Source organism: Nicotiana tabacum, chromosome 12, assembly GCF_000715075.1.
Source record: "Nicotiana tabacum cultivar K326 chromosome 12, ASM71507v2, whole genome shotgun sequence".
Classification (NCBI taxonomy): Eukaryota; Viridiplantae; Streptophyta; class Magnoliopsida; order Solanales; family Solanaceae; genus Nicotiana; species Nicotiana tabacum.
In genome coordinates this window covers 32,498,308-32,570,396 of record NC_134091.1, presented here as the reverse complement: position 1 = coordinate 32,570,396, position 72,089 = coordinate 32,498,308, and the positions used below count along the sequence as shown (strand labels likewise).

Here is a 72,089-nt window from a genome sequence, read left to right as displayed (position 1 = left end):
ACATAACAAATTATAGTGAAAACTTGGAACAAACAGAACCTTTTGTAAGGTGAGTTCATGCAAAAGGGAAACATAATCATATTGATAAACCAAGACTCTAAGTGAATTAGGTAGAGTGACATATAGCCTGTTTGGCCAAGCTTCTCAGTAGGCCAAAAGTACTTTTTTTCAAAAAAGTATTTTTTTTCCTCAATTTGAGGTGTTTGGCCAAGCTTTTTTTTTTTGAAAAAAAAGTGCTTTTGGCTAGAAGCAGAAACAGTTTTGAATAAGCAGAAAAAAGTAGCTTATCTCCAGAAGCAGAAGCAGAAGCAGTTTTGACTTTTCTTCCTACCAAAAATACCCTTTGTAAAATATTATATATACCAAAATAATCTTACTTAGTTTAAACTATTAAGTAATATAAAATGACTTTTGGGATGAACTTTTATATTTATTGGATGATTTTTGATATATTTAAATTATCTTGAAAGAATAAAGTACTTTTTAATTTTATTTTTATATTTTACCTAAATAAAATAAAAACTTAATTATTATCTTTAATAATAAAAATTTGTAATTATTTATCTATTTATATAATATTAACTATTAAGCAAATCTCTTCATATCCTTATTTGTAATTTGATACATAAACATATTTTTTGAAAAGCTTGGCCAAACACAAATTATTGTTCAAAAGTGTTTTTCAAATTGATTAGCCAAACACAAACTGCTTTTCTCCAAAAGTACTTTTTTGAAAAGCATTTCTCAAAATAAGCTTATTTTTTCAGCTTGGCCAAACAAGCTAATAGACTAGTTTAGAGAAAGTTTTTATATTAAACAAAAGACTAGAATCAGAAGTCATATGTTCTGATGCTCCCGATTCTAATATCCAAGAAACAGCATTCAAAGATACACTTATATAAGTTCTGGAAGGAGTAGAAGGCCAAGGAGGAGAAAATATACCAGTACAGTGTACAGAAATAACATCCTCATTGATTTGATCTCCTTGGTTAGTAACCTTGACACTCTGAAGTAGTTGATAAAGGTTATGATATTAATCTTGTATCATTGGCTTATCCCCTGATTGGACTGACTGATCTCCATTGTCTTCTGCAGGCAGGAACATACTTCTTGGATCTAGTGAACTTGAAGTCAGCTGGAAACCTAATTAGGCTATAGCAATTTTCAATTATGTGATTCTGCTTCTTACAGTAACTGCGGAACTGTGTTTATTTCTTTCCTTCAGAATACCTCTTCTCTGTATTGAACTTACTCCCTCTATTGTGTTGTTTTGTAGACATGAAAGCCATCTCTCCGGTTGGTTGAGTGAGATGAACCCCTCTTTGCTTCTCATCCTTGATAAGGAGAGAGTAGGCATGATTGATATAAGGTAAAGGTGAGATCATACACAAGGTACTCCTAGGTCCATAATAGGCATCATTCAGTCCCATAAGGAACTGAATGAGCAGTCCCATAAGGAACTGAATGAGCCATGCATCTTGTTGTTACTTATATGTTTTGGACTTTCCTCTACGGAAACACTCACAGGTACAGTGTTGGCAAGTGTCAAGGCTGTCAAGTTCATCCCAAAGCCCTTTGAGCTTAGTGTAGTATCCAGCAATGTCCAAGTTACCATGCACTAACTCATTGATTTCCTTTTGCAGATGGTAAAGTTGTGGTCCATTGCTTTGTCCAAATCATTTCTCAAGCTCCAACCATATTTCCCTGGTTATTTTAGAGTAGAGAACACTCTCTGCTATCTCCTTAGTCAGAGTGTTTAACAGCCAAGATATAACTATATCATTGGTCCTTGTCCAAGACTTGAATGAATCACAAGAGATCTTGGGTTGAAGAAAAGTCCCATCGATAAAACCCACCTTGTTCTTGGCTGATAAGGCAATAAGAATACCCATGCGCCAACCTCCATAACCTTTACCATAAAAGGGTGTGTTGACCAAGAGCATCCCTGGAGATTAAGAGGGATGGGGGTAAAATGGATGAGAAGCATCAAGAAGAAGAGCTCCTGAACTTGTTTCAGCTTCAGTAGCTTTTGAAGCAACTGTAGGAGCAGAGGAATCGGATGGATCTACCATTGTAGCTATTGAAACTAATAAAAAAATGAGAGAAGAAAGGGATAAGAAGAGTAGAAAACAAGAGGAATTGATCGAGCCTAGTGCTCTGATACCCTGTTATAATTCATAAGAAGAATGAAGAAAAAGCTTGTAGCTGAATTTTCTGTGTATTCAAAATAAGTACTGTACATGAATTTATATTAAAAAAATGAAGAAAGAATGTAATCCTATTTGTACACTTGTCTCCTATCTACCAGCTAATGTGTAACTAACTTAGAAAAGGAATATTCGCTAAAATAAATCTATCTAAAATATTTATACGTAGGCAGGAAGCTTCCTGATGGTGCAAATGGAGTGTTTTGACACCAATACCCTTCCTGCTAATAAAGAATGGCTAGGATTAGATCTATCATAAACTTAAATAAACGGTGGTGATTGAGGCAGTGTGTGCTATCTCTTTAAACCTTGTAAAATCCGAAATTTTGACTTTGTGTCTACTTTCTTCTTCGTTTGTTCTTCTCCATCTGAAAATCATTTCTTTCCTGAATCACCGTCGGGCAACAACTCATCTGAAATCCTAATGCCAACATGATTCTTGTCAGAATAAAATAGTAGTATGTTAATAAGATGGGATTACAATTGAAATATATTATAAGTTAGTCTCGTCACTGGGAGTAATGGACACTATTACAAGCTAGAACAAGTTGAATGGTTGTGGCCCATAATGCAAAAGGAACAATTGAAACGGTTACTCCTCTCTCTCTCTTGCTATTTCTGTTATGGCTTGTTGCTTTTAGGGATGTTCGTCGGTTGGTACGGTACAATATTTAAATATTTTGGTTCGGTATTTTTAATATTTGATTTCTTAAAATATTATACCAATACCGTACCTAATTAAATCCGATATGATTTGATTTTTCTCCTTTTGATTTTGATTTATTCGGTTCGGTAACTTCGGTTTGAATACTAACTAGTGCATAAATCCATAGACTGTAATATTCTTAACTAAAGTACTCAAAAGTACAAAAGTAAAAATATTTGTTGATAAAAATTTTGTCAAAAACCAGTAAGTATCAACCCATAGAGAGAAAACTATATATAAAGGAATAAATTTGATCATTAGAAATGTCTTGTTACTTACTTAGAGTTAATTGATAAACTTAGAGAATAAAGGAAAGTAAAATGTTAGAATTTTTATATTTATATTATAATTAATAATATGTGTATTGTGTAATATAATATATATTTCGGTACTGTGAGCACCTAAGTTTTGAATATATTTGAATTTTAAAAGGTCAATTATTACTATTAGTATTATTTTTATTATTATTTTTATCTTTATTTTAAAATAAAATGAATTAAAAACCGAAAATAAATAAAAATTAATAACTTTTAAAAAAAACAAATTTCTGATGGGAATTAAAAAATAGGAAAAGTAGAAATATAAAATTAAAAAGTAGAAGTAAAAGTAGGTGAAAATTATTTAATTAAAAAAAGTAAAAGAAAGTGAAAAATTAAAAAAAAAAAAAAAAAAAGTAAAGGAATGTGGAAATTTAAAAAATAAAAAGTAAAAGAAAGTTGGAATTAAAAAATAAAAGTAAGGGTAGCTGAAATTTTTTAAAAAAAGAAAGTAAAATTAAGTGGAAATTAAAAAAAAAGTAAAATAAGAGGGAAATAAAAAAAGAAAAGTATAAAAGTGGGAATTTAAATATAATAAAAGTAAAAAAAGTAAGAAATTAAAAAATAAAAGTAAAGGAAAGTGGAGAATTATTTTTTTAAAAAAATAAGAAAAATGGGAAGTGGCAATTCTTTTTAATTAAAAATAAAAAAAAATAAAACAATAAAAAAAAACTGAAAATTCCGAATTTTTTTCTATAAATAAAAGAGAAATGTGAGAAAAAGGTGTGGGGGGACAAGGAATAAAAATAGGAAGAACGGAATTGAGAGAAATGTTTTTGCTTATTCTACGCTAAGGGAATTTCTATTCATGTCATTCTTTCTTTGGCTTTCTTTCAAAAAATCCAGCAATCCATCACCAAACTCTAACCCCGAAACCAACTGGAAACCAAGCTAAAAAGCACGACAAAAACGAACCAAAAACTCAACGAAATAGTCCCCTTTTGTACAAAAAGCAACATCTCCAAAGTTGAGTCGTCGAGTTCGAGCTCCATTTGTCGATTTTGATCGAGGCTCCATTTGCAACCTTGTCCATTATCCGAGTATCAAAACAGACTTGTAAAGGTCCATTTCTCCATCATTGTTTTGTTAAGATATTATGATTGAATATAAAATTTTATCTTATTTAGCTTCATGAAGATTGAATTTTTTTTATTTATTAATTGTTAGGTCTCATTAGCTTTGTTAAATTTTGTTACTTTCTTGTTTGATTAAGATTGATGAAAACATGATTTTTGGGTATGTAGTGAATGTTTGTACTTTGGAGATAAAATCCATGTCTGCTAGTTGAAATTGAAAAATGAGGTTTGGACTTTTTTTAAAAAAAAGGTGATTGAGACCGGTGGTTGGACTTTGCTTAATTAAACATGTACTACTATAATTGACTAATGGATAGTGGAGTAGCTTGATGAACTAGTAGCTGGGCATACTTACTAATTGGCTTTAAAAGGGCCAATTGTGCTATGATCAATTTTAAGTTATTTGGACCAAAATAATTAAGAGCAAAAGCTGATCCTTTTCACAATTGATTTCATAATTCATGGCCTCACTAATCTCAAATCTTAGGAGAATAAATAATATCCGAACCTCGTAGCTTGCTTTAGGCGCGATTAATAATAAATCATTATGACTATGGATACGGTTCCTGTGGCATAGTCATGATACATAATTCTAAACTCAAGTGCGCGTTTCACGCGACTTGATCCTAATTTCAAATAATAAAAATTAACATGTTGTAGATCGCGGGTGCATTTCACGAGACGCGATTCGCAATATGTACAAAAACAAGCGAGTGCGCGACATTGCGACTTGTATAAATAAATTCCATAATTGTTTAAAATAATTAAAAGCGGTATAGAAGCATTAACACATAAAGGGTTCTAAAACATGTAATAAATCAGATGATTAGGTCAATTATTAATAGTTGAGCGACCGTGCTAAAACCACAGAATCCGGTAGTGCATCACACCTTCTCGTGGGTTAACAGAATTCCTTACCCGGTCTTCTGATTTTTGCGGACCTTACAAGAGAGTCAAATTTCCTCGATTTGGGATTAAAAATAAAACGGTGACTTGGGACACCATCAATTATTCCAAGTGGCGACTCTAAACTAAATTAAATAATTCCATTTCGATTAATGTCACTTTAATTGGAAAAACTCCCTATCCTCCGGAAAAAAGAGATGTGACAGCTCTGGCGACTCTGTTGGGGAAACGAACCCAGAACTTTTGGTTCAGGGTTCAGAATTCGAGCTTAGATGACTTTTATACTTGGTTTTTGTTTATTATCTGATTTTTTTACGTGTTTGAGCCTAATGTGTTAACTGCCGCTCTTTACCGCTTTGATATTATTGTGAACTGTATATAAATTGTTACGAAAACCCTTCTTCTCTCTGAGTCTTCTAAATCTTCTTTGAAGCGTGCGCTTCGCGTGACTCTTATTCTGTTAGAGTCATATCCCCCATTTTAGAACGAAGATCGGACAAGTTGCAAAGCCAGTAAAGCTTCTGTATTTTCGGTACGCCCCCCCCCCCCCCCCCCGGCTCGAGTTGTCCGCTCGGGTAAGCCATGTCTAGAACAATAAACCTAGGATTTCAACTTAGAATGACATAACCCCATGCCGGATCCCTAGAAGGTATATTTGTTTGCATCACGTGCTTTTGACTTAGGAGACTCAACACTGGGGTTGGGTCCGTCTAGGAAAGGTGTACCCAAATCAAAATACCATCATGATGCATTTTTACGTGCTACTTGTGCATTTATTTGTTTCGACTTGCATGTTGACCGATTTCTATAATAGGGAAAGAAAATTAAGAAAAAACTAAGAGTGAGGTACGAGAGAAAATCACTTGGTTCTAAAAATCTCGGTATTCAAAATATCCCGAAACTCTGCCGAATTTTTGAAAAATAAAAAGATAGAAAAAAAAAAGTCATTTCAAAATAAGTCATATTTTCCTGTTGCATCAAAACTGACTGAATTACGCGGGTCTGATTCTTATCGGATGTGAGATACGTAGGCAAACCTCATCGGTTCCGGACCCAATTTTCAAAAATCAAAAAATATCTTCATTTAATTTCTTCTTTAGAAGTCTTTCTGTCACGACCCAAAATCCCACCACAGGCGTCGTGATGGCACCTAGTCTCTAAGACTAGGTAAGCCGATTTCTATTACATTTTTGAAGCCATTTTTTTTAATTAAAATCTAACAGCGAAAATAATTACAATACACAACCTCCCAAAACTGGTAGTACTGAGTCACGAACTCTACTGAATACGTGGAATGATCACGAGGACCGAATATACAATACTGTTTGATTACAAATTAACAGTACAATGGAATGAAAAGACTCCAAGGGACTGCGACGACCAAGCAGCTCTACCTTGAATCCTTACAATCCCGCTTTAACTCTGCTCAAGTCCGTTATCTTCAATACCTGGCTCTGCACAAAAATATGCAGAAGTGTAGAGTGAGCACACCACAGCGGTGCCCAGTAAGTATCAAGACTAACCTCAATGGAGTAGAGACGAGGTACAGTCAAGACACTCACTAGTCTAATAACCTGTGCAATATAATATACAAAATAATAGGAAACAAATAATAATAAAGGCAGGATAAAACAACCAGTGATATGCACAACAGACAACAAGAATACCATTAATATCACTCAACAATTATTAAACACAATTACACCCAATTAAATCAAGCCCTTCAAATAAATATATTTCACATAGTTCTTCCAGATAACTCTCTTTCAAATATAATTTTCTCAAATAATTATTTTTCAAATATAATTCTTTCAATAAATCTTTCCAAATACAATTTCCTCAAATAAATATCTTTCAAAATACAATTCTTTTATATAATACTTTCTAAGTAAAAATCCTTTCAAATAAATATTTTGAATATAATTCTTTCAATTAAAAAGTCACCATGTGATACCTCATTTCAAAATTATCAAAATACGGGTCTCAGCCCATTTTCATATTTTTCATAAATACGGGTCTCAGCCCATTTTTATATTTTCACGGCACCTCGTGCCCATAATTAAATCATCATATTTGCCCGGCATCTCGTGCCCTCATTTCATATCACAACTGCACGGATAATTTACGTGTCAAATATCATTATCATTTCATCACATCACCTCGTGCCCACATTTTATATCATAAATGCACGGACAATTCACATGCCAATATCCCCATTTCATATCACAATTCACGGCACGTCGTTCCCACATTTCATTTTATAAACCGCCTGACAATAGCCACAGGTTCCCAATTTCAACATAAATCAGATTATTATCAAATTACTAACAACAAGACAAGTTGCACAAGGTATAAAAATAAACACAAGAAATTCACAACAACATGAAAATTGTCAACACCACAACCCCACATCATCACATATCGTCCCTGACAATAGCCACCCTTATCGTTCCTATTGTCACCCTTATCGCTCCTATAGCCACCCTTATCGCTCCGCCCACACAATACCAATAGCCACCCTTATCGCTCTTATAGCCACCCTTATCGCTCCGCCCAGACAATATCAATAGCCAACAAACACAACAGTGAAATGTCACCCTTATAACCACATAATATCAACGGTGAAATGCCACCCTTATCTCTCCAAAATAGCAACTCACATAACACAATAATTTACACAGAAAAATTATCACAACAACATAATAAAATTAATTCATATCACAATTTGCCCAATGGCCACAACCAAATTTCAAAGCTACAACCAAGTCAATTAATTTCACAGCAAATAGCCAAATGCTCCACACAATGTGTACAACACCCAAAACAATCAATAGAGATAGAAATTACTCAACATAAGCAAAGTCTTCATAAAAGATTAAATTTTCAATAATTATATAAACATCTCTTCTTAAGCTCATTTAATTAATTATTTGCAGAGGAAAAAATCCAAAAGGAAATTAATAATTATCAAGCCAGCAAATTCACGAAATTTCATAAATAATCAAATAACAATCACATCACATTATCATATAATAATAGAGTCAACAATAAGGGTTTAGGCACGACAAGTAGATAATTAAATATATGCCAGTAATTATCCAATTTACTATACAATATGCTCAAAACTTTAACTCAATAAAATTTGCACATATAAACCAAGTACGTACTCGTCACCTCGCGTACATGGTTTTCAATTACCCAAGTTGCACATAAGACTCAATGCCTAAGGGGAATTTCCCCCACTCGAGGTTAAGCAAGACACTTACCTCTTTGAAGTTATGCCGATATTCCAAAAATCGTCTTCTTGCTTGAATTAACCTCCGGGCCGTTCAAATCTATCCAAATTAATTGTATAACTTTATTAAAATTCATCGAAAATAATTCCGGATAATAACACGTCGACTTAAAAATTTATTTCAAAAAGTCAACAAAAGTCAACAGGGGACCCGCCTCTCGGAACCCAGCATAAATTTTATGAAATCCGAACACCCATTCCTATACGAGTTCAACCATACCAATTTTATCGAATTCCAATAACAACTCGACCTCCAAATCTTAATTTTTCGTTTTCAAATCCCTAAGTTCAAACCCCCGATTTACACCTCAAAAATATGTAATCTAATCGGATTATTCGATGATAATTCAATATTGTGGAGTAGAAATAATCACAAGGGACTTACCTCAAGTTTTCCCAAGAAAACCTTGTTCAAAAATCGCCCAACCCGAGCTTGAAATGCCCAAAAATGGCAAAAGCTCGGAACCCCTCTGTTTTTGATTTGCCCAGGGTTTTCGCATACGCGGTGATTTTTTTGCACCTGCGGTAAATATTTCGCACCCGCGGCTTTCGCATCTGCGGCAAATTTTTCGCACCCGCGGCCTTCGCATCCGCGGCAAATTTTTCGCACCCGCAGTGCCTGGCCAGCCCATGAATTTTCCGCTTCCGCGGCTCATTTCTCGCATCCGCGAGCTCGCACCTGCGGCCCTTTTTCGCGCAGGTGCGATCATTCCAGTTGCCTAGCTGCTTCAACTCCTCCTCCAAATCCAAATTCGACCCGTTAGGCATCGAAACTCACCCGAGCCCCCTCCCCCCGGGACCCCAACCAAACATACCATCAAGTCCTAAAATATCATACGAACTTAGTCAAATTCTTAAATCACATTAGACAACATCAAAACGACGAATCACACCCCAAATCAAAATCTATGAACTTTGAGCTTTCAAATTCTTTATCTTGTGCCGAAACACATCAAATCAATTCGGAATGACTTTAAATTTTGCACACAAGTCATAAATAATATAACGAACCTATTCAAATTTTCAGAATCGGATTCCGACCTCGATATCAAAAAGTCACCCCCCGGCCAAACTTTCCAAAAATTTAACTTTCGGCACTTCAAGCATAATTCCACTACAGACCTCCAAATAATTTTTCCGACACGCTCCTAAGTCCAAAATCACCATACGGAACTATTGACATCATCAAAATTCCACTCTGGATTCGTTTTCTCAAAAGTTAACTCTCCGGTCAACTCTTTCCATTTAAACTTCAAATTAAGGATTGTTCGTTTAATTTAATTCCGAATCTTTAGTGTATTAAACTCGACCATACCCGCATATCATAATACATATTGCGAAGCTGCTTGAGACCTTAAGTCATTGAACGTGGCGTAAATTCTTAAAACGACAAGTCGGGTCGTTACACTTTCCTTAGAAAATCCCAAATAAAAAAATATTTAAAACCAAAAAAAAAATCTTTCTTTATAGAAGTCTTTCATTTGAAAAAAGAAACAAGTCAAATTAAAATCCAAAAAATATTTTTTACCTTTTGTTTTTAGAAGTCTTTCTCCCAAAAAAAAATCCAAAAATATATTTTCTTTCTTTTCAAAAAATTCTCAAAAGAAAAAAGAAATCGAAATCAAAAAATATTTTCTTTCTTCTTTATAAGTCTTTCTTTCGAAAATTAAACAAAAATAAAAAGAAAGAAAAAATCAAAATCCAAAAAAAAAGAGTTAGTTTATTTACTTTATTCCTTATCTTCCCGAACTACGCAAGATCTGATTCATGCGGCGTCATGATACGTAGGCAATCCCAATCGGATTCGATCATTGACTTCAAATAAACAGAGTGAAAACAAAAAAAAAAGAGAAGAAAGAAAAAGAAAGAAAAGAGTGACAAAAAAAAAGAAAAAAGAAAAAGAAAAGAGAAAGCAAGAGTGAAAAATCCAAAAAGAGAAATGTGTGTCAAGTTTGACGAAGAAAATCATATAATATTTTTGTGAATATGTTGTCATATGGCGCGAGCAAGCTACTATGGGAAAGCCTCCAATGGACAAAATAGAAATGGTTATAGTCTTACTACAGGCCCAAGAGGCGAACTACTTCCAGAACATGATGTCTCCTATGGGTAATCCGTTCGTCGAGGCTATCAAAATTGGGAAGAAGGTCGAAAATGGTTTAAAAACGGGCCGAATCTTGAGTCATGCTGCCTTTAAGGCCACATCACACGCCGTTTAGAATGGTTCAGAGGGTTTGATGAACAGAAATTGGAGAGATGAGGAATTTGATCCGGCACTGAAGGTCATTGCAGCCATTACCGAGAAAAAAGAAAAGCCGAAAAACGGTCGCAAAGCCTAAAAGTTCCCCATCAGACGGGAGTTTCGGTAGCCAGTCTTGCTATCCTTTCTACGTCCGTATTATCTCAGGGTGTGATCCGGATATTTTACTTTATTGTCTTACTTTCCGATGTAAACCCTTCTATCTTTAAAATAAAAAAATAAAAAAAAAATCAAATGAAATTAATAATTCATTGTCCAAGAATGTCTCTTTTCTTAATTTTGTCACTTTTTCTTATTCTCTTTCCAGTTCTGTTAATGCAGATTTTAATAATATGACATGCTTGCGGACTTCATGCCCAGATCCTAAAACGGTGTCAGACCTCGAAATAATAAATCAAGAAGCAGAATGTTTTGAAGACAAGGCTTATAAGAAAATAAATAGAAAATTGGAACGAAGTTGAGATTCCCTCTCTTCGGATCATTGTTGAAGCCGAGATTGAGGATAAAGATTGGGTCAAGAACCGATTTGAACAATTGACACTGATTGATAAAAAATGATTGGTCGCAGTTTGCCACGGGCAGTTGTACCAACAAAGAATGGCTCGTGTCTACAGAAAAAAAAGTACGGCCCAAGAAATTTAAAAAAGAACAACTCATTCTAAGACGTATCTTCCCACCTCATGAAGAAGCTAAAGGAAAATTGGCTCCAAATTGGAAAGGTCCATACATTGTAACGAGAGTACTGCTAAAGGGAGCATTATACCTAGGAATAATCGAAGGAAATGACCCCAAGACAATTGTCAATGCAGACGCGGTCAAAAAGTATTATGTTTGACCCTTTTACGCAACTTTAATGCTCTCTAGTTGGGATGACGAAGGCTTTCATTATTGATACCCAAACACTATAAACCCTTTGCAAACCCTTTGAGCATGTTACCTTTTCTTTGATTACCCTCTTTGGAACCTCAAAGCGTTATTGCAAAAAAAGTAAACAAATAAATAAATTTAAATAAAAAAAATACAAAAAAAAAGAGAAAAAGAAAATGAAATGAAAAATGAAGAAAAAGGAAAGGAAAAAGAAAGATAAGAAACCAAAACAAAAGAGAATCAAAAACAAAGTTCTCGTCCTTGAACTACGTTTGACTTGATTCCGAAAGGATACGTAGGCAGCCTCTCTCTGGGGTTCAGTCTCATCAAAATAAAAATTCACATTCCCCAAAAGTTGAAACTGGGGCAGAATTTATAATGGTTCGGCGATGGTTTCGTCCGAAGGGTTTCAAAGTTGTAAGTTGTTACGACCAAACACACTCACGCAAGTATACGCGGTCGTCAAGTAATAAAGTGACTAAAAGTCGGATGTCGAACCCACGAGGACTTATGATTAACTATTAACTAAATTAGCCTATCTTAATTATCTAAACAAGAATTAAATCTAAAAATATTTTATTCTAACTAATTAAATAAGAAAAATATAAATAATAAACTTTGAACAGAGAAAGAGCAGATTTTAAGGATCTCAATGTAATGAAAACGATCTAGGGTTATGGGCTATCTAACAATCCTATTGTATTCTTCAATTGAATTGACCGACTAATTTATCTAGCTTATTGGTTGACAGGGTTAATGCTCATAAGAATCTGTCGAGTTCTTACTCGCCTATTCAAGCTAACCTAACGCCTATATGTCTATGGAGTTAGAATCAACAAGAACGCATTTATAATTCCTGTAAATCAACCAAGCAAGGCAATTAGGTATATGTCTATCCTAACTACGAATCCGTTCCCCGATGCCCGAGTTCAAGAACTTGCCCTACTCAATCCTATATGCCATATAGAATTCCCACTTTCGAGTTCAATTCTAGATTCGTAGATAATATTCAATTGGTGATCAATCAATTAAATAATTAAGTGCAAGATTGAATAAATAAACTAATATGATAAATCAAGAAGTCAAAATCAATATCCGAATAACAATAGTCATGAAAGAACCACAACCCTAGAACGTGAAGTTTAGCTCCACATAGACATGGTAGCCAAACAACAAATCATATAAAGAAACATAAAAATTACTAAGTTTGGTGGGAGAAAGATGGAACTTGATGAATTCCGGCCTCTACAGCTTTTTCCTGGCTTTTTCCCTCTTCCCAATATGTTAGATAACCTAAAGGAGGCATTTTTGGCTTATATATTGCGTACAAAAGTCGTGGGCCAAAGCTCTCCTATTCCTAGTCCAAATCGGCTTCAGGGATTGATGCTAAGGTGGATGCGACGCATCCAGCTTGTCCTCTATTTCAATTTTTGCCTGCGAAGGTGGATGCGACGCATCCACCTTGTCCTCTATTTCTCAGCTTGCATGCGATGGTGGACGCGACGCATCCAGCTTCACTTCTACTTCCCAGTTTCGCACGCGATGGCGGACGCGATGGCCCAACTTCACTGCTAAGGTTGCATGCAGGATGATGTTTTCCTAGGTTGGATGCGACGCATCCAACCCTTCTTCCTCTGGCTAAACCACCTTTTCTTCATATTTTGCACTCCGAACACCTTAAATCGTCACACATAACTTAATTAGTCATCAAACCAATAATTACACCATGTTGGGCGTTTTAAAGATTAAATAACATCAAGAAGTGGTTAAAACATGGGTAAAGTAACATCAACACATATCGAAATATGCCAAACATCACTACCCCACACTTAAACCTTTGTTCGTCCTCGAACAAACCATCACTATAGTAAACAAAATAAAATTAAGCTCTTATCATTCAAAGCACACTACATCTATGACCATGGTTATTTGCAACAATTAGGCTCTAGGCTATGCATCACATACCCTTCCCTTTTCTTATGCCCTTCTTTAAACATATTCGAACAAAGACAACATGCTCACAACAATCCTAACCTCAAAAACCGACTCAATGTCACAATGCACTCATGGCTTGAACAACCAACATCATAGAGAAGTCTAATAACGTTACCTATCCCTCGTGAAACCATGTGCCCTCACAACAAAAGCAGAGAGAGTAAAATCAATCCACACATTCGAATCTCATGCTCACAAAGAAAATCGCTCACTCTCACAAAAGAAGTCACATGCATGTAATTGGTACCATAGGCTTGCCAGTAATGTAAATCTCTACTAATGTAAGCTCGCTCGATCTAAAATCAATTAGGACTTTTTCATGGTTGTAATGTGGGCTAAGGGACGGGTAGGATATATTTAAGGAATAGTGACTCACCCTCCTAAGCACTTTAATACATCACAAAATTACTTTAAGCATTTTTTTCTTCAACCCCACTTCAATTTCACAAACAATATCACCCCCAAAACAGTCCCTTTTTCTTTAAGCACTACTTTAGTTCATACCCACTAGCAAGAACAAGATAACAATTTATTCATTTATATTTTTCTTTCTTTCTTTTTTTTTTCTTTTTTTTTGCTAGTGGCGTATTATTTTACAAAATAAGTGCACCCTTTTTTCTTTCATTGGTTCCACTCAAAAGTCACCCCACACTTAGTCCCTTCTTACTTCTTTTAGCGCTCATCTACAATTAAAGTACTTTAAGAGGTAAAAGGATCAAAACAATGTCAATTAAGAATAAAAAGGGTATAGGCTTGTAATGTGGGTACCAAATAAAAGGTCTACAGGCTCAAAAGGTTTAACTAGGGATAGATTTTATTTGTGATAAGCAATAAGCTCAAAAAGATCAAAGAAAGCCTAAAATCATTTTTCAAACCGAGCATCACCTAAAATTTCGCTTCAACTCACATACCGGGCAAGTTCTAGACACAAGTACACTACATGGACTATACAAACACCTTACCACACATGGCACATGACTCATTAAGGACGGTTACATTCCGACTCTCAAGTAATGCAAGTATTCACAGAGCAACGAGATATTAAGCATTAAGCGCAAAGTGAACACAAGTCAAGAAAATGAGAAATAGGCGCCATAAAACATGCTATCCGTTTTAACAAGGCATCATCAATAATTTCAGAGTGAGAAGGGTCCCTTCCTACTTCTTTTATTCCCTACATTCCTACTCTAAAAAGAAAACAAAATTACCCGGTTCAAACTACATCCCATGAAAAAGAACCGAGGCACAAAGAAAAACCACAGGGGATTATTACTATCTAAAGAAGATACTATATATATATATATTTTTTTATTTTTTTTATATATATCTACAAAGATTTTTTTTTTTTCATAATGATAAACTGATAGATAAACTGATAGTTACTCCATATAGATGAATTTACTGCTATTTTATGCCATTAATCCAGTGAATATATTAGTACATTCATCCATACATCAAACATAAATCACCCCCACCCCACACTTAGGACTGTGCGTTGTCCCCAACGCACACAAACAAGGTAAAGTAGGGTGAGAAGAACTCCCTCAAGTCAAGGTGGAGGGCTCATCCGCAGTCTGTGGAGGAGCATCTGCATCCATAGCATTCCTATCATCAACAACTGGTGCGGATTCTGTATCAGGTGTTACAGCGACCTCAATAGGCCTGTTGAGTGGAGCCTCGGTGACTATGGGAGGAACAGGAGTGGATGGTCCGGCAGTGGATGATGCAATCAGCTGGGAGATATCTGTACCTGCACATTGAACCAGAGCTCTGAGGAGTAATGATATCTCCTTCATCATCGTGGCCTGCTCGGTCTGAACTCGGCTTAGATCCGCACGAGTCTGTCTCAACTCATCCCTGGTGGCACTCAACTCGACACGAGTCGCTATCAGCTCAGCGCTGTTCTCTTGCATATCTGCTTGCATATGCTCAAATAATTGTTGGATGGTGAGCTTAGAAGACCTTCCCTTGTTCGGCTCTAGAACATGAGTGACATCATATGGTCCTGGAGCTTTAGCCTCAATGTCGTCATTCTCCTTGTCCCATAGTACTCCCCTCTCTGTTAAAAAAGCCGTTAGGGTATTAGCAAAGAACAGCCTCCACTTGTAATTCATCCTGGTTCGCTGCATTTGATCATGCATGATGGCTCCGAAGTTGAGTGGTATCCCCTCTAATAAAGCATATAATACGAGTGCGCGGTAACGAGGGACATCAGTTTTATGTTGGCATGGCAGCAGTCAGTTACAAATGAAATTTAGAGCCACACGTGCTAACGCACTCATGAATTCCTTTGCTATAGAGTGGTACTCCATACTCCCATGCTTCCATTCTGCATCCTTCCTGGTAGGGCATAGGACAGACTTAATGTGTGCATAATCTGGTGTTTTGCATATGGCGTCAAACCTGTCAGTGAGTGTGTGTGTCACCCTTAAGAAGTTATTCAGAGCTTCAGCTGACACATTAATATCTACCCCTCTTACTCGCACAATGTTTCCCCTTGCGTGACGCCAATTGGCGTAGAGCTCTCTAACAATGGTGAGGTTGGCTTTGCCATGACCTTTCAGAATGGGTCCCCATTTTTGCACCTCTCGAATTGACTTGAGAAACTCTGAGTACTTTGTCTTAAGTGGTCCGATGTTTATCGGCTTTTCCGGTATGTACTTCTTTGAAACCAATATCTTCTTATAGGTTCGGAATGCCTTCTCATTAACAAAGTATTTCTCCCAATCAACTCGGTCTATGGGTTCACCTTCGTCTTCATCACTCATGTTGATCTGTAGGTGGTCATTGTCTGAATCGGAATCGGATTCAGATTCTGTAGTAATCTTCTCCTTCCCTTTATCAGTTGGAGCACTCATTCTCGAAGCTTTTCTTTGGTATGTTACAGGCTCTCGTATCTCTATTCCTTTGCTTGGTGTAATACCCTTCTTCACTGTCCTCCGGACCAATGTTTCCTCCTCCTCTTGCTCTGAATCATCACTTAACTGCCTAGGCAGCAGTTCCATTTCCTTCTCCGTCCGCTTCCTCTTTTTCTGTGGATTTGGACCGCCCGCTGCCCTTCCGGTAGGCTTTTTGGGCGGTTGCTTGTTACCATCTTTGTCTTGTTGCTTGGATGGTTTACTCGCTGCTGTCATTTTACGAATCTAAGTACCTGCAATGCAAAGAATTCAACAATTAGCAGATGAAACAGCGAAGTTCAGCTTGAAAGCAATTGCAACAGCTTGCAGACTTCAATTTATTCGTAAAGTCATGCCATTCACTCTTCATGGAATTGTAGCTCATGATTTTCAGCAAGTATGTGATAACTCTCTTCAAAAATTCAATTTCACATAGCCCCTCACTCGACCCCACACTTATTCTCAAGCATACACCAATGTTGCTCGGTTACTCAGACTTCACCGACGCCTAAATTTTTCTCAGGGACAATTCGTCGAACATGTGGTATGCAACAAGTGTGCCTAGTTCATTCTATCAGTTGAGCAATGCCACTACCCTCCCAAAATTGGACGAGATGAAGGGAATTATAGTTTATCATCTCGCAACCATTACAACTACCAAGAACGACAGCCCTAAAAATCTTGAAATTGCAAAACCTACTTGTTGCTACCATTGAAGGAGGGAGGAGAGACGAATTAGGAGAGAAGCCAACGGAAGAACGAAGAGGATGATGCGTACCTGTCGCGTTTGAGCTTATTGCGTTACAATTTCGATGAGAGAATTCTGTTCTGCGTTCGTAGGCGTCGCCAAAACGAGACGAGTGGATGCGTCGCAAGAAACGTTTTTTTTCGAATAGGTTATCTTAAGATGTGTTAAAATATATATTACTTACCTGTGCGTGCGAGCTTTGACGCGACGCATCCCCTTGTCTTCCTTCAAAAAATTTCGGACGCGATACGGGCGCGATAGGCAGACTTCACTGCCTTGAGCAATTGGTTTTTTGCTGAGGGGGACGCGACGCATCCGCCTCGTTTTCTTGAATAAAATCTATGTCCTACGAAAAGAAAGAAAAAAAAACAAAAAAAATTTTAAAATAAAAATAAAAAAACTAACTAACTTGGGTGGCCTCCCAAGAAGCGCCTGATTTAACGTCGCGGCACGACGCAACATGTTCTTCATGCCTCCACTAAATCCATTGTGGTCTTGTGACGTGCAATGTCACCACCCCAATAGTGTTTTACTCTTTGGCCATTTACCAAGAATGTTGTATTGGACCCCTTATCACACAATTCTATCGCACCATGAGGTTTCACACTAACCACTTCAAACGGACCCGACCATCGAGATTTAAGCTTTCCTGGAAAAAGCTTTAGCCTTGAATTAAACAGTAGAATTTCTTGACCTGGTTCGAACTCACGATGTTGGATATGCTTATCATGCCATCTTTTGGTCTTCTCTTTATACAATTTGGCATTTTCATACGCATGCAATCGAAACTCATCAAGCTCGTTGAGTTGTAGCAATCTCTTCTCACCGGCCAAGTCCATCTCCATATTTAGCTTTTTAATCGCCCAATATGCTTTGTGTTCAAGCTCGACGGGCAGATGGCAGGCCTTCCCATAAACCAACCTGTACGGAGAAGTGCCTATTGGGGTCTTGTACGCAGTGCGATATGCCCATAATGCGTCATCCAGCTTCCCGGCCCAGTCCTTTCTATTCATACTTACTGTCTTTTCCAAAATCTGCTTGACCTCTCTGTTGGAAACTTCTACTTGACCACTCGTTTGGGGATGATAGGCAGTGGAAACTTTGTGCTTGACTCCGTATTTTGCAAGAATATTATTCAGCAGTTTGTTACAAAAGTGAGTTCCCCCGTCGCTTATCAACACTCTTGGGGTCCCAAAACGTGTGAAGATGTGCTTCTTTACAAAGCCTACCACAACCTTTGCGTCGTTAGTCGGAAGAGCTATGGCCTCTACCCACTTAGAAACATAGTCGACCGCCACCAAGATGTATCTGTGTCCGTTAGAATATGGGAATGGTCCCATAAAATCAATCCCCCAAACATCAAAAAGTTCTACCGCCAGTATATTTTGCAAGGGCATCTCGTGCTTCCTCGTGATAGTTCCAGTTCTTTGGCATCTATCACAATTTTTAACGAAGGCATGTGCATCCTTAAACAATTTTGGCCAATAAAAACCTGATTGTAGCACTTTTTGGGCGGTTCTATCCCCGCCGTGATGACCTCCATATGGTGACGCATGGCAGTCATGTAGTATAGCCTTCATCTCTTCCTCAGGAACACACCTTCTCACCAACTGATCTGCACACTGCCTATATAGGAATGGCTCATCCCACACGTAGAACCTTACATCATGTAGGAATCTTCTTCTATTGTCAGCTGTCCATTCTAGTGGCGTTACCCCACTTGCGATAAAATTCACATAATCTGCATACCATGGGGCTTCACCTGAGGTGATTGCCAATATTTGCTCATCCGGAAATGTTTCTTTAATTGACCCTCCTTCAGCTACATGGTTCCGGCTCTCTAATCTGGACAAATGATCGGCCACTTGATTTTCTGTCCCTTTTCGATCTCGGATCTCTAAGTCAAATTCTTGCAAGAGGAGGACCCAACGAATCAGCCTCGGCTTGGCGTCTTTCTTTTCAAATAGGTATCTGATAGCTGAATGATCTGTGTAGACGATGACTTTGGTTCCCACTAGATAGGATCTGAACTTGTCAAACGCCCACACCACTGCAAGCAACTCCTTTTCAGTCACTGTATAATTTATCTGAGCTGGATTCATAGTTTTGCTTGCATAATAAATGGAGTGAAAGATTTTATCCCTCCTTTGCCCCAACACCGCTCCAATTGCTATGTCACTTGCATCGCACATCAACTCAAATGGTTGTGCCCAATCGGGGCCAATGATAATTGGTGCAGTCACCAATCTTCCCTTCAGCTCCTCAAATGCTTTCAGACATGCATTATCAAACTTGAAGGTAACGTCTTTCTCTAGAAGCCTGCACAAAGGGGAAGAAATTTTCGAAAAATCTTTAATGAAACGACGATAAAAACCTGCATGACCCAAGAAACTGCGAATGCCTTTGATGGATGTCGGCGGGGGCAATTTTTCGATCGTCTCCACCTTTGCTTTATCCACCTGTAGACCATCTTTTGAAACCTTGTGCCCCAAAACTATACCTTCACGTACCATGAAATGGCACTTTTTCCAGTTTAGCACCAAGTTCGTCTCTTCACACCTAGCTAGCACTTTATCAAGGTTCATCAAACAACTATCAAAAGAACATCCAAACACAGAAAAATCGTCCATGAATACTTCTACATATCTTTCAACCATGTCAGTGAAAATAGCCATCATACACCTTTGAAAAGTCGCAGGTGCATTACAAAGACCGAAGGGCATTCTCTTGAACGCATACGTGCCATAAGGACATGTAAATGTAGTTTTCTCTTGGTCTTCTGGGGCTATAGCAATCTGATTATACCCCGAATAACCGTCCAGGAAATAGTAGTATTCCTGGCCAGCTAATCTATCAAGCATTTGGTCAATAAAAGGAAGGGGAAAATGGTCTTTCCGGGTGGCATTGTTCAGTTTTCTGTAATCTATGCAAATTCTCCATCCAGTTACAGTTCTTGTAGGAATTAAGTCATTATTTTCATTAACTACTACGGTTATCCCCCCTTTCTTCGGCACACATTGAACGGGGCTTACCCATTTACTATCAGAGATTGGAAATACAATACATGCATCAAGCCACTTAATCACTTCTTTCCTTACCACTTCTTTCATGATTGGATTTAGTCGGCGTTGGTGTTCTACACTTGGCTTGTGTCCGTCCTCCATGAGGATTTTGTGCATGCAGAAAGCTGGACTAATGCCTTTAATGTCAGACATTGTCCACCCAATTGCTCGCTTGTGCTCACGTAGCACCCTTAATAGCTTTTCTTCCTGTAATTTAGACAAGTGAGCAGAAATAATAACAGGTAAAGTGTCAGAACTTCCCAAATAAGCATATTGAAGGTGAGGGGTAGGGGTTTAAGTTCCAAATTTGGAGCTTTTTCAATTGACGGCTTTGGTGGGGGGCCACTTGGCCTATTCAGGGGCTCAAACGGGATTATTCCTTGCATGTAACCACATGATGTATCTAGGATTCCCTTCATCTCCTCAACCTCATCATCCATCTCCAAGCTATCAAACATCATGATTGCTTTTTCTAAACAGTCGCCTAGATATACACTCGTGTTAAGAAGTTTCTCATCCACCTCCACCACAGATATCATAGAGAGCTCCTCATAGTGGCGGGGGAGTTGGATTGCTTTGTAGACATTGAAGACTGCCTCCTCGTTGTCCACTCTCATAATCATTTTCCCTTCTCTCACTTTAATTATTGCATCGCCAGTAGCCAAGAGAGGTCGTCCCAATATGATTGGAACTTGTTCATCAGCCTCGAAGTCTAGAATAATGAAGTCAGCTGGGAAGATGAATTTTCCAATTTGCAGCAGCACATCTTCAATCACTCCTTCGGGGTAGGCTATGGACCTATCAGCTAATTGCAACATCACGGTGGTTGGTCTCGGAGCTCCCAGACCTAATTGCTTAAACAAGGATAACGGCATCAGATTTATGCTTGCACCCAAATCACACAGAGCACGTCCCACGTTAATATTACCGATTTGTACTGGAATAGTGAAGCTGCCAGGGTCCTTAAGCTTTTGGGGAAGCTTGTTTTGGACCCTTGATGTGCACTCCTCAGTAAGTGCAACCGTCTCGAACTCAGTCAATTTCCTCTTATGAGCCACTATGTCTTTTATGTACTTAGCGTACTTTGGAATTTCACGAAGTACATCCACTAATGGAATATTTAATTGAACCTGACTCAACATGGAGAGAAATTTGTTGAACATGCGATCGTCATTCCTTTTCTGCAATCTTTGGGGGAAAGGTGGTGGTGGCCTTGTAACCTCCATTCGCTCTGAACTTGCATCATCTTCCTTTGACTCTTGTGTTGCCTTAGGTGTCAACTCCCCCCAGGTATAGGTTTTTCTTTTATCTTCCTTGGCGCTTCCTCTAGTTCCCTCCCGTTTCTAAGTGTAACTGCATTAATTTGAGGGTTCTTCTCTGTATCACTGGGAAGTGAGCCTGTAGGTCTAGTATTTTGGTTTGCTGCTAACTGCCCCATTTGCCTCTCAAGATTTCTGAAATCGGTCCTGAGCTGTTGATTGTCTAGTAACAACTTTTTCAGCAAGTCATTCGTACTTTCTTCCATTTGTTGGGGTGGCTTCTGAGGTTGAGTAAAATTCCCTTGAGGCCTATACTGATTCTGTTGACTTCCGCCCCATGAGAAGTTAGGATGATTCCTCCAGTTTGGGTTGTAAGTGTTCCCATATTGCGCATGTTGATTCATAGGACCTCTGTTTTGTTGCCCCACATAGTATATAGATTCAGGATTCGTGGGGCACATGTCAATCATATGACTGTCTCCGCATAGTTCGCAACAAATAGACATCTGCTGTACATGTTGCATTTGTTGTGTTGTCATTCTATTCATCTGATTTGCCAATTTTGCTATATCGGCTCTCATGGCGGAAAAGTCATCAAGCTCAATCAAACCGGCGGCCTTCTGTTTAATTACCCTTCGTGAATCCCCCTCTCCTTGCCAATTATGGTCATTAGCAGTGAAATTATTTAGCAGGAGTTGTATTTCACTATACGGTCTTGCCATGCAACTACCCCCACAAGCTGAGTCAAGATTCATCTTTGATGCTTCATCTAACCCATCAACAAAAGTGTGACCCAATACCTCATCAGTTTGACAATGATGCGGGCAGTCTCTGAGTAGTTTCTTGTATCTTTCCCAAGCTTGACGAAGTGTCTCGCCATCCCGTTGTTGGAACCCAAGAATTTGGCTCCTCAACGACTTTGTCTTCTTAGTTGGGAAAAACTTGATCAGGAATTTCCTTGCTAGATCATCCCAAGTGTGGATAGAGTTCGCGGGCTCCTTTTGCAACCATTCTTTAGCTTCCCCCAACAGTGAAAAAGGGAATAGTGTCAGCCTGACATCGTCCTTGGAGACGTTCGGATAATTGTAAATGTCCGTGATTTCCAAGAAGTTCTGAATATGCCTCTGCGGGTCCTCATGAGATAGACCCACATATTGTCCTGTGGACTGAATCAGCTGTACCATGTACTGTTTGAGTTCAAAATGCCCAGTGATATCAGGCTTCACAATAGCCTGAGTCATATTCGCAAGATTGGGCCTTGCGGCTTCAATTACCGGACGCTCTTCATTGCCTGCCATATCTATTGGCTGTGGTTGGATTGCGATGTCCAAATCTCTTTCTATTCTCGTTCTAGCTTCGTGTTCCCTTCTCACTCTATGTAGTGTTCGTTCGATTTCTGGATCAAGAGGAATGAGGTTGTTTGCACTTCTACTCCTCTGCATTCGAGAGTAAACCCTGCGTTGACACAAACCAGGCAAACTGAAAATTAAAACTTGAAAACAAATATCTAATAAAAGCTTAACTTAGTCACGTAGCTAATTTCTAAGTCCCCGGCAACGGCGCCAAAAACTTGTTGCGACCAAACACACTCACGCAAGTATACGCGGTCGTCAAGTAATAAAGTGACTAAAAGTCGGATGTCGAACCCACGAGGACTTATGATTAACTATTAACTAAATTAGCCTATCTTAATTATCTAAATAAGAATTAAATCTAAAAATATTTTATTCTAACTAATTAAATAAGAAAAATATAAATAATAAACTTTGAACAGAGAAAGAGCAGATTTTAAGGATCTCAATGTAATGAAAACGATCTAGGGTTATGGGCTATCTAACAATCCTATTGTATTCTTCAATTGAATTGACCGACTAATTTATCTAGCTTATTGGTTGACAGGGTTAATGCTCATAAGAATCTGTCGAGTTCTTACTCGCCTATTCAAGCTAACCTAACGCCTATATGTCTATGGAGTTAGAATCAACAAGAACGCATTTATAATTCCTGTAAATCAACCAAGCAAGGCAATTAGGTATATGTCTATCCTAACTACGAATCCGTTCCCCGATGCCCGAGTTCAAGAACTTGCCCTACTCAATCCTATATGCCATATAGAATTCCCACTTTCGAGTTCAATTCTAGATTCGTAGATAATATTCAATTGGTGATCAATCAATTAAATAATTAAGTGCAAGATTGAATAAATAAACTAATATGATAAATCAAGAAGTCAAAATCAATATCCGAATAACAATAGTTATGAAAGAACCACAACCCTAGAACGTGAAGTTTAGCTCCACATAGACATGGTAGCCAAACAACAAATCATATAAAGAAACATAAAAATTACTAAGTTTGGTGGGAGAAAGATGGAACTTGATGAATTCCGGCCTCCACAGCTTTTTCCTGGCTTTTTCCCTCTTCCCAATATGTTAGATAACCTAAAGGAGGCATTTTTGGCTTATATATTGCGTACAAAAGTCGTGGGCCAAAGCTCTCCTATTCCTAGTCCAAATCGGCTTCAGGGATTGATGCTAAGGTGGATACGACGCATCCAGCTTGTCCTCTATTTCAATTTTTGCCTGCGAAGGTGGATGCGACGCATCCACCTTGTCCTCTATTTCTCAGCTTGCATGCGATGGTGGACGCGACGCATCCAGCTTCACTTCTACTTCCCAGTTTCGCACGCGATGGCGGACGCGATGGCCCAACTTCACTGCTAAGGTTGCATGCAGGATGATGTTTTCCTAGGTTGGATGCGACGCATCCAACCCTTCTTCCTCTGGCTAAACCACCTTTTCTTCATATTTTGCACTCCGAACACCTTAAATCGTCACACATAACTTAATTAGTCATCAAACCAATAATTACACCATGTTGGGCGTTTTAAAGATTAAATAACATCAAGAAGTGGTTAAAACATGGGTAAAGTAACATCAACACATATCGAAATATGCCAAACATCATAAGTCAGTCCAAATCCTTTTCACCCAAACCTTTTTCAAAGTCCTTCCGATCAATCAATGAGAATGCTCATGAATTGGAGGATACAATCACATGATATGATGCAACCAAAATGAGAGAAATGAAATGGGAGAGTCTTGTTGGTGTTCTTTTCCAACATAGGGTCTCCACTCCCTAGTTGATGATGTTTTAGACATAGGGTCTCCACTCCCTAGTCTCTTTTCCATTATAAAGTCTTCACTCCCTAGTTGATGATTTTCCAACATAGGGTCTCCACTCCCTAGTTGATGATATTTTAGACATAGGGTCTCCACTCCCTAGTCTGCTTTTCCAACATAGGGTCTCCACTCCCTAGTTGATTTTATTATAGACATAGGGTCTCCACTCCTTAGTCTCCTTTCCAACATAGAGTCTCCACTCTCTAGTTGATTTTTATTTTTTTAGACATAGGGTCTCCACTCCCTAGTCACTTTTCCAACATAGGGTCCCCACTCTCTAGTTGATGCCATCATAGCCTGATGCCAATATAGGGTTTTCACTCCCTAGTTGATGCCAATATAACCTGATGCTAACATAGGATCCTCATTCCCTAGTTGATGCCAATATAGGGTCTCCACTCCCTAGTTAATGTCAGCATAACCTGATGCCAATATAGGGTCTCCACTCCCTAGTTAATGCCAATATAGAGTCTCCACTCCCTAGTTGCTACCAGCATAACCTGATGCCAACATAGGGTCTCCACTCCCTAGTTGATGCCAATATATGGTCTTCACTCCGTAGTTGATAATTTTTAGACATAGAGTCTCCACTCCCTAGTCACATTTCCAACATAGGGTCTTCACTCCCTAGTTGATGATTTTCCAACATAGGGTCTCCACTCCCTAGTCTCTTTTCCAATATAGGGTCTCCATTCCCTAGTTGATGTTATTTTAGACATAGGGTTTCCACTCCCTAGTCTCTTTTCCAACATAGGGTCTCCACTCCCTAGTCGATGATTATTTTAGACATAGGGTCTCCACTCCCTAGTCGTTTTTTCAACATAGGGTCTCCACTCCCTAGTTGATATTTTTAGACATAGGGTCTCCACTCCCTAGTATCTTTTCCAACATAGGGTCTCCACTCCCTAGTCTCTTTTTCAACATAGGGTCTCCACTCCCTAGTTGATGATTATTTTAGACATAGGGTCTCCACTCCCTAGTCGCTTTTCTAACATAGGGTCTCCACTCCCTAGTTGATATTTTTAGACATAGGGTCTCCACTCCCTAGTATCTTTTCCAACATAGGGTCTCCACTCCCTAATTGATATTATTTTAGACATAGGGTCTCCACTCCCTAGCCTCTTTTCCAACATAGGGTCTTCACTCCCTAGTTGATGATTTTTGGACATAAGGTCTCCATTCCCTAGTCTATTTTCCAACATAGGGTCTCCACTCCCTAATTGATGTTATTTTAGACATAAGATCTCCACTCCCTAGTCTCTTTTCCAACATATGGTCTCCACTCCCTAGTTGATGATTTTTGGACATAAGGTCTCCACTCCCTAGTCTCTTTTCCAACATAGGGTCTCCACTCCCTAGTATCTTTTCCAACATAAGGTTTTCACTCCCTAGTTGATGTTATTTTAGACATAGGGTCTCCACTCCCTAGTCTCTTTTCCAACATAGGGTCTCCACTCCCTAGTTGATTTTATTTCAGACATAGGGTCTCCACTCCCTAGTTGATTTTATTTCAGACATAGGGTCTCTACTCCCTAGTTTCTTTCCCAACATAGGGTCACCACTCCCTAGTTGATGTTTCCAACATAGGGTCTCCACTCCCTAGTTGATTTTATTTTAGACATAGGGTCTCCATTCCCTAGTCTCTTTTCCAACATAGGGTCTTCACTCCCTAGTTGATGTTTTTAGACATAGGGTCTCTATTCCCTAGTCTGCTTTTCCAACATAGGGTCCCCACTCCCCAGTTGATGATTATTTTGGACATAGGGTCTCCACTCCCTAGTTGATGTTTTTAGACATAGGGTCTCCACTCCCTAGTCTGTTTTTCCAACATAGGGTCTCCACTCCCTAGTTGATTTGATCTTAAATGCAGGGTACACCACTCCCTGATATCTTTGCTAATATAGGGTATACCATTCCCTGGCCACATTTTCCTAACATAAGGTACACCAATCCTTAGTTGGGACATCCTTTGATAATAAAAGAACACCATCCAAAAAAAAACATGACTTTTTTAGGGTACACCACTCCCGACCTTTTATTGCTTTCAATAAAGAAGTAGTTTAGAATTTTATTACAATAACTCACGAAATTTTCCTAGTGGAAACTGGGGCAGAAAAACTTCGTTCGTTTGTTTGTTTTAGTGTCTGAGTAGGTTTTACCTCGAGGCACAGGGTTCGAGATGACCAAAAGAAGAAGTCTCAATTCAGAATAAAAGAAAAGAAAAAAATAAGTGAATCCAAAATACAAAAATAATTGAAAAGATGTGGAATGCTCAAGACATGACTGAAGCCACGAGCATTGGAGTCCCGTTTTGATTAGAAGAAGCTATAGAACAATGAACTAGAACCTACAGCTAGCGAGCATCGAGGTTTAGATCAGAGTCTGCATGAAAAATCAGTCAAGACTCAAGATCAAGTTTCTGAAGGCTCATAGATAGGAATCTTGTAACTCATAACTCATAGGCTTGTTTAGTTTTTTTTTTTATTTTGATATAATAGCAGGACCGCGGACCGGAGCCTCGACGAAATCTCACTCGACTCCTCAACTCATCATTCCACCATTCTCCTTGAACTACACGCGACCTGATTCCCCCTATAACCCGGGATACGTAGGTTGTCCAAAACCAGGACTCGGTTGCACCCTATCTTTTATTTCTTTTCCTTTTGAATAATGGTTTGGTCACAAATTAGTCACATGGCTCACCTAATCTTTGCCTGAAAACTCTTCATGTTTCCAAGCAAAGAGGGGCAGCTCTAAGCACCTAATTTTTGACTATATTTGAATTTTTATCACCTTCTACTATGTAAATATTTTCAGAAATTTAATATATATTTTTAGCTTTGTTTATATATATATATATAAGTGTAACATATATAATTAATAATACATTAAAAGGTCAATTATTACTATTACTATTATTTTTATTTTTATTTTTATCTTTATTTTTAAATAAAATGAATTAAAAATTGAAAATAAATAAAAATTAATTAATTTTTTTAAAAAAACAAATTTCGGATGGGAATTAAAAATAGGAAAAGTAGAAATATAAAATTAAAAAGTAAAAGTAAAAGTAGGTGGAAATTGTTTAATAAAAAAAAGTAAAAGAAAATAGAAAATTAAAAAAAATAAAAGTAAAAGAATGTGAAAATTTTAAAAATAAAAAGTAAAAGAAAGTTGGAATTAAAAAATAAAAGTAAGGGTAGCTGAAAATTTTTTTTTTAAAAAAATTTAAATTAAGTGGATTTTTTTTTATAAAAAAGAGTAAAATAAGTGGAAAATAAAAAAAGAAAAGTATAAAAGTGGGAATTTAAATATAATAAAAGTAAAAAAAGTAAGAAATTAAAAAATAAAAGTAAAGAAAAGTGGAGAATTATTGTTTTAAAAAAATTAAAAAAATAGAAGTGGAAATTCTTTTTAATTAAAAAAAAGGGGGGGGGGGGGGAGGGGAGAAGGAGAAAAAAAATAGGGAGGAGGGAATTGAGAGAAATATTTTTGCTTATTCTACGCTAAGGGAATTTCTATTCGTGTCATCCTTTCTTTGGCTTTCTTTCGAAAAATCCAGCAATCCATCACCAAACTCTAACCCCGAAACCAACTGAAAACCAAGCTAAAAAGCACGACAAAACTCAGCGAAATAGTCTCCTTTTGTACAAAAAACCACAGCTCCAAAGTTGAGTCGTCGAGTTCGAGCTCCGTTTGTCGATTTTTTATCGAGGCTCCATTTGCATCCTTGTCCATTATCCGAGCATCAAAACAGTCTTGTAAAGGTCCATTTCTCCCATCATTGTTTTGTTAAGATATTATGATTGAATATTAAATTTGATCTTATTTAGTTTCATGAAGATTGAATTTCTTTTTCTGTATTAACTGTTAGGTCTCATTAACTTTGTTAAAATTTTGTTACTTTCTTGTTTGATTAACATGAAGATTGATGAAAACGTGATTTTTGGGTACGTAGTGGACGTTTGAACTTTGGGGATAAAATCCATGTCTGCTAGTTAAAATTAAAAAATGAGGTTTGGACTTTAAAAAAAAAAGATGATTGGGCCCGGTGGTTGGACTTTGCTTAATAAAACATGTGCTACTACAATTGACTAATGGATAGTGGAGTATCTTGATGAACTAGTAACTGGGCATACTCACTAATTGGCTAAGGAATTTCTATTCATGTCATCCTTTCGTTGGCTTTCTTTCGAAAAATCCAACAATCCATCACCAAACTCTAACCCCGAAACCAACTGGAAACCAAGCTAAAAAGCATGACAAAAACGAGCCAAAAACTCAGTGAAATAGTCTCCTTTTGTACATAAAACAACATCTCCAAAGTTGAGTCGGCGAGTTCGAGCTCCGTTTGTCGATTTTGATCGATGCTCCATTTGCATCCTTGTCCATAATCCGAGCATCAAAACAGTCTTGTAAAGGTCCATTTCTCCCATCATTGTTTTGTTAAGATATTATGATTGAATATTAAATTTGATCTTATTTAGCTTCATGAAGATTGAATTTTTTTTTCTGTATTAATTGTTAGGTCTCATTAGCTTTGTTAAAATTTTGTTACTTTCTTGTTTGATTAACATGAAGATTGATGAAAATATGATTTTTGGGTACGTAATAGATGTTTGAATTTTGGGGATAAAATCCATGTCTGCTAGTTGAAATTGAAAAATGAGGTTTGGATTTAAAAAAAAAAAGATGATTGGGCCCGGTGGTTGGGCTTTGCTTAATAAAATATGTACTACTGCAATTGACTAATGGATAGTGGAGTAGCTTGATGAACTAGTAACTGGGCATACTCACTAATTGGCTTTAAAAAGGCCAATTGTGCTATGATCAATTTTAAGTTATTTGGGCCAGAATAATTAAGAGCAAAAGATGATCCTTTTCACAATTGATTTCATAATTCATGGCCTCACTAAATCTCAAATCTTAGGAGAATAAATAATATCCGAACCTCGTAGCTTGCTTTAGGCGCGATTAATAATAAATCATCGTGACTATGGGTACGGTTCTTGTGGCATAGTCATGATACATAATTCTAAACTCAAGTGCGCGTTTCAAGCGACTTGATCCCAACTTCAAATAATAAAAATCAACATGTTGTAGATTGCGGGTGCGTTTCACGAGACGCGATTCGCAATATGTACAAAAACAAGCGAGTGCGCGACATCACGACTTGTTTAAATAAATTCCATAATTGTTTAAAATAATTAAAAGCGGTATAGAAGCATTAACACATAAAAGGGTTCTAAAATATGTAATAAATCAGATAATTAGGCCAATTATTAATAGTTGAGTGACCGTGCTAAAACCACAAAATCTGGGAGTGCCTCACACCTTCTCCTAGGTTAACAGAATTCCTTACCCGGTCTTCTGGTTTTCGCGGACCTTAAAATAGAGTCAAATTTCCTCGATTTGGGATTTAAAATAAACCAGTGACTTGGGACACCATCAATTATTCCAAGTGGCGACTCTAAACTAAATTAAATAATTCTATTTCAATTAATGTCACTTTAATTGAAAAAACTCCTTATCCCCGGGGAAAAATGAGGTGTGATAGGTACAATATCAATATTTCGATATTTCATTTTAAAATACCAAATAACATACCTAATACCAAATTTTTTAAAAACTTAAACCAAATACCATATCAAATACCAAAATACTGAATACCAAATATCAAAATTTTCAGTTTCGATACGATAATTCAGTATTTATCAAATTATGCACATCACTAGTTTCTTTTCATTGAAACTCAATTGAAGCACATTCTACAGTGACAACTGTTATAAATCTGTATTACTGTAATAAACAATTAAACTTTCTGAAAAAACAAAAACAGAAAGTTAGTAATACTTGTTTAACGAAATAGATTCTGAAAAAAAAAAAAGTATAGGAATAAATCGAGCCCACTGAATACACAGTGTGTTCTTAAGAAAATTATTTCCCTCAAGTACCCGAGGTGCTGGAATATATCCTCCCAGGATAGAACGATTTAACTCACCAGTGTATTAGTACCAAAAACTCTGATGAACTGCGAACCACTCAATGGTCGTAAAACACACTGAAAAATAAAATATTGTGCAGAAGAAGAAGAAGAAGAAGCTCAGAAAATTTCGTAAGGAAAGATTCTGGGATTCAAACTCTATTTATAGAGTTGCTGGCATTGTTTCTGAAAAGGTTTGCAACCTTTCAGAAACAGCCATGGCTGTTGGAAAAGGGGTGTTTGAAATATTGCGGGAAAAATATATTTAAAATAATTCGGGAATTTTTTTATGCCTGACCGAACCGGGTCGCGGGTCATGGGTTATTCCGGATTGAATTTTTCGTTATTTATTTAATTAATTAATTAAATAATTGAAAGGAATTTTGTCCAAAAAGATTAATCAATCAATCTTTGACCGAAACCGAAGCCAAAGCCGAGCGACAACGACGACGGCGCGAGGCTTGCCTTTTTCTTAACTCTTTAAGAGGTAGAAGAAGAGCAATTATATATATACCCATCAAAAGCCTTTTCTTCCTCCGATATGAGACAATGTCCCTTTCCCAAGGGAAACTCAAATATTTCATTTTTCCTCCATTTCTTATTCATCCTCTTTAAGCTGCACAAGCTTAAAATCCCAATAACAACTACTTCCCCTACACGAGTTGCGGTGGAGTGGTAAATAGTGTTTCATCCTTAAGTAGAGGTCTCGGGTTTGAGCCATGGGTATTGACTCGCCTTTGTTAGGGAGCGTTTTATCCCCCTCCCCCAATGTGGGACTTTCCGGCGCGACTCCAAATTTAATCGAGCCCCAATACAAATACCGAACACCGAGCGGGAAACCACAAAAAACTACTTCCCCTACAAGCATACACGCTATTATGCCTATTCAAGTTGATATTGACACTAGAAAAACTAAAACACAGCCGAGCTCTAGCTTGCAAAATAGTGACTTAATTAAGATTGCATTAGGCTCAAACTCCAATAATCAACAGAGTCAAAGCTCTTACACTCACTACACAATAAGGTGAAAAGGTATGATATAAAAACAGGTTGATAGAAACCTTATTAAAATTACAGCCTCCAAATTAAAAGAGGCATGATATTTGTGCTAGTGTGAGAACCGAACGAATCAAACAATAGTGAGGAAGAATATCCAAGGAACCCGACCCACATCATTGGACTACCACTACCACAAAATAGGTACAATACCTCCAAAATCAGCCAACGAGTATCAACTTCTTGTTTTACACTACATTTAATACAATCACGTACCCTTTATACAACTCACTAAATACAAAATAAAATATCAACCAACAATGACCATCACAATATACAAAAATAATATCAACCAACAATGACCATCAAATAGCATTCCCTTTATGTGATGCATTTTTATTTTTACCATGTTTAAAATTAAATAGTAATATTTTCCTACATTTAAAATGTATAATTTAATTAAACTTCTTATTATTTTTAATGAAATAATTTCTAACAAGTATTTATATCTTATTTTAGATCATAGATTTTTCAATTGTTTTCTTTAACTTTGTGGCCCATGTAATTGCATCATATCAATACGGATCGTTTGGTTAGGAAACAAGTTATTTCAAGATTAATTATTTCGAGTTTAGTTATATCGAGATTATTATTCCATCCCGTAAAATAAAAATAATACTATAATTTCAGGTAACTAATTTTGAAATTAGTTATAATGCAAATTTATTTTAATCAAGTGAATTTATCTCAAAATTAATACAATAAGAACCCCTTAACCTTCCAAAAGCCAAATAAACCAAAAGCACCTTTCTTTTCAACTCAGCTCAACAACTCCTTCTATGGATTCTTGATCTCTCTCTCTCTTTCTCTCTCTCTCTCTCTCTCTCTCTCTCTCCTCGTATATATCGCTCAGAATTTTCTAAATTTCTCATAATTGAGTGTGTATGAATTCATGGCTTCGTCTTCACTCTCTAGCATTTACTCCCCTTCTTCTTCATCATCTTTCAAAACTGAAGTGAAATCAATTCACAAAATCACTTCATCCCAATTGGGTTCAATCTCCCTGCCCGGAAAATCAAGATTCCATGTTCACGCGGTAGCGCGTGAGTTGTCCACCGGCAACAACAACGACGTCTTATTGAAGAAGGAGAACATTGGGTTAGAGAAAGACCCAAAGTCCCTATGGAAGAGATATGTAGACTGGCTTTACCAGCACAAGGAGTTGGGCTTGTATTTGGATATCAGTCGGGTCGGGTTTTCCGACGAGTTTCTTGAGGAAATGGAGCCCCGTTTGCAGAAGGCGTTTAAGGACATGGTGAAATTGGAAAAAGGTGCAATTGCAAACCCAGATGAGGGAAGAATGGTGGGTCATTATTGGCTGAGGAGTCCTCATCTTGCTCCTAACTCATTTCTCAAGTTGCAGATTGAGAATACTCTTGAATCTGTTTGTCGGTTTGCTAATGATGTCGTCAGTGGTAAGGTCAGTTCAAAGTCCATTTTTTTTCTCTAAAATTTCAGCTCAAAGTCAACCCTTTTCTTCGACTTTAAATCATCTTGAGGTGTAGTTGATTGGTCTTCATTAATTTGATAGCCTTCTGCTTTGCTTGAATATCTTGATCTCTAAAAATCTTAACTTTATCCAATTTGATGATTTTTTTTTCATCAATCAATTGGTGTTTCGAGTGAATATAGTTAAAATTTTGTATGGTATGAGGAATATGGTTCAGTGATTGTTACTTGAAAATAAGGAACTTAGGATAATAAGCCTATGAGAAAATGTTTAAGAAGTGTAATGTTGGTTCCTAACTTCTAAGTTGTGAAGGCACTTTTTCTGAGTTATTATTCTTTATCCTCCAAAAGCATATTTTTCCACTTCTGGAATTGGTTATTTATCCGTGGCGCTTTAATCAACCTGGTGTGAATTACGACATCTATTTTGCAGATCAAGACTCCTTCTGGTAGCCTATTTACGCAAATTCTTTCTGTTGGAATCGGTGGTTCAGCGCTTGGACCGCAATTTGTGGCTGAGGCATTGGCTCCTGACAACCCTCCTCTGAAGGTAATTGGCTGTTGTGTTCAAAAGACCAGTGATTGTTCTGTTGTGAGATTTATGGGTTAACTGAACTCACTCTTTTAACAGTAAACTGTTAAGGGGTTTTATCAAATTTTCCTCACACTCAAAGCCTGTGAAAATCAATAGAAATAAGTCTTTTCAGTCAGCTTCCTGTCTCGAGTATATTTCTCAACATGTTGCAATTACCCTTTTTTTCTTTTTATAAGGTAAAGCAGAACATGCTGTGAGTTACTATATCATAAAATTGGTAGTACTTCACCATCTAATGTGAAACTTTACTTAAATTAGTTGTGCGTACAACAGTGTAAAATCATCTTGATGAAACATTTTGATCTCGCCAAGCTAGTGTTTTCTCTTTTATATGGTCCAGAAGTTTACTGCATAACATCAAAGCCAATGTAAGTGCCTTGGCTTTATATTATCCTCTATTTCTTTCATATCTATTGATCGTCATGGTATTGCTTCTCTGGCATGTCAAGCAATAATGAATTTTTTCACACGCAAAAAAAAAAGTAATAGTGAATATGTCCATGGAACAGTTTTCCTCTCATTAACGGTGTAGATAAAGTCAAATGATGCAAAATAACTTGTGTAGAAAAATTAATGAGAAGGACTTGAAATATAGATGGTCTTCTACATTGTTTATAATAAATCTACGCGGTGACTTTCCTTATTGTACACATGCATTGAACTCTTCCTTGCCTTTTTGTCCGTTCTCCCACGTTGTAAATGATTCTCTCGCTGCTAGATCCATTTTGTTCACTGAAGAATTTTTATTGTTGTAGATTCCTTTTTTCCCTTATACCATTCTGTATCTTCTCTTGGCAGATAAGATTCATCGACAACACAGATCCAGCAGGCATTGATCATCAAATTGCACAACTTGGGCCTGAGCTGGCTTCAACACTTGTTATTGTTATTTCAAAGGTGGTTATGCATGTACTTTCTGCTTTTTTGTTGTTTTTTTTAGCATAGATAGAGACCTTTCTGATAGACTGATACACTATTTGTGAATCTCTTTATATTACTTAGAGTGGAGGCACGCCAGAAACCCGAAATGGCTTGTTAGAAGTTCAGAAGGCCTTTCGTGAAGCTGGCCTGGAATTTGCAAAACAGGTTTTGACCTCAGGTTCTTTTTGCTGCTTTCATAATTTTCTCCATAGTGTGGAGTTGCTTTCTGATGAATGCCGTATCTAGTTAAGCAAATAAAAGTTCTCCGGAAGAAATTAAGAGAACATAATGACTGGTTTGCCTCTGTTTAATCTGCATTTGCTTGTTGGTCTGTTATCCTCTAGTTCTGTCCTTTTGTTCACTCTCTATTTTAGTTTTGATTGCAGTTGTACATAGCATTATTCTTTAATAATTATCATTGTTGCTTACTGCCACTCATGTGCAGGGTGTTGCCATTACACAAGAGAACTCTTTACTCGACAACACCGCTAGAATTGAGGGTTGGTTAGCCAGATTCCCTATGTTTGATTGGGTGGGTGGAAGAACCTCTGAATTGTCTGCAGTTGGTTTACTTCCGGCTGCACTTCAGGTTTGTCACCTAAAGTCAAATTTCTACTCCCACTCTTTGTTTAAACATCTCACTTTTAACCAATTTAAACGTTCCAAACTTCTCGACACAATTTTAGAAGGAAGAATATTTCATGTACCTTTCCAGAAATTCAATTTAAATGTGTAATTGAAATGTGAAGATTGGTCTGATCTTGTCTTTATCAAATTAATTTATGTATAACCTCCAGCACTTGCTTACACTTTTGATTTACCAAGCATGTATTATATAGGTAAGCTGCCCCGACCTTGGAGCAACAGTAAAGTTGTGTCCGTGTAACCTATAGGTCACGTGTTCAAGCCGTGGAAGTAGCCACTAATGCTTGCATTAGGGTAGGTTGTCTACATCACACCCCTTGGGGTGCGGCCTTTTCCCGGACCCTGCGTGAACGCGGGATGCCTTGTGCACCGGGCTAAAGAAGAAAGTATTATATAGGCAGGACTTAACTCATTGTAATCCAAGGCCAGCAGGACTATGTCGCATAGGATGAGATACAGGGAATTTGTTTCATCTTTGCTTAGAGCATTTCTATCACATTATGCCTTCATATTCTTTTTTCACTCCAGGGAATTAATATTAGAGAGATGCTTACTGGCGCTGCATTGATGGACGAAGCAAACAGGACAACTGTGGTATGACCATATGGCCTTTTTCATGTTCTTTTGGCAAATAAAAGTATGACTCTTTAGAGTTTGAATTTTTTAGAATAACTAGAAACTTTTCCAAGAACATTGCATTGAACAAATTTCTTTGTGGAATTGTTTGGGCTATACTTTTCTCGTTTGCCTTATGGAGTCAGTCTGTGAGACTGAGAGGTGCTAGAAAAAATTGATGATTAACAAATTATTTGTCATCAGGTTCGGGAAAACCCAGCAGCTCTGCTTGCTTTGTGTTGGTACTGGGCCACTGATGGAGTTGGATCGAAGGTCTGAATCACCTTCAAATTTGTGTTTCTGATGACGGAGGAGCATATAGTTGTATATTTGACTATGATGGTGGATATGCTGTTTCTTATGTGTTGCAGGATATGGTTGTCCTCCCGTACAAGGACAGTTTATTGCTATTCAGTAGGTATTTACAGCAGCTTGTCATGGAGTCTCTTGGAAAAGAGTTTGACCTGGACGGAAACCGGGTATTTCCCCATATTTCTCATGCTTTTCATTTTCGTCGTTGAAAACCAGACTTACTAGATGCATTTCCACTTATGTTTTTTTGCTAACTGATAACTAATATTAACTTTAATTGATACATGACCATGGTCTTGCATATCATCTTTCTTTTCCTCCTTATCATTAGAGAGGTTTTTGGTCTGGTAGTTGAGGAATTCTGCTGTTATTGCTGGCATTAACTTAGTATGTTCATGTCCTTATCCACTCCCTTTTTATTTTATTCCAACTGAGTTTATCTAGGTAAATGGCAGTAATTTATGGTAACGAGTACGTGTGAGGTTTTTTTTCAATTGCAGCTGCCTGTGGCTAAAACTTATCCGTCAATAGCCTATAACTGAACCAAGTTTGAATCCTTATCTCTCCTAAAAAACGTGATGTCCCAGTATTTATCTGAACTACTGTTGCTTCATGTGCTATCACTGTAAAAGTCTTCTATAATTGTCAGAAAAGCCTTCCTTCCACTTTGGCCACAGAGTTTCTGTTCACTCGCACCGCATCAAATAAAGCTCTAGCTGAAATGCCTCAGTAGTACATTGCCGCATCCGTTTCTCTGGAAGTTTCTTCTGCATTCCTATCAGTCCCTTTCGCTTACTCATCTAACCATACATGCACCAACTCAATGTAAAAGGAACCATTTAAATTACTCTTCTTGTCCTCTGTTGTAGATTTTACTCTTAATAAAAACAATTTGCGCTGCTGGAAATGTAATGCCATTTTGCTCTGTTTAAATCCTTTAATATCTTTTCTGTACCTGCCTTGTCCTTTGTTTACTTATCTAGCTGTTGAAGGAAGTTCAGTTATGAATAAAATCTCCCTTCATTCACTAATCTAGGCTGTTGATCGAACTTCAGTTGTGAATAAGATTCCTGGCGTTTATGTTTATCCATTTTTTGCCATTCACAGGTGAATCAAGGGATCAGCGTTTATGGAAACAAAGGGAGTACAGATCAGCATGCGTAAGTTGAGAATGTGTTTTCACTTATTACAAGAGGAAAACGTAAAAAAGAAAATGAAAAAAAAGCTGATGTTCTTTTTTCTGAAGTTTGTTAAAGTATTTGCAAACCTGTCATCGTTTCACACTTACAAAATTTATCCTCTTTTTCTTGTGTCCAGCTATATTCAACAACTCCGAGAAGGCGTGCATAATTTCTTTGCAACATTTATTGAAGTATTGCGTGATAGGCCCCCTGGTCATGATTGGGAGCTTGAACCTGGTGTTACCTGTGGTGACTACCTCTTTGGAATGTTACAGGTTTGTCCTTCTTATTTTTTAGTTAAGTGGAAAGATCGGAAGGGGGAGGGGGAGGTCTAGTGCAAGAAAGGCAAGATGTTTACAAAAGGCTTCATGTAATGAGAGGTCGTACATGGGTATCACTTTATAAAATTGCTTGATATTGCCAATTACTGACCTACTTGCTTGTGGTATTGATAAACAGAAGGTAAGTGTACTGATAATTGAGATGACACTCATTCTTTTAGCATTTTCCCTGTTTAGAAAAGGAATACGTTGCTGGTTAATTTGTAAAAAGTTTGACCTAGGATCTTTTTGTAACAGAATCACACCTTTTGTGAACTGTGTGAAAGACTTTTTCCTTCCGCACTCCACAGTTAACGATTTTTCCTACTTTTCTGTTTTCTTTTTCTCCTTATTCAAAAGGTTGATCCATGTTTTGCAGGGAACAAGGTCGGCTCTCTATGCGAACGATAGAGAGTCCATCACAGTCACTGTGCAGGAGGTGACACCTAGATCTGTTGGAGCTCTAGTAGCACTCTACGAGCGAGCTGTTGGGATTTATGCCTCACTTGTCAACATTAACGCTTATCATCAACCTGGTATTTCCTTTATCCTTTTGTTTTTTACGTGGACTTCAATAGGAGCTGCATTATTGATGCTTGTTTATGTATACCATATCTAATTGAAACCACATGTCTTTATCTACCTGTATCATGGTTGAATAATAATTAGATAAGTTTTACAGACAAGGAATATCGTATTGGCTTATTCAATTGAAGTTAATATATGTCGTGTTCATTTGAGACCAACTAACATCTAATATGTTGTCAGGTGTGGAAGCTGGCAAAAAAGCCGCTGGAGAAGTTCTTGCGCTTCAAAAGCGTGTCCTTGCTGTACTCAATGAGGCCAGGTATGTTGATGAGATCTTAGTTCTTTATGCTCTTTCTTGGGTTGGAAAATACTGATGCGAGTTCTGTTCTTTCAAATTCTCTCTTTGGTGAGATGGCGACTATTAACAATGCTATTTCTTTCTCCAGCTGTAAAGAGCCTGTTGAACCACTTACGCTAGAAGAAATAGCTGATCGTTGCCATTGTGAAGAAGATGTATGTTCCCTCTCTTTGTCTTTCTTCAATTTTTCTTTATTTACACATGCAACATGATACAAGTTGCTGACTGCCCTTTGCAAATTTGGCAGATCGAAATGATATATAAGATTATTGCACACATGGCTGCTAATGACAGAGCTCTTATTGCCGAAGGTAGTTGTGGTTCTCCTCGGAGTGTAAAAGTTTATCTGGGCGAGTGTAATGTTGACGAGTTATATGCCTAGATTTTGCTAAACATCTGTATGTTTCTGCATACATCTGACAAATACATCTGTGCCCGAGACTGGGTCTGGCCTTGTGGTAGCTGATTATTGGGGATTCCTAACTGCTGCTGTTAAGAAATAAAAATCCAATTTTTTTTCCCTTTAAAGCATCACCTTCTCATCCATTAGATGTATCGGAGCATATTAGCATCCCCATGATCAAACAAATATCAGTGAGCTAAGTTTGTTGGTGTAGCTCCTATTTATAATTTGCTCTGCTCACCCTCTTTTTTCTTATTGATTAGACGTTTAATACCACCAATTTGGATGGTATGGTGCGAAACTTGACATTCCATTGATACAATTGTTATCTTTGTCATTCTTGTCGCGAACCGTTTCAATGTACCATAAGTTCCATATGACCATCGGAAGTGAGAGGTGGAAGAAGAATTCCCATTGTGGGGGAAGGGGAAAAGAAATTTTTTGCTCCACGATTTCCTTTGCTGATTCATGATTGTTTTAACTTGTTTTTACAAAGAATAGTTTGGTGGAATCTTCATAGAGATATCTTGGCTAGTGGTCCAGTTCTTGTTTTGTTTGCAGTTGTTTTCCCTACTGTGGTATGAGGGACCAGTGAATTGGTGTCTATTCCAGCATGTTTGATTTGAACTTATTGGATGTACCTCCTAGAGAAAGGGACCGTATACTGCTCAATATCTGCCTCGGATCACCAAATATTTGTTAGAAAAAGACCCACAAACTCAAATCAAACTAGTAAGTACGTTTCTTGGTCAGCTTCACAATATCACATTGTTTGTGGTGTAAAGGGAATGACAGATATCTTGGTGTTTAAGTCATCTTCCTTCTATAGTGCTGTGAAATATACTCAACTAAGGAAATTATTGGAACCACATTAGTACAACAACGACCCAGTATAATCTCACTAGTGGAGTCTCGGAGGGTAATGTGTACGCAGACCTTACCCTTACCCTGGGGTAGAGAGGCTGTTTCCGATAGACTCTTGGTTCATCCCTCCAAGAACTCTCCACCTTGCTCTTGGGGTGACTCGAACTCACAACCTCTTGGTTTGAAGTGAAGGGTGCTTGTCACTGGAACCACAGTAGTACAGTTACAAGAAAGTTTAGTCAGTATCCGAGAAAATTACAGTTCTACACGTAACTGATACTGTGATGTAATATGGTACTTCCATCGACAAGTAAAACTGATAATGACTGAATCTGTTTTTTTACTGATACTACATCACAATATCAAAAACTTGTACTAGTAGAATTTTAATTTTCTGGTTTCAGCTCTCGTTGCCTCTCACTCAACCCACGAGAGGGAGGTCATTCAGATCCCGCTGGCTCCAGAATAGGAGGGCGCTGCACAGGTTCTGCTGCAATCGCCCAGTACTGACGTTGCATAAGTGCCTTGATTAATTTGGATTTATAACGTAATTGCCTGCTAAAAGGGGCAGTGCACCCCTTTCCACACGGCTTCGAACTTGAGACTTTTGGTTAAGAGGTGATAGACATCCGACTATTTCCTAGGTGGGGTGATGCTACTGGATTAACTTGTCCATTTCTCCATAATAATATCTCCCCAACCCCCAAACTTGCAGATAATCAAATTTAAACAATTTGGCTTCTACGCCAAAATGACATACAATTTAGTGAATTGATTCTGTTTTCTGTGGTGTATCATTATCAGCAAAGTTGAAAATTTTGTTCGAGTTATTAGCTCTAATTAACCACCGGCAATACATAATCACCAATAAATCAATGCTGCCATGAACTGTTGTTATATGAACCCAAGGAGTAAAACGCATTTTGAACTTGACAGAGAAGTTCCTAAATTACAACTTAATAGTCAAGAAACTATAATATGAATTGCACTATGATTAATTCGAATTCAAATAACCCTTAACCAACGCAGATCAACTGAATATTCCTCACTTTAATGTTAATGATGTTGAAAAGGTGCAAAAAGCTAAACTAAATAACGTTAAGATGAGAGTTCCTCGTACTTAAAAATTTATATACAAAATAGAGTTTTATCATTGATAAAAGATTAATGAGTAGCTTTGTTTATGTTTTAAACCTTTTATGTAGGGTACACTTTATGGTTGGATAAATAAAGAACTAAACCAAAGTTTTGGCCCCATTAATAAATCTGGTGCTTTTTTGCGAAATTCAAATTAAAGTTGTTTCTTGAATTGATTTTGTCTAATGTCAAAGGTATAAACACCATCATGCTTAACATATGCTATTTCGAATTAAACCACCAAGCTTATTTTAAATGGCAAAGTTGCAAAACTGAGTTTTTACAAGTTAGAGTTCTTCGGTTTGAATCTTTTGGAAATTAATTTGTATTTATTTCTCTGCTTGCAAGTAAATTTTTATTTTATGTAATTAGTAAATTTAAGGGTATTCACCAATTTACTAATTGCTTTAATACATATTTTGTCTCTGCTATATTTAGTGACCGCTACATAACAGCCGACATAACTTGTACTTCCTCACATATTCATATTATATGATTAATTTACCTTAATTATTGGTCTTTTATTTTTTGAAGTTGTTAATGCAATTTAATGTGTCATTACTAGGACCGTTGTGTAATTCTTTTGCTTCCAATTAATCCGCTTTTTTTCTAACATATTGTCGTTAATCGTTTTTCAATATATTCTTTATCCTATTAACTGCATTAGGATCCTCATCTTAGCCTAAATTGCTTTAAAATAAAAGACTTACGAGTTTCAAAATTTTTAATACCCATGTTCATACTTTAAACATGATGAATAATAAAACCAGATTGATCTTAAATGAAACATAGATCGAAATAAGAGAATATTTTGGTACTATCAAATTATGCAAAAGAGTGAAAATCAAGTCCCATATTAGTATTTTATTTTTTCTTCATTTTCTAAAGAAGATGTATGGCTTTGCCTAATTTATCTTAGGGGTCGTTTGGTAAAATGTATTAGGGATAATAATATATCTATTAGCTTTGATATTCATAATTCTTTGTTTGATACTAGTGTTTTTTAACCTATGTATAAATGATACTTGTATTAGTTATACACTCTATTCAACATTGTTCTTAGACATAGCAAATCATTTCATTAGTAATACCATAATTTGTAATACGTGGATAAGCATGTATAAAAATATAACTGCTCTTTCAAAACCTTTAATATACCAAGCCGAACATTCAATAAGAAATAATCCTTGCATATTTAATCCCAACATTACTAATCTCAACATTACTAATACACCATATTCAATATCATTCTTATACACCCTACCAAACGATCCCTTAGGGGTCGTTTGGTATGAGGTATAAAAAGGTATAGTGTTGGTATAAAAATTTAATACCACCTTAATACTTTGCTTGGTTAGCAAACCTTGTATAAGTTATCCCGAGATTATAATTAGTACCGGGATAATTTATATCTTGTAGAGGGTCGGGTAATTAGTGCCGGGATAACTTATAACTTTTTCTTAGAAATTATGCAATTGTCATTTTTAATACAACATATTAAACAGTGTATAGAAAACAGTACAAGGATAACTATGCTTAACATAACTAATCACAGCATAACTTATCCCGACATAAGTCGTATTCAAACCAAACGACCCCTTAGTGTGTTCTATTTTATTTGATTTGAAGTTATTAGGAATGCCTTTTACCGAGTCTCGTATTTTCTAATTTCTAGTACCAACATTCTCTCTCGTTGATTTTTTTTCCCCAAGTATTCTAACAAAAGTACCGTTGCATATTTGAATTCTAATTTATGGTTGATATGGTTGCAAAGTGTTACAAGCATGATAAGGTTTGGTGTAACCGATGAGGCTCCACTCATAAGTCAACATAACGATTAATACTTTCTTTAAATAAATATTATATTTCCTCATTTCTAAACATTGAATACTGCATTAGCTATTGTTTTGCTTCTTAGGTTCTTGTTCATGGAATGCATTGCTCGTGTAAATCTTAAAATAAAATAATCGAAGCATAGCTCTTCTCGACAAAAGAAAAATAAATAATTCAACTATTTGATTGATTTGAGTCTTTTATTCTTTAATTTTTATCTTTTTTGTGCTGTTATCTTTTATTATTTGAGTCTTTTTTTCCCCTTATTTCCATCTCGTATTTATGTTCTCTTTCGATAAATATGTGAGGGTGCCGGAAAATTTGACATAATAAAATCCATATTTTCTTATATTCTTCTTCATAAGAAATCCACGTAACTGAAACGAAACTTACGTAATTACCCCTTGGAATACTTTGTTGGACACTTTTGAATTGGTACTAGGCATTGAAGAAACTAATTTGGTTAACGACTTAACGCATATTATAACTTTCAGAATTATTATTGATAAATTTAAATAATACCTGAATTTTTTAACAATAAAATCAAAGTGAATAATTAAATTTTGTAGGAGTAGGAAAAATCTATATAATACTTTTCTATATTTGATTTTTTAAGGAGGTAGTAATTTCTATATATTGAAAATTACTTATTCTAAAACCTATTCTATTTTAAATTGGGAAGTATCAACACGTAACATAACTCAATTCATGCGCATGTTTGCCGTAAAAAATATCAAACCTAAAATATAATTATTTGGTCACAGGTCATTGGTAACAAAATTATAATATATATTATATGAAAGTAGAGTATTCAAATATTATTAAAAGGAGAATTCATTTGTTGGATTCTATTTGCTTAAATTTTAAAATAATATTAATTCTAATTTATGGTCAATAATACTCTTTTAAATAGTAAGGTATAATACTATATGATAGAAATCTATAGAAATTAAAACAATATTGAGAAAAAGTCACTTGACACTTTTAGGACAAAATCTAAAACCATCATCGATAAATTTAAATTATATATCTATATAACTATGTCTATATCTATATATATAGAGAGATCTATTCATTAAGTTTTCTTCTATATTCGCTAGAAACATAGAGATGACATATTACTTCGAAATTATAATATAAAAAAATAATTATTATATAAAGATGTACATTGAGATACCTTATGATTATTTATACTTTGGGCTAAGTTAAAAATACAAAAAAAAAGTGAATAAGTTTAATTAACATATCAAAGATTTGATGACTTTGAAAATTTTAAAAATTCCAAACAGCAAAATAAGATCTTAAATAAAATATCCACATTATAGTGGTAATGTGAGAGTATTTTGATAATACTCAAAAATATATTGATAAATTTAAATAATACCTGAATTTGTTGGCAATAGAATCAAAGCGAATAAATTAAATTTTCAGGAGTATAAAAATCTATATTATATTTTCTACATTAAGAAAGGATATTTCGTCAAATAATGAACTAATTAAAAGTCACATAAAATTTTAGAAAATACTAAATAATGACAAGTAATAATGAACAAAAAAGAATTTTATTTTTTAAGGAATTAATAATCCTATATATTGAAAATTACTCATTCTGAAACCTATTATATTTTAAATTTGTAAGTTACCAACACGTAATATAACTCCATGTGCGTGTTTTCCTAAAAAAGTAACAAACCTAAGATATAGTTATTTGCTCCTTGCTATTTGGTCATAAGTCATTGATTACAAAGTTATAATCTGTATATTATTGTATTAAAATGAGAATCTATATATTGGATTCTATTTGCTTAAATTTTGGAAATATTATTAATTGATATGTTTGTATCTAATTTATGGTCAAGAATACTATTTAAATGGTAAGATATAATATTATATGAGTTGGCTGATTTTTCACTAGATGAAGAAATTCGACCTTTGAGATTAGTTGTTTTTCTTCCCAGGCAATAATTTTATAGAAACAACTCGATGAAATTATTTAATTTATTTTTTGAATACGTTCGCTAAATTTAGTATGCAATATGCAAATATTTTTATTAATTCTCTCCGCTCTTTTTTTATATTGAAATGATCTGCGCACTGCGCGGGTGTGTATACTAGTAAAAGACTTAAAAGATAAGTTTTACAAAGTGGTTATTAGACCAACAATATTATATGGGACGAAGCGCTGGCCAATCAAGAAGTCTCATGTTTAGAAGATAAAAGTAGCGGAAATGGGGATGCTGAGATGGATGTGTAAGTATACTAAGAGAGATATGATTAAGAATGAAAATATACCGGACAAGGTGTGAGTGCATGTGTGGAGGACAAAATGAGAGAAGTGAGGCAGAGATAGTTTGGGCATGTGAAGAGGAGATGCATAGATGCCCTAGTAATTAAAGAGGTGCGAGATGTTGGCTATGGTGGGTCCAAGGAGAGGTAGAGGTAGGCTGAATAAGTATTGGAATGAGATGATCAGGCCGGACATGACACATCTTTAGCTTACCGAAGACATGACCCGCGATATGAGGGTGTGTAGGTCGAAGATTAAAGTAGTGGGTTAGTTAGTAGTCGCGCATTTTCCTTTTCCATATCTGCATCTCTTTCCCTCACTTGTAGTATTATTATTATTCTCGTATTTTTATTTTAAGATGTTATTATTACACATATCGTTTACTTTGCTTCGGTTATCTTATTTTGATGGATGTTGTTATTGTTTCTCGTTCTATAGCTTCTCCACTTTTGTATTTCTTTATCATATATTATGTGATGATGCTATCTTTGAACCGATGGTCAATCAGAAACAATCTATTTATATTACCTTCACAAGATAGAGGTAAGATCTGCATACATACTATCCAACTCATACCCCACTTGTCAGGACTATTATTATATACTGTAGTAATAATAAAGTTAGTTAACTTGATAAAGAGAACATGAGATCAAATTTTGAACTAAGACATGAAGTACTTGGGTCCAAATGAGAAGTGAGCAAAAGGACGAGAGTATTACAAATTTCATTTTTCAAGGGTAAATGGGGAAATGAGACTTTAAAACTCGTTTGTACATAAGAATTTTTTTCTTTTTATCCAATTTTTTTTTTACTTTTTTTCAAAATCAATATTTGTTTATAAAATTTTCAATTTTCACTTGAAAATGCATTTTGAAAATTTTCGAAAATTTGAAAAATTCCAAAAAGCTGATTTTCAAATTTTTCACTCAAATCCCTCACAAAACTAAAAAAAAACCTAAAATTATATTCATATCCAAATACAACTCTAAATTAAAAATACTATTTCATTCCCCTATTTTGAAATTTTACAATTCTTATGTCCAAACGGCCACTAAAGGGTCCAAAACTAAAAATTTGAAAAACCAGAAAGCGAGAGGAAAAGTGCGAAGCTGTGGGTTCCACACGACATGTGAGTGATTGTTTATCGTATAAGGAAGCCGGAAAATAGAAAGAGAAAAACAACGCAATAAAGGTAGTTCCCATTACAACGTTCGACTCCTCTTTTGTTTTTGTTGTTGTGTCAACCCACCATTTCTACGTGCTCAGTACTTTTCGGCTAAATCCCGCTCTTCTTCTGCCATTCTTGTTTTTTCACTTTATTTTCTTCACTCAAAACCCCAAAGAAAAGAAAGAAAAAAAAGGAACTTTTAATTCGAACCCAAACGATGAAGTAACATAACTCAGTCACTTGCTTCCTAGAAAACGACGTCGTTTAAGGTACGAGAACCGACCACATTGTTTTTCTTCCTTAGCAATAAGGTGTGAGCTTCCTTCTCGGTTTTAAGTAATTTTTTGTTTCCACTGATCTCTATCCTCTCTCTCTCAGGATCAGATTTTTGCTACTTTTCCTTCTCTCTCTCTCTCTCTCTCTCTCTCTCTCTCTCTCTAACAGACACACATTCTGGTATATATGATAGTCTTTTGTTTTGTTTTTTGCTATTAGGTATAGTGATGCATTGTGGTTTTGTCTTACTGGAGTTTCTTGTTTCTGTGAACACAGGCGATTTCAGAGGCAGATGTTCACTGAGGGTCTTGATAACAACGCCCTCAAGTGGGTTAGAGAGGTCTCATTTCTCTAATCCCTTCAATTTTCTGCAAATTTTCTACTTATTATATTTTGACAATATCTGGGTTTTGTTTTTATCTAATATTATTGAAATTTCAAAATTTGAAGTCTGAATTTAAGATGCTAACTTATCTTTGTCGTGTTGTGTGACTCATTTTGAAATTCACTGTGCGATATGATGTTTGATTCTTGATTTTTGTTGCATTATTTGAAAAATTGAACTCAAAATTTCAGGGTTCTGGGCAGCAGACAAAGGAAATTCCTTACTCTATTTCAAGCCAAAGATCAAGAATTGATCCTATTGGCAGCATGAGAAATGGCAGCCGCAATGTTGGACTTCCACCACCTTCCAAATTCCGTAGTGGCCATTTATCAGGAGTTATTCCGGTATCTAGAGTTATTCCTGGAGATTTAGATGAAAGTGCATCAGCTTCTGATAATGACATGATCACTGACTCGGAAGAGGAGGTTTATGGGGGAAGATACTCACTGGATTCATCACCACACGATGATAGAATTCCTAGCACTACTGCAGCCACTCAAAGATATTACAATCTCCCACAAAGGCGTGCTGCTGCGCTGTATGCAAGTGACAGTGTGTACTCTGATGATGTTAGTTCGTCGATGGAGACGTTGGGGAGAGGTCGTGGATATGTGGCCGATAGATTGATGAGAGGAGCTAATAGATATCCAATTGGAAGTAGTGTTTATACTGAGGAGGAATCTTCTGATTCTGCTGCAAGCTCTGAGTTTTCCTCGACTCAAGTTGGGACCAATAATGGAACCGTTCCACGATCAACAAATTATGCATCTGAGGGGTATGCTTCCAGCATTCCGTCAAGATTGAATACAGGAAACAAGACTCAGAAGGTATTAATTTGCGTTAGCTTTGTTCTGAATTGAGTTTCTAATTGCATTCATCGAAAATGATATTAGCTCTAGAACTTGGTTGCATAGAATTATGCTACAACGTTATTATCCATAATTGAAGCAATCATTTAAAAATATCTTTTTTAGATGGTTGTCAAAAGTTGCCTAAATGTGCTCCTGTATGATGTATGCATCCGCACTCTTACTTCAGATTCTGTGCATTGCCATTTCTATAATCCTCCTTTTTCTCAAATTTCCAGTTGTTAGGATAGCTTCCCTTGTTGCTAGCCAAGTAAAAATGCACACCATTTTTTGGTACCGAGTGGATCCAAACTGATAATGTGGATAATTTGATTACTTCCTCACCAAGAGCTGATGATAACATGACTATACTAAAAACGAACCATCTCGTCCCACATCCCACTTTCATAAGTCCTCACTAACATTTCAACCAGGCCTTGGAATTTAGCTATTTCCCAATCCTGAAGATTCCTTCTAACTCTTATGTCCCAATGAACATGTTCAATTATGTCCTTATTTTTTTTTTATGTATGCACTTATCTTCAGTTTCTGAAGTGGTCTGCATTGCAGTTCTTTAATTTTACCATCCGTAGTGCTGTATAAAATCTAGAATTTAAGTACTACCTTTTGTTTTTAATCGATATAATTGATTAGTATTGAGCAGAATGTTTAATCTATCCAGCTTTTATGCAATATAATTATTCAAATTATAATTTGACATTTTAGGTATTTTCAGTGGAATAAACAAAGACTTCTGTAGTGGCGGTATTGAATAATTTAAAGTAGTTAAATTTGCTCATGGCTAAAAAGGACCAATGTACACCCTTATGGAGCAGAAAGAACTCAGTCCCTGGCATGAGTGGCCAGTTGAACGCTCTATTGTTGCTACATGCTATGTTGCTCGGACTCTTCAAAAGTGTTGCCGTACCCGTGTCGGATCCTCCAAAAATGCACTAAATTTGGAGGATCCGACACGCACCCAACACCATTTTTAAAGAGTCCGAGTAACATAGGCTACATGTTTCCAGTATTGTGTTAGTCACTTAGTTTTGGAATCTTTTTGAGGTTGACTAAGGATAAGCTGATATACTTCTATTGACATTGTCTACTTTTTTTTTCCTTATTCCTTATTTTCATTCTGGAGTAAAGCACAATAGTTCCTTTTTCTCCTGGCACTATCCCCACTGTGAAAATAAATTCAATCCAGAGTATGTCAAATGGATTATCAATTGCATCATATCTTGAATGAGGTCTAACTATTGGATCAGCTGGATGTATTGAGTGTCATATATCTCAAGGATGTTTCTAGTAAGCTTAGGAGATGTTCAACCGCTGTAAGTTGATGAGGATCCATGTTTAGTTTAAACTTTTGAACTTGCTGCTTATTAGGCATGTGCTTCATTCTAATGGAATAAGAATAATGGTTGATGGATGAATAGTCTGATTAGCTCTTGTTGATGGCTACATTGTCCTTTTACACTTTGCAGAATTAAGAATAATGGTTGATGGATGAATAGTCTGATTAGCTCTTGTTGATGGCTACATTGTCCTTTTACACTTTGCAGAATGTTTGCCAGTTGAATTTAATTTGTTCTACTAGTGCAGCGGAATTTTCGTCATGTATCACATGGTTCCTTGTATTTTCTAGAGAAAGTGGACACGCTCTTGTGAAGCTAATTCAATCACTTGCAGGATATGACCTCTGGGAATTTACAGAAGAAGGCCGCTTCTGATGAAGAGGTTCCCAGTGCACCTCCATTTTGTAGTTCTGCTGCCGAAATCAAAGAAGTTGATGAACGGGTCCCTGCCTCTAGTACAGTTAATGTGCAATCTACAGCAGAAGGTAGTGGTCTCTCAACTAAGGCAAATAGTTACATTCCTTCTGGCTTAAATGACCAGGTCAAAGTTCCAAATCATTCTGACTCACCTGTGAGGTTAGTGTTCACAAACCAGTTGCAAAACCTAAAGCTATATCTTTTGCTTGGGCCTTAGTGCTTTCCTTCTTTGAAAGCACAGTACTTCCTGAATTTCAGCTTATATCTGCTTGCATATGTTTTCCAGGACGACTGCTGCTGCTGTAGAAAGTGGAGGACCTTCGGGTTCTTATCCTGCTCGCCTTCCAACTTTTCATGCCAGGTATTGTTACTGGTAAACAAATGTCCATTGTCTAGTTACTCTTCAGGTATTATCAGTGATGATTTTCTGTCCAATACAGTGCACTAGGGCCATGGCATCGTGTGCTTGCTTATGATGCGTGTGTTAGGCTTTGCCTGCATGCTTGGGCTAAGGGTTGCTTGGAAGCTCCGATGTTCTTGGAGAGTGAATGTGCTCTCCTAAGGAATGCGTTTAGGTCAGTTTTTCTTCTTGTTCCACGTTATTGAGCATGCATGCTCATAGAGTTCTTGTGCCCTTGTAAATGAAGAACCCAATTAATCTTGTCTCCTATATGGATTTACAGGTTACAACAAGTTCTATTACAATCAGAGGAGGAATTAATGGCAAATCGCTCTTCAGAGCTTCCTAAGGAGGCGGCTGCCGCAAAACCTAAGCAAATGGTTGGAAAGATGAAGATCCAAGGTAATCCATGATATTTACTTGCAATATTTCAGGGTAATACTACCAAAGAAATCTCTCATTGACCTTGTTCTGATTTTGCAGTTAGGAAGGTTAAAATGGGCCTGGACCCACCTACTGGCTGCAGTTTTTCTTCCTTGAAAACACCAACAATAAAGATGGAATCTGTTAGATATCACCTATCAAATTTGCGGTCAACATTCTCTTCAGGATGGCAAGCAGTTCGCAAAGTCCGTTTTGCTCCTCGTATGCCTGCAAATGGTTCATTCTCGCGCCAGAGTTTGGCATATATGCAGGCGAGCACCCAATATATAAAGCAAGTTTCTGGACTCCTGAAAATTGGTGTGACATCTCTACGCAGCAGTCCATCGTCTTATGAAGTTTTTCAAGGTAAAGAAGTTCATGTGAAACATACCAACTTATAGGGAGCTTTAAAATAATTGGTATTATGGGAAACTTTTATACTTGACCTTTCTCTATCCTCATTCACCTTTCATCCTCTCACTTTAAGACCTATGTGGCACAAAAACTCTGTGACCATAGAGGCATTTTTTTCTTTATAAAAAATTTATAAGGTAATGATTCTATTTGCTAAATGCTATCTCACCCAAGAAACCTTATATGTGATCAGAGACATACTATTGTTTATTACGACTAAAAAGTTCAATGGAAGAGGATGCTATAAAAATGCAACCTGGATCAGGCGAAACCCACATTTTGTAAGTTTCTCTTTGTCCATCAGGCTTCATCCTACTTCCATTTTATTGAGTTTGTTAAATGCATATTTTGTCTTTGGAGAACTGCTATAATGTTTGGATTATGATGTGAACATCTTTACAGCTTTCCAGATAGTTTTGGAGATGACCTAATTGTTGAAGTCCTGGATTCCAATGGAAAGCATTATGGCCGTGTCCTTGCTCAAGTCGCCACCATTGCTGAAGAACCGGTAAACCTGTCTGAATGCTACTTAGTCATCAACTATCATAACTGCTTCAGTTAGCTCGTGATGCTTACATAACGATTCATTCAGGGTGAGAAACTTCGATGGTGGTCTGTCTATCGTGAACCAGAGCACGAGTTTGTTGGCAAAGTACAACTCTTTATAAATTACTCAGCTACATTTGATGAAAATAGTCATCTTAAGGTGAGTTTTGTCATGCTTTCAAGCATTTCTACAACTAAAAGAAGAGTAAAAGAATTATTTATCTACGTTGGCTCATGTAATTTTGCTTAAGGCATTGCTTTCCAAGTATGTAGTTTAGAGAGAGGAAAAGAGAAGATAAGAACGCAACACATTCTGACTTTCAAATCAGTATTTGTGGACTTCCGTAGATACTGAGCCTGTCTTGTTCGTCATTTCACTCCTCCCCACATTTAATTACAATGATATGAAGCTGGCTCTTTTGAAATGGAAACATATGAAGCTGACTCTTTTGAAATGGAAACATATGAAGCTGACTCTTTTGAAATTGAAACATATGAAGCTGACTTGTTCATTTCTTAGCATATTCAAATGATATTTGGAAGGACCTCTTTGCCATTGGACTCACGATTGATAATGCATTCCATCTTATTAACTATTGTTATCTTTGTGGAGTTCTTCTGTGGAAATGTGTAATGTGCTTTTATTCTCTGACCATTAAATGATTTGCTGGAATCCCTTGCTCAAAAAAGTTATGTGGAGAAAATGAAAGCACAATTAGATAACTGTTATAAAACAATAAAAGAAGAAGAAGAGTATTGCAAAAAAAGAAAGAGAGAATTCTTATTGATTTGGGATAAATTACAATGGAATAGAACCCCTCTATTTATAGGGAAAAAGTGACTTAGCCACAAGTAACAAACCCTAGAATCTCTCTAATATATAGACATTCACCTTAAATACAATTCTATTTATAACACTCCCCCTTGAATGTCTATTCAACAGATAATGTGCCTTGTTAGAACCTTAATTAAAATAAAACCCAGTGGGAAAAAATTCTAGTGAAGGAAAAAGAGTACACATATTTAGAAATACGCCTATTGGTTGCCTCGTAAAAAACCTAGCAAGGAGGCAACGCCTATTGGTTGCCTCGTAAAAAACCTAGCAAGGAAAACCCAGTGGGGGCAAAACCCTGTAAGGGAAAAAGAGTACAACGCGTATTAACTCCCCTTGATGAGAGCATCAATTCACATCTTTAAGCCTTCGCATTCCAATCTTGTGCACCATCTTCAAAAGATCGTTGGTGGAGATTTGATAAACAAATCAGCCATATTAACTTGAATGAATATGTTGCATCTTGAAATCATTATTCTTGATAGATATATAATGTCTTCATATAATATCGTGGAATGGCTTTTCAATATCTCCATAGAGGTAAAAATTCTCGTTATCACATTATCATGCTTATAGTTATAGCAAGATACATATGTGCACAAAATTGCACTTAGAATGTGGTGCTTCAAAATCAAGAATTGTATATGCTTTAAGTGATTTAAATCCTTCAGGGATTATCATATAAGCCATATAAATAGACTTTAGATGCATATCAAGTTTTCATACCATGCTAGACATATAAGACAGATAAAAGTGATTGCATACACTATTGACTTTATACTGTCAAGTGTTTGAACTACATGTCTCTCATATGAAACCAATTCTATTCGAATTGTGTCTCTTCCATTTGACCAATATTTTTGTGTCTGTATTCGACAGACTTAAGATCCTCATCTATACTTAGCGCTCTGATAGATGTTTCGTCGACGAATATTTTATATCGGTTCCAATATTTTTTCATAAAGACATAACATAGAGATCTCTTCATTCATATTTTCAGGTACCTGAACCTCTCCTGAAATTTTATGAAATGTTATTATGATCATTTTGATAATTTGTTCATCTTCTTTATCAAGAATTTTATTTGAAACCGATTTGTCTATACACTTTAAGCGTACCATAGACTTTGTCCTTCTAGGACTTTACGGTGAGAATATAGTTACTTTCTTTGGGTCCGCAAATGCGTCTGGCATGCTTTGCAATATATTGCAGATGAATTATCTTTTTATGAACTTCAAGTTCATATTATCTTATTCGAGGATCTAGATGTAGAAATGATAATTCATTCCGTAACTTTTTCTCAACTGTTTATCCTTTCTCCCTCTCATGTTAGAAAAACTAACTTGCTTCCTCAACTTTTGGAAACCTACCTTTGTGTGTTATAGTGTTAATCAAAATATACACCGCATATCAATAATAATAAGATGGAATTATTTGGTTCCTAACCCTGAACCACTTATGAGGGGAGAATGTAATATACTTTTGTATATAACGAATATCAAACTGATATAGATTACTTTCTTCTTATAAGCAATAGTTTAGCTATTAAGTGGAGGCACTCAATAAATCATTTTGCTAAACCAACTGTGATATAAACCAACTTATCAAGATGAATTGTCTTGAATAGAAAATTTGAAAATTATGCTCTAAATTAAATTATTGAGCAAGTTACCTCACAAATACAAGGTTGCGGGTTAATAATAAACGCACATGTAACCATCTCATAGATGCATCTTATGTGGTATACATGACAGGTGAATGGGCCCATATTCACCTTTGATATTTCCAGCATTCATGGGATTCAATCCCAATTTTAGTTGGTCTATTAATTAATGAGAACAAACAACATAAGAGACTTCGTAAAGAACTTTCTAGTTCTTTAATATTTATCCATGTGAATTCTCTTTTATTTTTGCACATCATACTTAAATTAACATGGCTAAATCAATTATGCCAACTGGATAAATTATCAATGTTGATAAACTTCAGGTTTACGCCATGACGTGTGCAATTATCAATAAACTTCAAGTTTATTATGATATGGGTTTTTATATCAATAAACTTCCACTTTATTGTGGCATTCTTTTATGCGTGTAGTACAAACTGAAGAATAAAACGGGTAGCTTTTCACATACATATTACCCCGCTACAAGTTGTAGTAATAGAAGATATTAAATTTTTCCTTTATTCATAGTATCAATATAATCAACCGCTTTCGCGTATACTTTGGAAACTGGATAAGTTTCTTTGAGACTTACTACGACACAATATATTGACATGATAATCAATTGTATTCCTCCAAAATAGTAATAATTGGCTCTTTTAGAGCTCTCAATTAATTTTATATTACCATATATTCATCAATATCCATATGGTGAATATCTCTCTCAAAGAGAAAGTTATACCATTATAGTCATGGTCAAAATTATATGCAAGATTTGTTTCTTGTATCACCGTTGTCCTTTAATAATCACATTGCCAAAATATTTTAGCGTACAATAGCTACGTGACTAGTGATCATTCATGCCATAATAATGACATTATTTTTTTATTTCCTCTCAAATCTCCTTCTAGAGGTGATTGTGGTATATTCACTACCACTAGCACGTTCATATTCTTCCAAAAATGAATATGTATTCATAAATCACATGTTGTCACATTCACATCATGAATGGACCATAATCATCTATATGTGCTTTACAAAATCTCATGCCAAATCGAGGACAAATATTAATTTCACAGAGCGAAGGATTATTTTGAGAATTCTTATTATTATCATTACCACAATGATGATGATTATAATTTCGTCTATTGCCACGTCCACATCCATTGATACCTTCACGGTAATAATTTTGTCTTCTTTCAGACTTATTACATATTGCTACCATATTCTCTTAAAGGAACGAGAATGAAGCAAATTCAATGGGGCGGGTTTCCACTTCTTGTGCTCATAATCATACATGAATTTGATCATAGCAAGACAGAAATTTTACCACTTCGGGTGGTTATAATTTCTCACAAACTCTATTAGAGTTATAATCAAAATTTATTGTCTTTGCTTGTATTTAAAATCAAATTATAGAATTTCAAGAATTTAAAAGAGAAAAATAAGGCAAAATACTTATCTTAAGTCCAGAATTTATTCCTGAAGGAAGTTCATGAACCAATTGACAATCATTATGCTTAATATTATGTACAGGTTGAGCACCATGCACGTATCCCAAAGCCTGGTGACCGAAGCAGATTCCTAGTATAGGAATATCAATGTATTCACCCAAGAGTCTCACGCAAATTCCTATATCTTCTCTCCACGGGGGTTTAATTTCTCAAACGCTAGACAACTAATAGAGATGAAGAAGAGTATTGCAAAAAAAAAAAAATTAAAACAACCGCCCTCTACTCAATTGGTTCAAGTCTCGTGCTGATAACGTGTAATAAAACAATAAAAGAAGAAGAAGAGTATTGCAAAAAAAAAAATAGAGAGAATTCTTATTGATTTGGGATGAATTACAATTGAATAGAACCCCTCTATTTATAGGGAAAAAGTGACTTAGCCACAAGTAACAAACCCTAGAATCTCTCTAAAATATAGACATTCACCTTAAATACAATTCTATTTATAACAATAACGAATTTCTATTATCTGACACTTTTTTTGTTTCGTCCTATCATAGTGTGGTTCGGTTGCAGAAACTGTTGCTTATGACCTAGCACTTGAAGTTGCAATGAAGATTCAGCAATTCCAACAAAGAAACTTGACACTACATGGTCCTTGGAAATGGTTACTCACTGAGTTTGCATCATACTATGGAGTTTCTGATGCATATACTAGATTAAGGTACAATCCATTTACATTTGCTTGTTTTAGGTACTGGAGGAGTTGTCCGCCTCCTTATTCTGTGCTAGCTTGTATTAATTTTGCAACATCAACTGTTCAGGTACCTTTCATATGTCATGGATGTCGCAACACCAACTGCTGATTGTCTTACAATTGTGCATGATCTTTTGTTGCCTGTAATAATGAAGGGCCGTTCTAAGAGCACCCTCAGTCATCAAGAGGTAACACTTGTAAACCGAATTGAATCTGATATATCACATATTGCAGATTGGACATTGATGCTGTCTTGTGTCTCTAAGATTCCAAGTTATTCTGTGACTTCATTGTCTTCAAAGTTGTATTCGACATCTGTGTTTTTTATAAAAGCATGGCCTACAATTTGCTCACATCTCTCTCCTAAGTACTGACTTTGCACAATGTTTGCTTGCTACCTACAGAATCGTATTTTGGGGGAAGTTGAGGACCAGATTGAACAGATCTTTGCGATGGTTTTTGAAAACTACAAGTCATTGGATGAGTCAACACCATCAGGGATAATGGATGTTTTCAAACCCGCTACGGGGGTTGTACCACCTGCATTGGAGCCTGCTGTTAAACTATATTCTCTACTTCATGATATATTATCTCCTGAAGCTCAGAACACACTGTACAGCTATTTCCAGGTCTGGAAGCTGGCACATATCTCCCTATATCTTCTGTTTCTTATATGCAGTTTTTGGCATTAATGTTTGATTGCACAGGCCGCTGCTAAGAAAAGATCAAGACGGCACTTGACAGAGACTGATGAATATGTCAGCGGGAATAATGAAGGACTCTTAATGGATGCTGTTACTGTGTCTACTGCTTATAAAAAGATGAAGTCACTCTGCATGAACATCAGAAATGAAATTTTTACTGATATGGAGATTCACAATCAAAATATACTTCCAAGGTATGTCTAATTTCAAACTATACCAAGATTAGTACGTGTCTAAAGTAAACTTACTTTTAGATTGATTAGTAATGACAACAAGCTGTTACTCACATCACTCAAATTATATATGCGAAGATGGTAAAGTGAATTGACTTTTTTGATAAAACAAACATTAACATTGTTAAGTGTCTCACATGGTTAAGGGAATGTGTTATTGTTTCCTTATATGTCTTGAGCAATCCTCATCTCTTGTGCTAGCTTTTGAGGTTGAGTTAGACTCAAAGTCCATTTTCTTAACATGGTATCGGATCCAAACCCATCCCTATTCTTAATTTACCTAACGTTGGGCCCCATGTTATATTATCCATGCATAAGACGTTTAGTCCTGGGGTTGCAGAAGGGTATGAAATGTCCCACATTGGCTGAGGAATGAACTGTTGTTTCCTTATATGGTTTGGAAATCCTCGCTTAATGAGTTAGCTTTTGAGGTTGAGTTAGGCCCAAATTCCATTTTCTCAACAGATATGATCCTCCGTCCGCCCTCCCCCCTCCGCCTCTTCTTGGCCCCCTTTCTCTCTTGTGCTTATGCATTACATCTGCATTTCTTCTTTCATGCATAATAGCACTAAGCATGTTCTTGTATGACAACGAGTCCTAGGAGCATTTCTTGTACAATCAACAAGTCCAATGCCAAAAAAAATTCATTATTTGTTGTCATTTTTTGTAGCATTCCTAACTGTTTCAATGTTTTCAATTCTCTGTGCAGCTTCATAGACTTGCCGAATCTTTCCTCAGCCATATATAGTGCAGAACTTTGCTGTAGATTGCGTGCATTCCTGATTGCATGCCCCCCTGCTGGTCCTTCTCCTCATGTGACTGATCTTGTCATTGCAACAGCAGATTTTCAGAGGGATCTTGCCTGCTGGAATATCAAGTAATTCTTGCCTCATAGGTGGACTTTTTGATACATAAGATTTATATGCTAAATGGTGTAATGTTTTATGAAACAACCTGTGCAGGCCCGTTAAAGGAGGAGTTGATGCGAAAGAGTTGTTCCATTTGTATATTATCCTGTGGATCCAGGATAAGCGGCTCTCTTTGCTAGAATCTTGCAAGCTGGACAAGGTACTAACTGAGGCTTTATCAGGCACTGTTTAAACCCTTATCTACTCTCTCTTGACTTGGTTCTAGTATCCCCCCACTATGATGAACCGCATTTCATATGATTACGTGTTTGGTGTGATTATTTTCCCGGACAGCAATTCGTGTGCATCAAACTCGTTTTCGTTCCAGCACGTCTCACTTACATAATCTTGCACTGTGCTATATTCTTTATTTATTTATTTATTTATTATTATTATTTTTATTATTATTATTATTATTTGCGTTTTAATCTTTTGGATTAAGCCAGTCAGTGCCTCTGTTTTTTTCTTCTCGTTTAAACGTGCTTGCAGCTTCCTTATTATGATGGGTTTTGCATGTAAGCAGTGTAAGTGGAGGCTGGATGTGGATTTCAAGTGGATCCATGATATAAAGGGATGAGAACCTAAAATCTAGATTAGGCTTCTTAATTTTCAGTAACCTAACAGAAGGAGAGGAGGAGCTTGAAAATATTGAGTCTTCATTTGGATGTCAAGATTGTTGCTAGAAAGCTTTTTCTTGAAAAATTTACAATAAAGTAAAGGAGAATCAGATTCATTTTCTTGCATGCGTTTGTTTGAAAGGAAAATGAAATTTTTAAATAAGTAGTTGTAAATCTTGCACTTTTTGCAGGGTTTAATTTGGAGGAAAGTTTATTTGGTGTGGAAGTTTTCACTTACTGCTTCCCAGATGCAATGCAAAAATGTTAGCAACTAAAAAGAACTTGTAATTGAAACTACTAAGGTCTAGATTTATTGCTTTTGCTTAATTTTTTAAACAACAACAACAACAAACCCAGTGGATTTCCACGAGTGGGGTCTGGGGAGGGTAAGATATACGCAGCTCTACCGCTACCCTGGGAGGGCAGAGAGGTTGTTTCCGATAGACCCTCGGCTAAAGAAAGAATGAAAAAAAGTAACGCCAACAAGTAGTGACAACATTAAGATAAAACAAGAAGACCGAAGCCAAGAAAGCAAGTAAACACCAAGTAGTAATAACAATCTAAGAATAAAGAGATATCATACCAATGCTAATGGTATCGCACTAAAAAGACATAGGAAGAATGCTCGACTACCTACTAACCTATTACCCTAATCCTCGACTGCCACACCCTCCTATCAAGGATCAACTCCTCAGTAAGCTCCAACTGCGTCATGTCCCGCCTGATCACTTCTCCCCAAGACTTCTTAGGCCTACCTCTATCCCTCCTCAGACTCACCACTGCTAACCTCTCACACCTTCTAACAGCACCTTCTAACAGGGCCTTCTGTGCTCCTCCTCTTAACATGTCCAAACCATCTCAACCTCGCCTCCCGCATCTTATCCTCCACAAGGGCTACACCCACCATATCCCGAATAACTTCATTCCTAATCCTATCTAACCTGGTATGCTCACACATCCATCTCAACATCTTCATCTCAGCTACTTTCATCTTAATTTTTAAAGATGGGGCAATTCATATAGCAATGGAATCTTAGTTTTATATGCTTACTTACATGGAAAAGAAAATTTGACTCTTTACACTACTGACAGCTTCCGTAGTTCTGCATCAAGTTAATACAGGCGTTCAGTTAGCACTGGTTTTCACTTTCTGCTGATCTATTCTATCCTTCATCCTTTCCTGATTGGTGCTGAATAAACTCATTATCTCACAGGTGAAATGGTCGGGAGTGAAAACACAGCATTCAACAACCCCGTTCGTTGATGAAATGTACGAGCGCCTGAAAGAAACTCTAACTGACTATGAGGTCATCATCTGCCGTTGGCCGGAGTACACATTTGCATTGGAGAATGTATGCCCTGATTATTCTTGTTTTTCTTTACTACTCAATGCATGAAAATATTCTATTGTAGGAAAAACGGGGGGGATTTTTAGTACAATTTTCTGAAGCTTGTTGCATTTTTTTACCATGTCATTCAAAAGGGTTCATTAACTGTCTAAAGTAATGAACAATTTGAAGACCTATTGATTCTAACAACTGATTGAGAGTTGATCATTCGGACCTTTCAATTCATACATGCAGATCTCAGACCTATGAATGATTAACGGTGAAACAGTAGTAATTGAATACCAATTTCCCAGTACTCATTATCCCTTTTCTTTGGTTTCTTCTGTTTCTGCCTGTCTTACTAAAACCTGGAAATTGTGCACAGTGTGGATATACCAGTGTATAGTCTGCCAGTGCCAAAGTTGATTTATTTAGTTGCTGAAGAGGACTGTTGCATTGTAGACTTCCCCATTGGGATGTCCTATGAAAAGGAAACTTGTTACGTAGGGATTTTTATTTCCTTTGCATTTTTCCCTTTTTTGCTTCATTTTTCTTCTTCTTCTTCTGGGAGTGAACATATTGTTGCTTGCTTGAGATAAGAGGAATCAAATGGATGGTAGCAAACGAGCTGCTGTTGCACTTTGCGTTCATGTTACATTTTATTCATTTTTCTTTTGTTATAACTACTATTTTGTTTAATAGTTAACACTTCTTTTTTTGTATTTCTCTTGATGTCATAAAGGCCATTGCTGATATTGAGAAAGCAATTTTGGATGCACTAGAGAAGCAATATGCAGATGTCTTGTCACCATTAAAGGAGAATTTGACACCCAAGAAGTTTGGCCTCAAATATGTGCAAAAACTTGCCAAAAGATCAGTTTGCCCATATATTGTGCCAGATGATGTACGTATCCTCGTAGCTCTGCCCTTCATTTATTATTCATATATTTAGGCCTGAAACATGTTCCTTCTTTTACAGCTGGGTATTCTTTTGAATTCAATGAAGAGGATGCTTGACATTCTGCGCCCAAAAATAGAGCAGCAATTTAAGTCCTGGGGTTCATGTATCCCCGAAGGAGGGAACACCGCCCCTGGAGAGCGCTTGAGTGAGGTGACTGTGATGCTTCGCTCTAAATTCAGAAATTATGTGCAAGCAGTCATCGAGAAGCTCGCAGAAAATGTAAGTTTGCTCTACATTTTGGTTAAATCTAAAATTGAAAGGAATCCACCCAGATAATGCACTTTTCTATATTATTTTGGTTGCTAATTACTGAAACAACCTTTCAACTGATTACATGACTGTTCTGATGATGGGAGATTTTATCAATATATGCATCATATGACACTTCCGAAACTAAAGGCCAAATACATAGGTAGCCCCTTAAAGTTGGCACTATATTTCATTTAGACACTTCAACCAAAGTCTATACATATTGAACACTTCAACCGCAACAAAGGTATGCCAATTAAACACTTCACACAATGTGCATAAATAAGTTCAGGCGCGTGACAACAAATACTTCGACGTGGCAAATCAGACAAATAATCGAAAGCCACGTGGAAATATTAAAAAAAGCTCATCTTCCTAACAACTTTCGATCCCCTGCCCGGTCCCTCCCCTCCGTTCTTCGTTCTTTGTTCTTTCAGTTTTCTTCTTTCTTCCTCTTCTACAATTTCATTTTTTTCCTTCTTTTCTTCTAAATCTACGTCCAAAATCCGGAGCTTTACCTTCTTCCTTTCTTCTTCTAATATATACTTCACACTTCACACTACAAAACACCCATTCCCCTTTCCTTGATCACATTCATCACCAAATTAAGCTCATTTGCTATTACAGTATTCTACTAGTTTTAATATAAATCCTTTGAAATATTGATGGTGAGATGACAACAATACAAAATAACACCTGTAACTACCACGACCAGCAATTACAGTCACACTAAGGCCACTCAAAACTGTAAAATTTGATATATAAAGAATCAAAATTTTCATAAGATGGGAAATAACTGGTGTGGTTTCACTTGACTGAGTTGACTAGAACGCCAATGTAAAAATCTGGTTGAAGGTGGCGTTTTGGGGTTGAAAAAGAGTGGTCTTTAGTTTGTGAAAGGTTGTTAGAGCTAAACAACAGAAGCTGAGATCAAGATGAATGTTAAGCTTGTCGGCAAGAGTTGTCTGCAATGGCTCCAGTGAGATGATCCGTGATTTCTTCAGGGATGGTTAAAGGTGGCTCGGAGATTAAAGTTGGTGATGTGGTTTTAAAAAAAAAATGACCTTTAAAAAAAAGAAAAAAAGAAAAAAGAAAAAAAAATGTTTTTGGATCAACTCACGCGCTCAAGAGATGTTAAAAACACTTTTCTTGCCATATTAGGCTATTGTGTTTAATTGGCACGCTTTTGTTGGGTTTAGAGTGGTCAATAGGTACATGCCTTAGTTAAAGTATCCAAATGAAAAATGGTGCCAACTTTGAGGGGTTGCATATGTATTTGGCCGAAACTAAATACAAGGTGTGAATAACGTCAGTGCTTCATCTAAAATAATTTTTTCTTTTTTTTTGTTTTCCCTATTTGGATTGAGGGGAGAGTAAAGTGCACATGATGTATTTAGTAGGCTCTGTTATGCAGATCTTATGCTGCTGATTTAGCGGTATTTGATTCATTCATTAAAAGAAACTCGTAACTGATACCCATAATTGAAATTTCATAAGTAGCTCCAGTCAGAATCTACATTTTTATCTCTTTCAAACCAATCCATAGACTGACTACTAAACAAATATCACCGTTTATGCTTCAGACGAAGTTGCAGAGCAACACAAAGTTGAAGAAAATTTTACAAGATTCCAAGGAGACTGTCATAGAATCAGACATTAGAAGTAAGATGCAGCCATTCAAGGAGCAACTTACGAGTACCATAAATCACCTTTACACCACATTTGAGCCTAATGTATTCATCGCAAGTTGCCGCGGCTACTGGGGCAGAATGGGGCAGGTTAGTTTTGAACTCAGGATTGATCGCTTAAAATTCATTTTTGTGTAAAAATCATTACACTAATTTCACTCTGCTTCAGGACGTGCTAAGTTTCCTGGAGAGCAGGAAAGAGAACCGAGCTTGGTACAAGGGCTCACGAATTGCAGTATCTGTAAGTAGCAACATCATCTTGCTAGTTATGAGCTATAAAGTTAAAACAACATTCTAGCACAAAGTGCATCCGATTTTATCATTTTGTGTATTTGGCTTTTGCAGATCCTAGATGATACATTTGCCTCTCAAATGCAACAGCTTTTAGGTAATTCGCTTCAAGAGAAAGACCTTGAGCCTCCAAGGTCCATTCTTGAAGTGCGATCGATGCTTTGTAGAGATGCAACAAATAACAAAGGACCAACTTATTATTACTAGATGTAATTATGTATAGATGTCCTATTCATTTTACTTTTCAGTTTCATTTTTTCGTTTCTTTTTGGTTCCGACAACGAAAAGAGAAAGAAGGGTGTAGTAGCTATAGCCTATAGGTGGATTCGCCTCAGGTTAGGGGGGGACATCGATGCTGATACAGCCTATAGCCTATAGGTGGATTCGCCTCAGGTTAGGGGGGGACATCGGTGCTGATACATTTCATGAGAAGATGTGCTCTCTTATGGTGTTTTAGGCCTGCTACAGAAGAATAGGATATAGTTTCTCACACAAAGTCATTTTTGTTGTGGAAGCAGGTTACTCTACTGCTCCTGCTGTATTAATAACGATATAAAAGACGTATAGCAATTCACATTTTATTCCAGGTCTTGAATTACGGATTACCAGATTTCTCTTCCTTCGAGTAAGAGTTAATATGCAGCTCTCCTTGTTTATTACAAACTTAAGAGAAGCGGCAGGTACTGCCTGACTCAACCATATAATTAGCTCAGTGACGAGGATTGTAAAAGTTATATTTTAAAAAATGCATATACTTAACCATTTGGAGATGATAGCATTTAACTGGACATTTGGATTGTGAAAGAACATGATATGAGTGGCTCAACATTGAATAGTCCAACATCAAGGATTGATCAAATTTTGATTTCACATAAAGAAAATGGATATTGTTATTAACTCGACCTTAAAGGCTAGCTTAAATGGGATGAATTGTTTCAAGATTATATAAAGAGACAATCACTAATACACGCGAGAATTCTAAAGAAGCAACTTTGAAATTGATTGGTATTTCTTAAGCAAAAGGGAAAGAACGAAAAAACATTTTAAAGCCATTAAAGTTTGAACAACAGCCTTCCCAGAATCTCCTTAACGTACCTAACGATTTAAACGGCATAGTGTCGTACAAGTTATAATTATAAATTTTAAAAATCTTTGACCAAAGAAGACGATACATCAACGACAAACGTGCACAGGTTGTACAACACAGACAAAAGGCAAACGTACAAGTTGAATTAAGATTTGAAACGTAAAGGGTGCGATGGTTAAACTCCGGGTATTGATTATTCTTATCGGTACAAGAAACACCAACGTATAGACACCACAGTGCGTTTAGCAACTTCTTCATCTCATCCCAACGTACAAGTTGAATTAAGATTTGCAAATTAAGAAGATTATTCCAGCAACCCATCCGAGCTTATCACTCTTTCAGTATTTACAAATACTAGTTTTGCCATCAGAAACAACACATCCGGAACTTCAATAATTAAATTTCAAGTGAAATATATGCTGGTTTTAGTGTGTATTTCAAGAGAAACACTGATTTCACTCACAAATATTAAACTTCAACCAAAAAAATCAAGTAAAATTCATGTCCAAACACGACCTAACTTTCAAAGAAGATTTCTAACTTCACTTCCAACTCAAAGAAGAGGGTTCTGTACTAAAAGTAGATGGAAGTAAATGGTCAATCAATATTCTCACATTAGTGTGTTTTCTTAACTTGGAGTCAACGTCCAATGTGGCTGTTTGATATTAAGCATTCGGGCAAATGAAATAAAATAATCAATTCTCGCATTCCGCAACCAGACAGAACTGACCCTTAATTGTTTAGTAAGGCCGAGGGAAAACTAACTTAGAAGGCCTCGTGATCAACTGCGGTCAGCAGAGAATCAATAATCAAACAAGAACATCAGATTAGCCCAATCAATCTGCACACAGGCTATTCAATTGGAGAAATATTTACAGGATTAAATACAGAGAACACTAGGGTGTGTTGAACAAAAGAATGGCAATTATATTACATATTAAAGAACCAACAACCTAACCCTGAAGCACAAGCACACATACAATGTGCAGGCGAATCCTCGGAATTTCAGCCAAGCCAGAACTGCTGCTTAAAAGAGCTTTGATATTACACGGCATGAAGTCCAGAATGCTGCTGATGCAGCTCTAAGAATAGCTGGATTTTGGTATATCCTGGTTTAAAGCGCACAAATTCAGGCAAATGACATCGATAAGACTCACATTCATTAGGATACGCTAGCATCGTTCAATCTTCTGAGGAGGCATTAACATCAGGTTAAACAAGTAAATTGAGCATAAGGTAGGTAGTGTTCAGAATAACTTGCTAACGTAAACATCAACTTCTGATTTGGCAACACCTCATGCATTTTGCTATGCAAACTAGACCAGGACTAGAGCTTTCTAAATGAACACTCAGTCCCTTTCACCTCAATCATTAACTTAAACCTTACAATCGGTTTTGAGGACAAGAACTGCATTTTTTCCTTGGCAATGAGCGCATTTGACAAACTTGGTTACAACTCAAAGTGTAGCATGCTTATATCCTTTTACAGTTTCTATCCTCCTATTTGACCTTTGGGTTTGGGAGGGCAGCTACACCTAGTGATAAGCCATTATGATGACATCACCTAAGGAGGCAATAACTTTAGATGGAGAGCTTCTGGCCAAGAAAAGCGAGAAAATACATGGAGTTGAATGACTACAGGCTCATCCATGACAGCTGACAGATTTCCTCGCTAAAGTGTCTGAACATTGTTCTGCACTTTTAAACTATGCATCACTAGTTGAGCCATCGCTCTCTTTCCGCAGGATATGCATAAAGCAGATTTTTTTTTTTTGTAATGTCGGCATAAAGCAGAGATTAACTTAAATGTAAAAATAAATGCATAAAGCAGGGACAATGGGAAGAAAATTATATTCAAATGCCATCAGAGGACCTACTTCTACTATGTTTCCACCTTACATAAAACATGCATGTTTTGAAGGTCAACATTGAGAGTACAACTGTAGACCAGGAAAGAGAAGTCTTCTCTTAAAATATATTTTACACATAAACATTGTCAACTCTGAGTATATGAGATGGGAGAAGAACTAATTTGTTGAATCAAATAGGTTGGCTTACCCAATGGCTGTAGCCCCCCAAGATGCTACGTTGTAAATTACTTTACTTCCATCCCATGCCTTTCGGAGCTTTCCTTTCCTCTTTTTCACAGAGAATGTCTTGCTGAGGGCTGTGAAGAAAATCTAATGTCACTTTTCTCAATAGAATGAATTGAAGAAGGCAGTGCAGACACTGCAGAGAGTGAGTCAACATGCCAGCATGAACGAGCACACAAGTGTTTTCTTTTTAAGAAGTATCCATCCATAGAAAAAATGTTGGGAGAAAGCAAGAATCAACTGACCTTCCTGGAGTTGATTTGGTGTCAAATCCTGCACAAATTAGTGCATAGAATTAAATCTCATACCGAGGAAGAGACACTATAGTAATTTTCAACAGTAATGGAGATTATCCTTCATCCTATATGATGATATGAGTGCCATAAAACTATTCATCATAACTAGTCACAGCAAACTCAGACACAATTGGCATTGAAAAATTATTTTCAATCTTATCAACCAAAACTAATCGATTAATCAACTGATACTCTTATATCAAGGTCCTTTCTGATCAAAACACAAAAGCCTGTGAAATAACCTTCAGCAAGTCAAGTGGGCAGATTTTGGGGGAAGAGATACTCCCTCCGACTCACTTTATGTGACATAATTTGATAAGGTACAGAATCAGAGATGTCAATCTGAGTTTTGTAATATATTGCTATTGATGGAACCATATTAAAATGGTTATTGACAAATCAACTTAATAGAGAAAACATCATATCATATTTTAATTTCACTTAGTTTACTGTGACCCACTCCACAAAGTCTAACTTTTTAATGTCAAGTTGTTTGTTCGTTCGAGGGAGTAAATTAAATAAGGAAGTAACAACTATAAATCATTCTTTTTAAGATCATGTCTAGAGGCCTATAAAGTACAAACAGACTGCGAACACAAGGAAATGAACACAAGGAAATAACAAAGATGATCTAAAATAGGTGAGCATTTTCTTTACGAAGTCAAAAGGTAAGCAATTTAATGAATTGAAATGAACACGTTAACAAGCATAAAAAATCAAAACGCTGGATGTTGCATTGAGCTATGTTTCTACAGTTAACTTAAGGAAAAAGGGAAAGAAAGAACAGTTTAAGGAGCAAAACGATCAAGTCTGCTTTACGGAAGCGTCCACACCTTAGTCTGTTTAAGAGACAACAGATATGCAGCCATGAAGCAAGCTATACCATCCACTATATCTTCTTGCTTAACTAAAACATAGTCTTCTTTGTCTAACTCGGGATCTCCACCTTCCCAAAGGTCATTTTCATTGACCATGTCCCATGAACTTCCTTCTTCTGCAACACAATTAACATGTAGTTATTACTACCATAATTCCACTTGAGAAGGAAACTGAAAAGATTTCAAAAGTCATATAGTTCCCAACTCTCCGAAAACATACCAGCTAAGTTTTGCGGAACTGATGCTTGAGCTTTTTCTAGCTTTTGAAGGAAGTCTGGACACTCAACTCTAGATTTCAGGAGATCTCGCAGCTGCACAGCAAATGAGATGCACAAAATGGAATTTCAAATCTTCTGCCGTGGTTCACGTTCAAAGAAATCAAGCTTAGTCAGTTGATTCCCTAAATCCATCTACCTAAAATAATGGAGTTGGACACTGGCAGTGTTTGTTTGAATCACTAGCTATCAATAATCCTTAAAAATAAAGATGTTACATCTCACAGTCAAATGAGAACCCAACATATCTGCAAAGCAATTGCAGTATGTGTTCCAACTTTTAAAAACATAATAACGGTGACCTACTCAAATAAATTAACGTGGGTAAATGTGCATTACTTCAGTCCATCAGCTCGAATTCCGAAACCAAAAACCTTTAGGTTAAGGAGCACTAAAGCACCAAAGTTGTTTCAACATAGAACCAAATTTAAGACATGCAATTATGATATCAGTGGTATTCAAAAGCATTTTCCAGTTCTCTGACTATGATGAAGGGAACGCAAGAGCATTCTCCAAAACTACACAGCCTGATTTCTCTAGTTCTCCAGACATAACCTAATATTGAGCAATCGGACTATTTCTGGCTTTTCATAAGCACAACTTTCAAGCTAAACTGAATTTCCAAATGAAACTACTAAAACTTAATCTATCAGAGATTGCTGTTCCGAAGCTTTATCCTATATACAGGCTCAAATAAAAACACATGCGTTCAACTGAATACTTTTGTATTTTGAACCTCTATTCAATCAAATAGATATATTTTCAGATTTCCAAGCTACAATTAATAGCTCTATAAGTCTTTTCTAGCTCAAGACAAAGATACATGTTAAAAGATGCAACTAAATCAATTCAAGCACTTTAAAATTTAGCATATACACAAAAAAATACTTTACAGCGAGTACAGTTAAACAAGAAATTAACAAGTATTTCATAGCTACAGATACAAAATTAACAATTATACAAAAAAAACCCTAAATTTCAAAAGATGCTGACCTCATCGGTCTCGGTGACATGAGCTGGAGCAGAGGAGCTTTGACCGGAGTCATCAGCCGGAGCATCGCGGTCAACATCACTGTTAGAATTGGAGTCATCGGTATCTTCATCTTCAACGGAACCAGTTGTACTAAGCAATTCGAGAGCTATTTGGCATTCCTGAAGCACTGCCTCTAGCGTTTTCCTTTTCACCTTAATCCGATCCTTGTCCGATTTCGCTCTCACTAACTGGATCGGCTTTTTACCGTTCCCCCCCCACTACCTCCATGAACCCTAACAATTCAAACACATACACATATACACACAACACCTAAAACGAGTTTCGCGTGTATAGACTATAGAGAGAGAGAGAGAAAAGGAGGTGTTTGAAAAAAGTAAGTTTTATGTTTGCAGAAAATGATGCAAATCCTCCATTGATGAGTCAGAATCCAATTTTGGGGAAAAAAATATTTGGGTGAACAATGATTAAGGGAGGAGCGTGAGGATATTGTACTCTCCTCTATTCTAAATTTCTAATTTCTAAGTGGTGGCGTGAGCCGCCTGCGTTTTGTCACAAACTTTGGGGTTGCGTTTAAGGGCCCCTATTGAGGTGCACCTACGTATGCCTATTTTCTTATATTTTTAGTTGCTTTGAATTTGGATGTTGCCCAGGTGGTGGAGAACGGGTCAATATTGCTTTTTCATTTTTCTTTTATTTTTATATACACCATTTTATTAAAAAATTTAGGGACAAGTACACAAATTGGTATTCACTTAAAGCCTATTTGATTAAGTTTTTTTTTTGTCAAAAATATTTTTTTAAAGTATTTTTTAAATTATTGTTCAAAAATATTTTTTTAAAATTTAATTAGTCAAACGTAAAATATTTTTCATTAAAAGTACCTTTTTTAAAAGCAATTTTTAAAATAAGCTTAGTTTAGAAGTATTTTCAAATAGCTGGTTTTCAAAAAAGTTGAGAATATGCTATTAGACTTATAAATTGTACTCCTTTTTTGCGATTTCCAAATATTACATAAACTTTTCTTCTTTTGTATTTTATGTAACAAAACTTATTCTAATATTGTTGGTGACAAGTTTATTTCTCTACATGTTTACTCATCTTTTTATTTTAGTAGAGTTTATTTGGTGGATAAGTTCAATGATATTAATATTTCATCATACAATGAGGAAAAGAACAGTTATACTAATAAATTGTATGAAGAACTTAGAGCCCGTTTGGATTAGTTTTAAAAAGTGATTTTTCAGCAGAAATAACTTTTAAGTTAAAAAATAATAAGTTGGGGTTGCCGGCTTGTTTTAAGCAAATTTTAACTTATTTTAAGTATTTTTTGACTTTGTCAATCATCGAAAAAACTAAAAAGAGCTTAAAAGTTGATTTGACCAGCTTAAAAGTCAATCCAAACACCATCTTAAGCAAGAGCTCTGTTTAAAAAAAGGCATGCTTTGTTCAATCGAGAACCGAAGTGGCAAGAGTCACCAGCATTTCTAGATTTGAGTACTTTCTCTATGTCCATCATACTGTACTGTCCAAAGAGCTACTCTGTCCTCAAATACTTGATCTTTTACTTAGACTCAAAAGTATATTTTTTTTTCTAAAAACTTGATCAAACACTTCAATTTAATATATAAAAAATTGAGTATTTTTTGCCTTCGAAAAACTTGATTGAGTTAATATTCTACTTCATTCAAAGCGTTGTTTAATAGATTTGAGTACTTTCTCTATGATCATCCTAATGTGCTCTCCAAAGAACTACTCTACCCTCCTCCGATCCTAGCGACCCAATCCGAAAGCGAATAACTAATGTGTTCCACTTATTGAACAAGGTCTTATGATTGGTTCAAGACCCCTAGATGCCAAAGGCATACTTGGGATTCCTGCTTCTAATAGCTGCTCCATTCTTTTACATATTTCAGTCTTTTAATTTTTTTTCTCTAAGTTCCTTAACGAAAAAAAAATTAACTCCAATGTAACTTTCTTCTTTGATCCATGTCTTTTTCAGGACCGACACGAAACATCACTGCTTAGGCAATGGCTACTCAAAAATATATCCAATGATTTTAGCTAGTGTTGATGATAACCTATATTTTGTGCAATTACCACCAAAAGCAGAAATTTCGTAGACGTCAACAAGAGGATAATATAAAATTGAAGGTCACTTAAATCAATACGCTAACTGCTGGGTTTTCTTTAATAAAGGAGCAAGGATATTCTTGGGTTTCTTTTATACCATTGGTAAGAAGTTTCAACAAGGTAAAATATGCTAAGCATCCAAACATGATCGTTCAAATTAAAAGGCATTAGGATACAGAGCTCTAAACTGCATATGAAAGAAAAATTAGGGGTGTCACTGTGGACTATATCTTATTATTCTTTTAAAAATATAGTTTTTATAATAATTGGACGGAAATTGAAACTTAGAAACTACGAAATAGAAGTTTAAAAAAGAAAAGTTACTTTACGAAAATAGGCTAAAACGTCTAGACTAGAGAAATCGTTCAAGTTGTGCATTTGAAATTTGAAAATAGAAGGAAATATCAAGAAATATGAGAGATGAGAACCTGAATACATATTAGCAAACAGCTCAAAAACAAAAAGAATAGTAATTTTTCCAAAATTATTTACAATGTTCTACAAAATTTTTATACTAAACACAAATATCTGTGAATTCAGGGGCGAAGCTATACTTTGGTATCCTTCGTCGGAAAATTATATTGTGTATATATGTAAAATATTAAGTTTTAGAAATATAAAATATATGTTCAACACCATTTGTCAGAAATTTTTTTAAACTTCTTTCAAGTTTGAACATCCTTACTCTATCCGGAAACTACCTCTGTTTATAGCTGCCAAGTAGGGGCTTGGACAATGTTTGAGTTGAAGTTGAAAAGAAGAGTATTAGGAAATAGTTTGTGGAAGTCAAGTTGTTTTGAACATGAATCTCACTTGGAAAAATATATAGTTCGCGAAAATTCAAGATTTTGTGAGTATAAATCAGCAAAATATACCTTCAAAATCAGTAGTATATTTTAATATTTATAAAGACTCATGGTCAAACAAGTATTTGCGAATGGTGAAGTTCACATTAGAATAAATCATTACATATACTTAGAGACTCCTTTCCCTTTTTTTTTGGTATAAAAGATAATACTGCATTAACTAATAAAAAGTGTTGCTACAGAGAGGGTGATGCGTATGGTGCATCACATTAGTAGAACCAGTTAGTTGACTGTTATAAGTCCGATCATGACATAAGTTTGTACAAAATAAAGGCTGATCATTAGGCAA

At 36.3% G+C, this 72,089-nt stretch overlaps 3 protein-coding genes across 4 annotated transcripts; 2 read left to right on the top strand and 1 right to left on the bottom strand.

Moving 5' to 3' along the window:
- Positions 1-32,545: 32,545 nt before the first annotated feature.
- On the top strand, positions 32,546-39,478 carry LOC107788918 (glucose-6-phosphate isomerase 1, chloroplastic-like). Its single transcript, XM_016610655.2, has 14 exons — positions 32,546-33,236; positions 33,699-33,815; positions 34,659-34,757; positions 34,863-34,946; positions 35,227-35,370; positions 35,955-36,020; positions 36,246-36,314; positions 36,413-36,520; positions 37,461-37,513; positions 37,671-37,809; positions 38,234-38,390; positions 38,623-38,701; positions 38,829-38,895; positions 38,988-39,478. The coding sequence occupies exons 1-14, from the start codon at positions 32,709-32,711 to the stop codon at positions 39,120-39,122; spliced, it is 1,845 nt and encodes a 614-aa protein (XP_016466141.2). The 5' UTR covers positions 32,546-32,708; the 3' UTR covers positions 39,123-39,478.
- Positions 39,479-46,441: 6,963 nt separating this feature from the next.
- LOC107788917 (uncharacterized) lies at positions 46,442-63,786 on the top strand. Of its 2 annotated transcripts, none has more exons than XM_075226317.1 (23): positions 46,442-46,701; positions 46,985-47,048; positions 47,285-47,920; positions 49,634-49,875; positions 50,003-50,077; positions 50,157-50,291; positions 50,400-50,518; positions 50,600-50,905; positions 51,147-51,234; positions 51,356-51,461; positions 51,546-51,659; positions 56,006-56,169; positions 56,270-56,390; positions 56,607-56,831; positions 56,910-57,100; positions 57,849-58,016; positions 58,102-58,207; positions 59,879-60,016; positions 60,735-60,896; positions 60,972-61,172; positions 62,786-62,980; positions 63,060-63,131; positions 63,236-63,786. In XM_075226317.1, the coding sequence occupies exons 2-23, from the start codon at positions 47,001-47,003 to the stop codon at positions 63,386-63,388; spliced, it is 3,765 nt and encodes a 1,254-aa protein (XP_075082418.1). In that variant the 5' UTR covers positions 46,442-46,701; positions 46,985-47,000; the 3' UTR covers positions 63,389-63,786. The 2 variants fall into 2 exon arrangements, with proteins under 2 accessions (XP_075082418.1, XP_075082419.1); XM_075226318.1 differs by lacking the exon at positions 46,442-46,701 and adding an exon at positions 46,750-46,888.
- Positions 63,787-64,950: 1,164 nt separating this feature from the next.
- On the bottom strand, positions 64,951-69,388 carry LOC107789233 (uncharacterized). The gene is made up of 6 exons (XM_016611006.2): positions 68,804-69,388; positions 67,756-67,846; positions 67,491-67,651; positions 66,607-66,634; positions 66,327-66,435; positions 64,951-65,377 (listed from the first exon to the last, which is right to left on the bottom strand). Exons 3-6 carry the CDS (start codon positions 67,629-67,631, stop codon positions 65,296-65,298), a joined length of 360 nt encoding a protein of 119 aa, XP_016466492.1. The 5' UTR covers positions 67,632-67,651; positions 67,756-67,846; positions 68,804-69,388; the 3' UTR covers positions 64,951-65,295.
- Between the last annotated feature and the right edge of the window lie 2,701 nt (positions 69,389-72,089).

What these genes read in the sequence shown, in the direction of transcription:
- LOC107789233 (XM_016611006.2), bottom strand. Translation starts at nt 67,631, where the DNA reads ATGGTCAATGAAAATGACCTTTGGGAAGGTGGAGATCCCGAGTTAGAC. An exon ending in TGTCTCTTAAACAGACTAAG is followed by an intron (nt 66,635 to 67,490) that starts GTGTGGACGCTT and finishes TAATTTGTGCAG; the next exon opens with GATTTGACACCAAATCAACT. An exon ending in ACCAAATCAACTCCAGGAAG is followed by an intron (nt 66,436 to 66,606) that starts GTCAGTTGATTC and finishes TTTTCTTCACAG; the next exon opens with CCCTCAGCAAGACATTCTCT.
- LOC107788918 (XM_016610655.2), top strand. Translation starts at nt 32,709, where the DNA reads ATGGCTTCGTCTTCACTCTCTAGCATTTACTCCCCTTCTTCTTCATCA. An exon ending in CTGACAACCCTCCTCTGAAG is followed by an intron (nt 33,816 to 34,658) that starts GTAATTGGCTGT and finishes TTCTCTTGGCAG; the next exon opens with ATAAGATTCATCGACAACAC. An exon ending in GCCTGGAATTTGCAAAACAG is followed by an intron (nt 34,947 to 35,226) that starts GTTTTGACCTCA and finishes ACTCATGTGCAG; the next exon opens with GGTGTTGCCATTACACAAGA.
- LOC107788917 (XM_075226317.1), top strand. Translation starts at nt 47,001, where the DNA reads ATGTTCACTGAGGGTCTTGATAACAACGCCCTCAAGTGGGTTAGAGAG. An exon ending in CCCTCAAGTGGGTTAGAGAG is followed by an intron (nt 47,049 to 47,284) that starts GTCTCATTTCTC and finishes TCAAAATTTCAG; the next exon opens with GGTTCTGGGCAGCAGACAAA. An exon ending in CTCCTAAGGAATGCGTTTAG is followed by an intron (nt 50,292 to 50,399) that starts GTCAGTTTTTCT and finishes ATGGATTTACAG; the next exon opens with GTTACAACAAGTTCTATTAC.